At 46.3% G+C, this 71,663-nt stretch overlaps 2 protein-coding genes across 2 annotated transcripts; both read right to left on the reverse strand.

Annotated features, from left to right (window-relative positions):
- Positions 1-29,123: 29,123 nt before the first annotated feature.
- On the reverse strand, positions 29,124-29,950 carry C8H16orf82 (chromosome 8 C16orf82 homolog). Its single transcript, XM_057778732.1, is given in 3 exon segments — positions 29,124-29,350; positions 29,439-29,920; positions 29,922-29,950. Coding segments are annotated over 3 exon segments (738 nt in total).
- A 6,319-nt stretch (positions 29,951-36,269) lies between these two features.
- LOC130880354 (metallothionein-2-like) lies at positions 36,270-36,652 on the reverse strand. Its single transcript, XM_057779342.1, has one exon. The coding sequence runs from the start codon at positions 36,562-36,564 to the stop codon at positions 36,403-36,405; it is 162 nt and encodes a 53-aa protein (XP_057635325.1). The 5' UTR covers positions 36,565-36,652; the 3' UTR covers positions 36,270-36,402.
- Positions 36,653-71,663: the final 35,011 nt, after the last annotated feature.

Raw genomic sequence — 71,663 nt, forward strand, 5'->3', positions numbered from 1 at the left:
TGGGTCAGTCTCTAGAGGCTTGACTTGGATTTTTTTTCCTTTTTCTTCTTCTTTTTTTTTCCTGCTAGTTTTACTGTGAAGACTCAAAGCCACCCACAGATCTGACCCTTTGGTCTACAGAGACTACCAGGTTCATGCCCTGGAGCTGTCTGAAGGCCTTTATTGTCAAGACTGATTCCTGGGTGAGCCGCTCCTCTCTTGAAGGGGAAGTAGAAGGGTTTTGTGTCCACAGTAATTTAGTGAGCACCAGTAAAAATACATGGTGAAGGGTACTATTTGACCCAAGAGGTGATGGGGGTGGACTAAGGGGAAGCTGCACGGTCATTTCCAGGTGGGAAGGAACAAGTGTGCATCCCAGCCAGTGTTTTCAAGCTGTGGTTCTGTGACAGGCACATTTCAAAGTGGTCCCTGGCATTCCCTGCGTAGTGGAACAGGTTCAGCACAGCCACCTTTTCTACCAGGACGAACCAAGGCTTGGGGAAGCTTAACAAATTCCACGAGATCACTGTACTAGATGGCACTATTGGCATATTTTGTTCTTTTCTCCTTCCTGAGTACATTTTCTCATTTCCCAGCCATTTTCAGTTAGGGAAATCTATGTGTGTGATTCATTCTGGCCAAGGGAAATGTGGGTGGGAACAGTACAGGTACATCATTTCAGTCCAAAACAGGAAGCTTCCTCTGTGGTTACCTAGGCTCTCCCCCTCCCACTACTGGTGGAAACAGTGATTCAGACCTGGAGGACAGCTCTCTGTCATGTTGCCCGACCTGCAATAGATGTGCATGCAGACAGACATCTTTATACTGTTAGCCACTGAGTTCTGGGGACTGTTTGTCATTGTAGCAGATCCCAGCTCACTCTGATTTATTACATAGTCAGGGAGAGGTGTGGCTGGAAGTGAGGTTTAACCCTTTCTGATCTTTGATTATTTTCTTTTGCCTCAGATGTAGAATCCGGGAAGGTGTGCAGGGCGGTTGATTTAATGGTGATTGATTTAATTTTTCTCTCCACATTGCCACACTTTGAAGTGAGTTTTCACATTACAATCAGTGGCATCTCATAGTCTTTGCTGGTACTGCTGGAAGTGTGACACAATTGTCTCTACCTGATTTTAAAAAATGTCACACCAGAGGCCAGGAAGATTGCTCAATTAGTCAAGTGCTTGCCTTGCAAGCCCAAGAAGCTAGTTTGAGTCCGTGACCCATGTTAAAAAGCCAGACATGGTGGTTTGTGTTTTAATCCCTGCACTGGGGAAGCAGAGGCAGGTGGATCCCTGGAAGCTCATTGGCAAGGCAGTTTAGCCTAATCAGCAAGCCCAGAGGGACTGAAAAGATGTCTCAGTGCTGAGTACCGGCTGCTCTTCCAGAGGACCTGCCCTTGGTTCTCAGCACACACACCATAGCTCACAACCTTCTGTAACTCCAGATCCAGGGGATGGGACACTCTTTTCTATCCTTCTTGGACATTGCACTAGGCACTGCATGCATGTGGTGTGCAGACATGCACGCAGGCAAAGCACTCATAAACAGAAAGAAGCAAATAAAACTAAAACACAAAACCAAACAAAACCCCAAGGCGGGCAGTTCCCAAGGACCCATTCTGTGAGTGCAGCAGAACTTGATGAGTGCCAACGCTGGAAAACTCTTGCAGGCTGTTCGATCGCCATCGGTCCTCTTGATTCTCCAGATGAGAATAACCACTGAGCACACAAAAGATATCAGTGACTCCAAGCTGGAAGTGAGTCGCAGAGTGAGTCAGACCCCAGTGTGAAGATGTCTGAGGGCATTCTGGCCAATTAGTTTGTGGTTATTTTCTACTTTCTATATGTACAATACTTGACCAAAAATCCATGTCTAACTAAGAAAGCTCTTTCGATACATACGAAATAAAAGTCCTAAGTGTTAACAAAACATGGTGTTGTGGTTTAATTGGCAGCATTTTTTTTCTTTCTTAGCGGTACAAAAAGATGATCTTTCGATTGATGATGTACTGGAGATTTGCTGAGATATGGTCCCCATGGACTTAGGACGTAGGACTGCTCTGTTTTGCTCCCTGGGGCATCTGAAGCCCCTAAAGTCTGCTGAGGGGAGTAGGTCCCTTCTTGGAGGCTCCATTCTCACTGTCTTCCTGTCCCCAGCACCTGCTTTGATGTTCTTTACAAACTCGCTACTGGATTGTGTCTGCTCACTGGAGTCGATAGAGCTAAGGATAAGTGCAAGCTCCACAGAGGGAAAGAGGAAGCCTTGTAACGTAATAAAGAGAAAGCTCCCATAGCCCCTTCTAGGAAAATCAAGTGAAATTTCTGGAATAAGGTTAAGGTGACTGCTGTAGTTGATTGTCATTCTCCCTTAGTGACAGCAGTCAGGATGGATGTGGCAGCTTTGTCGGCAGGGGCAAGCTTTGGCAAAGTGGAAAGGGAAGGAAATATCTTAGATCTTCCCCATCCTGACCAAGTACACTCACGGACCCCTACCCTGCCATTTTGGAAACAGAAGCCAAGGCTACCAATGTACCAGTAAGGAGGCTACCACTGAGCCCCATCTCTGCCTTCCCCTGAACCCTGACTATGTCTGTCAGGGCCGCATGTTGTGCTGCAGTAACAAACAAGCCCACATCTCACTCTCAGTGGAGCACCCTGGTCCTTAGAAGTCTGATGTGTTTCCGCTCAGTTCTTTCTCACTCGGAGATCCTGGTGGACACAGCTGATGCTGGCATGTTGCCCACAGAAGAAGTGACATATGCTGTTTCTTTTGACACATTACTGCTCACGCATATCATGTGGCCATGTCGAATGTACAAGAGGAGATCTCACTGCATTTGCAGAAGAATAGAATATTTCTGAATGACCCCCATGACTTGACCCCCTTCTCACTCCTATCTGCATCCCTATTTCTAGCTCATTGTTGTTTGTAATCACTCCCATGCCACACTCCTCCCACAGAGTGTCCCCAGACTCTCCCCTTGTCCTAGTGTCTGCTTGGAAGGTGTAGATGTCATCTGTTTTCCTCTGGCCTGGACCGTGGGTTGTGATACTGTGTGCTTCCCTGGGTACTTCCCTATTGGGCTGGGCTGTAGTTGACGTCAGGACTGTCCTCAAAGGGACTTGTACTGGAGGTTTGGTCCCTGCCACATGGCACCATTGGGAGGTAGAACCATAAAGAGGTAGGATGTGGTAAAAATGAGTTAGGTCATTTCGGAATGTGACTTTGAAGGGCTCCTGCCTCCTTCCTCTTCTTTCTTTGGATTCCCAGCTATGAAGTGAGTGGTTTTTCTCTACCATGTGATCTGCCTCTGCCTTGCTGCTCATCACAGGCACACACACACACACACACACACAACTCATGCACGCACGCACACACATGCACGCACGCACACACATGCACGCATGCACGTGTGTGCACACACACACAGACAGCAACACAGCAAGTTAATCATTGAACGACATCTCTAAATCCAGGAGCCAAAGGAGGCCTTTCCTTCCTGGAAATTCATTATCTCTGGTATTTTGTTACAGAGATCCAAAGCTGAGTAACATTAATTAACTGTGCAGCTGGGGAGATCCTCAGAGGAGCTGAACAACCTGTCCAATGATACAGAGCTGCTCCGTGGCAGGAACAGATTCTGTTGCTTACCAACTCTGTAGCCTGCACATTTTCTTTTGCTATTTCTTCTTTCTTGTTTTCTTGCTGCTTTATACATGTATATAATGCATTTTGACCATATTCATCCCTCACTACCATCTCTTATGTATGTCCTCTCCCTCTGAACTTCTTTTTCCCAACAACGCCCTTCCTATTTCCGCATGTTGTTGTGTTTGTGGTCCACTGAGCGCTGCTTGTATGACTGAGTGGAAGGTTGCTCATAACTCACCAGTGACTGTACCCTGATGTGGGAGGTGATGCATGCTGTGGATATGTTTTATTGCCATTGGTTAATAAAGAAGCTGCTTTTGGCCAATAGCTTAGCAGAGTAAAGCCAGGCTGAAAGAGATGTATAGAGAGAGTAGGCAGAGTCAGGGAGAAGTTATGTAGCCTCCACTGGAGACAGACATCTCTGCTGGAGCCCACTGGAACTCTGCTGGTAGGCCATGATCTCGTGGTGATGTACAGATTAATGGAGATGGGTTAGTTTAGGATATAAAAGGTAGATAAAAATACACTTGAGCTATTGGCCAGACAGTATTGCAAATAATATAGTTTCTGTGTGATTATTACAGGACTGGGCAGACAGAAACCTCCGTCAACAATGCCCCCCCCCCGCAGGAAATGAGCCAAGTTTCCATAGCAACCATTAACAACCAGTAACTCTTTAGTTAGGGGTGCGCCTCCATGAGCCCCTGCCCCACCTGTGATGGAATGCGCACAGCCTGATCTTAGTCACCATGTTCTTGCGCCTGATCACGCGTGCATTCCTGACCTTGGGACTGAAGATGCTATTTACCAGTGGCCTTGCACCCTTCTGCGGGAACCTTCCCTCTTTACTGCTTCATTATCATCTGTGGCAGGGGCTCCACCCCATCTGATTGGAGCAGCATTGATCACATGATGTAAAGTCAGCTGACTTAGAGACTGTCCTACTATCTATTGCTTGTGTGGTCTGGTTTGCAAAGGTGGACGCAGCCCACCAGCTTTTCAAGGGATCTGAACTAAGATCCAGAGGAAACTCTCATTCCAAGGTCAAGTCCATTGTCAACTGAGCTTCCAGAGCTTAGCCACAGAACATGATCTCTCCCTACTGTTGACACCACACAGGTTTTTGGGGTGATTGACTGGAGGATTTCTGTCCCCATGAACATTTCCCCAGGATATCCTTAGCTGTGGGTAAAAAAGCTTCCTCATCTCAAGTTGTTCCCACTGACCACTTCTAGAGACAAAGGTAGGAATTTCTGCTTTCTCCCTCTAACCAGGATGCCTCCCGTCATGTGGTGTTTGCCCATGTGATAAGACAGTCTTTCTCCTACTTTGCTCTGCTCCACGATCCTTTCATGGATTAGTTGGCCCTTAGAATCAGTTGCTTGATGACATTCTTTTGCTATTGCTATTTGTTGTTTGGATTTCTCTTGTTGATCAACATTAATTTTTTGACAGTTACATGTGTTGCAAAGTTTTTCTGTGCCAAATGAAATTTCAGATGAGAACTCTTATCTCAGGGCTTGAAGAGATGGCTCGATTGGTAAAGTGCTGTCTAGGTAAGCATGAGTTCATATCACTGGTGTCCATGTAAAGAACTGGGCCCAGCAGTGAGTACATGTCATCCTAGGGCTGGGGAGAGGGAGACAGCATTCCTGGGGCTTGCTGGCCAGCCAGCCTAGCAGAATCAGCAAGCTTTGTGGGAGATTTTGCCTCCAAAAACAAGGTGGGTAGAGATAGGAGACGCTGATGGTGACCTATGCCCCCTACACTTACAGGCAGACATAAATGTGCACCAGTGCACACAAGTGTACACACACGAATAAAAACACTTAAAAATGAATTTAGCTGGGCGGTGGTGGCGCACGCCTTTAATTCCAGCACTGAGGAGGCAGAGGCAGGCGGATCTCTGTGAGTTCGAAGCCAACCTGGTCTACAAGAGCTAGTTCCAAGACAACTAGGGCTGTTTAACAGAGAAACCCTGCCTCAAAAAAAACCAAAAAACCCCGATCCTCCAAAACCAACCCCCAAAACAAACAAACAAACAACAACAAAAAACAAAAATCAAACAAAATCAAAACCAAGCCAAAACAAAACAAAACTGGCTTGACCTACTTTAACTCAATGCAGCCATTTCCGCTGGGAGTATTTCCTGGGTCAGAGAAGTCTGTGTGAGGAGCAAACAGGCCTCTACCGTCCAGTGAGGGACAGCTGTGAGCATGCCTTCCAGAGGCCGTGAGCCCAAATACTCATCCTCCCACCACAGCTGGTAATCTGTGCCTGGTACAGACAACAAGTTGAGTTAGCTGGCTTTCCGTCTCCGTGAGTCATCTGAGCAAAGCACCCGGAGGGAGGGAGGATTTGCTTCAGGCCGTGGTCACTTGTCTCTGTGATCCTGGGCCTGTGGTGAGGCAGAGCTTTCTGGTTGAGTGAGCGTGAGGTAGAGACTGATCACCTGAGGGTGGACAGGAAGAAGAGAGAGGAAGGAGCTGGAGGTGACAAATGACCTTCAAAGACTACAACCCATCTCCTAAAGCTTCCCCCGTCTCCCCAAATAGCACCAGCAACTAACTGGGAACCAGGTCCAATATATGATTAATACATAAATGTGGCCGACATTTCAGACTCAAACAAATGCTATTCTTCCTGATACCACTCTTGTGTTGACTATAGTACCCCTTCTTCCCAGGATTCTCACAGTGAAATCTAATCTGTGTTATCTGGTATTAAGAGGTAGGAGCTTCAAGGGGTGGGTGGTTAGGCCTCTGCCCTCCTGTTCACCATGATGAATGGATTAATGCATTATCTCGGGGGTAGGCCAGCTACAAAACTCAGCTTTACTGGGTCTTCTCCTATTCTTTATCCTTAGCCATCGGCAAATGGAGCCCTTTGACCTTGGACTGGAACCCTGAGTCCAGATAAACCTCTCTTTCCTAACTGGTCTGTGGAGGTGTGCTACAGACTGAGGTGACTACTCCCATCATCACGATAATTCATTCCTGAGTTCTGTCCATAATCTGTGTGTCTGTGGACATTACTTTGTTTTGTTCTCATGAGCATTCTGGGAGCTCTCGCTGCTTTCCGTCCTTCCGTCTTAGCTCATCTGTCACAGCATAGTTGCTTTTCTGATACTTCTTCTAGGGGATCACAGGTCTTGCCATCACGTGCTGGGCATGGCCTCCACTGACTTGGCCATGCTTTGTCTTTATCTGTTCAGCTGGAAGCGAGGTGAGGACAGCCAGCCCTCTGTTGTCTTCATCAAGGTACCCGACACACAGTAGGTGCCAAAAGATACTTGTAGGATGAATTCCCATTTCATGGAGGCAAATCAAAGCTCAGAGAGGTGATCAATTTCTTCTAGAGTCCTCTGCTGGGAAAGACAGCACGGGGATGCTGATGTGGGTCCTATTGGCTCAGGTCCTGGCTTCATTATACACTGGCTTCCTGGCACGGAGGTGGGGGGCACTGCATGCCAGCATTCTGGCTGAAGGTGAGGTCAAATCAAGAGTGACGCTTCACATCTGGCCTCACACTTGGTCTCCCGAGACAGATGTTTTAGAAGTGGCGTTAAGGTTCTTGCCTGGTGAGATGCCACTTGCTCTGAGACCCTGAGCACCCCTCAGGGCCAGAGAGAATGCCAGAAGACTGAAAATGTTAGCAATAGCCAGGGCTTGACCTCTGGGCAGTAGGCCATGGTGCCCAGGGGCTGCGGAGGGTCTGGAAGGCAGGAGCGCAGAGACATGAGCTTTCAGTCTGCCCTGGGCTTGTTCTCTTAGCTCAGCAGCTTTGCATAGATCCTGTCTCCGCTGTTTCGGACAGTTCACTCCATCCTCACTTTATCTCATTTATCAAGTGTTTGGTCTTAGTTTCTGCATTGTTCTATGGAGAAGCCTTCTTAGGCTGGGGACATAGGTGAGTTCTCCTGCTGACTTGCACTTTCTGTCAGTGAATGTACTCCAAGGTTAGAAGGCACGCCTCCAGCAACAACGCCTTGCTCCTGCTGGCACAGCCCACATTATCTGTGTGGACCTGGGGCTGTGACATGCCCTCTGGGGGACCAACCCTGATGCCGCACAAGCAGAGGGAACCAAAATCCTCTTTGCTTCTTGGCTTGTGCTATCTTTGAAGCCATAGTCTTTACATATCCCCCGTTCATTCAACATTTGTATGCTGAAGTCTTAACTATCAGCATGCCTGGAGATGAGACTAATTCAAGTTAAGTCAGTTCATGAGGGTGGGTAGGATAGGCACCATCCTGAGACTCCTAGGGAGCACTCAGGATCTTGGGGAGCGCTACTTCTTTCTATTGACACACAGATGAATGGCCCCTGAGGCCACAACCAGAAGGAGGCCATCTGCAAGCCAGGAAGAGTCTTCACAAGAAGCAGAATATTTGGCACTTTGATCTTGAACTCCCAGCCCCAGAAGTGTAAGGAAATAAACTGTTGAACCCAATGGACTAACCTACGGCATTTTGACATGTCAGTGGAGTGGAGCCTAAGACCAATCATTCCACTTGGGCAGAGCCTGGACTCCTTGCTTTAGCAATAGCATCGTGGTTTCTTAGGGATGTGGTGAAGGGGACAAAGTCACACGCAAAATTCAACCAGATCCTGGAAAGGCTCTTTCTGTGACTTTCGTTAGGGACAAACTAACATTCATATGCTTACCTCACTGTTTAACTGGGTCATTGGCAACATTTTCAAAGGAGTCAGGTTGAATAACAAGGGAGTATGCCTAGTTGTTAGGAAGAAGTTAGAATTTGTCAGCATGTAGGCACCACAAAGGTACTGCCAAGTCTGTGAACAACGCTCATCTACCCAAATCCCTTCCCTTGGGTGGGGACCTTGTTTTGCTTTTCTGGAGGAAATTCTGCTTTAATTATGTTCAACCTTACAGCATGATGAAATATCAATGGGAGACCCAAAACATATTAAATATTCTAAATTACCTTCCTTATGTTATTCCTGCTTTGCCATTTGCAGGTTTTGTTTGGAGGAGACCACTTGATGCTAGCTCTGGATTCTTCTTTGGGGTAGGTGTAATAGTTTAAATAAAATGTTGCAGGTCCCTGAGCGGTGATAGGCAGCGGGCAGCAGTCCCCAGGCAGGGAGCCGCTTGGTGGTGAGAGACTTTGATGGGGCAGCCAGTCCCATAAGGAGAGACAGACAGACAGGTACACCACGAGACTATGCTGCAAGTCTATGAAGGTGGCTGGTCCTGGGCAGGGAGCCACAGTACAGGTGAGAGACAGAGACATGGATAGGCATACCATGCAGAGTGATGTTGGATATTTATATGGAGGGGAAGGGGAGATGGGGAGAAGAGGAGAGAGAGAGAGAGAGAGAGAGAGGGAGAGAGAGAGAGAATGTGAGAGAGAAACAGAAGGGGGAAAAGGAGAAGTGGGGAGAAGGGAGAGACAGAAGCTGCCTTTGAGAGAGAGAGAGAGAGAGAGAGAGAGAGAGAGAGAGAGAAGAGACTCGGGCTGGAAGCTGAGTGGGGTGGCGGTGGTGGTAGTGGGTAGGGGTGGTGGGGGAGAGAGTGGGGTGGTCATGGATTATCTCTTAAAGGGACAGGACAGATTATTAAAGTAGGCATAAGCTCCATAACACTGGCTAGCCTAGACTCTGGAGGACAGTGCCTGTACGACCCTTGGCTAGCTCTAGCAATCTCATGTTAATGCTTGTGCGCATCCTAGACTCACATTGAAACTTAATTGCCAAAATAACTACGGCAAGAAGTAGAACGTTTAGGAGGTGAGCTGTGAGGGGGGAACCCTGTTGAACAGAATCAGGTGCCCTAAGAGGCTTCCTGAAGACAGTTCATCTTTGCCTTTCAGCCTTGTGAGGGTAGTGCTGGCTCCTCCCTGGGGGAGAGCACAGTACCTTCCTCAGGTATCCGGACAAGTTAGAGGCTTATTGTAGCCACCCCAGCCTCCAGAACTGTAAGAAAGTTAAGTTTGGGTCCTCTATAAGCTACTCAGTTTCAGGGATCTTCGTTATGGTAGTTAAGACTCACTATCAGGACTCACACACTTTTGTCCATTTCAAGGCCAACTCTCTTTGTGTGACAAACTCTTGTTTCCATTACCACTGCTTCCCAGATTCAGCACAGCTGTGGTGAACTGTCCCTGTCCCTGTCAGCGCTCCATATCCTAAGCTCTTGGTGAAGTCTCTGTTTCCCTTTCTCCATAACTATATCCTGTAGTCCAAAGGCCACCAGCAAACTTGACGACACATGCCAAAGTTCATCTAAATGACATAAAATTAAAAATTAAGCTCTCAGGGGCACTGCCATATTCTAGGTATGGAGCAGCCTCATATGGCTAGTAACAATTGCACTGGGCAGCAAGGTCTCTACGGAAAGTTCTAGTAGACAATGATGGTGCTTAGCATGCAAGGTCATTCAGGTGCATACACACGAGGCCCCTATATCCACTGGGGTGGGTTGGGTGGTCATTAGTGGATAGAATCCTTAGATTTCTGGCCCCCAGTGGGCAATTCTGTTCCTTTGCTTGGCTTTTTTTGATCATAGGGAGATTTTTTTTTCTTTTTAAATTTTTTAAATTGTTTTAATTTTTTTTTTTTTTGTGGGGGGAGATAGGCTTCTGTAGGAAGGATTGTACATAGGCTTCTGCAGGATTGTACCCCAGGTGCCTAAAGGAACTGCTCCTTGGCACACCTTTACTGATCACCCCACTCTTCCCTGACTCTTTTCCCTTGTACTTCACCTATGTTTTTGGAGACCACCTCCTAAGCAGGCCACCTGTACATGCTGGTCCTTGTCTGTAGCCTGTTTTGGGGGAACTGACTGAGATACATGAGCATTAGCAAATTCTTCCCCACCTTCGCTGCTTGTGCCTCGGGATGGACCAATTGTCCTCTGTCTGGGAGATAACAGCTTCCTAGTGGGTGTCCTATAGCTTCTTCCTTCTGTCAGGTTCACACTGAAGTCTAAAGACAGATATGAAGCCCTGAGAAGTCTCAAGCTTGAGCCCTTCAGGAACTCTCTGCTACAAGCTGAATTGTGGCTCCTAATATGTTGAAGTTCTAGTCTTCAGCATCTCTGAGTGTGGCTGTGTCTGAGGAGACAGAGGTAATTAAGGATGAATGGGGTCATCAGGTCATTCCTGTAAATCTGATATTCTTAGAGAAAGTGCAGATTCCAACATAGACACTTTATATGACTTGGAGCTGCAGGGTCTCCCCAAAGGCTCAGAGTCGAGGGCTTGGTCTCCAGCTGGTAGAGGAAATTATTGAGAGATGATTGGATCATGAGAACTCTGATCTGGTCAACAGGTTAATTCATGGGTAAATTCATGTTTTAATAGACAGCTGGATAGAAGTATGGAAGTGTGGAAGTGGGAAGTAGCTCTCTGGGGTGGTTTTTGACAGGTATGTCTTTCTGTCTCCTGTCTCTGTGTCTCTTTCCTGATTGTTGTGAGGGGAGCAGTTTCCTCCACCACGGACCCTCACACCCATGATGCTAAGTCACATTGCTCAGAAACAGGGCACAGTGACTGTGGACTGAACGCTCTGAAACTGTGAGCCAAGTGAGTCATTCTCCCCTTAAAATAGATTTTCATTTTCTCAGGTATTTGACATCATGACAAAAAATATGAGAGAGAGAGAGAGAGAGAGAGAGAGAGAGAGAGAGAGAGAGAGAGAGAGAGAGAGAGAGAACAGTGAAAGGTGCCATCTGCAAGCCAAGGACAGCACAGCAAGAGAGCTCTACCCACAAGGCAAGGAGCGAGGCCTTGGAAGGAAGCAATCTGCAGACATCCTTCAGCAACCTTGCACTTCTAGCCTCTGGAATGGTGAGAAGTCTGTTCATGTTTAATCTACCCACCTATGGTACTTTGTTGTGGAAGCCAGCAGATGAATTCTTTCCATTTCTTCTCGGGTTGTGTCTAGATTGTTTTAAGGAATCTGAAGTTATGTCCTGGCTCATTTTCTCAAGGCTGAGCAATGGCAGGTGTGCCCCAAGTCACCCAAAGCTGTGTCAGAAACAATTTTTCCAAGTCAGTCATCCACCTAGTACATCTAAGTATTGATTTTTAGGGGGGAGGGCTATTATGTTTTCAATTTTAGTGCCCTAGTATTTATCACTAGTATATTGATATACAGTATATATATATATATTTAAAAGGGTGAATTTTTTTGTTTTTTTTTTTAATTGATTTTATTGAGCTCTACATTTTTCTCTGCTCCCCTCCCTGCCTCTCCCCTCCACTTCAACCCTCTCCCATGGTCTCCATGCTCCCAATTTACTCAGGAGATCTTGCCTTTTTCTACTTCCCATGTAGATTAGATTCATGTATGTTTCTCTTAGGGTCCTCTTTGTTGTCTAGGTTCTCTGGGATTGTGAATTGTAGGCTGGTTTTTCTTTATGTCTAAAAGCCACTTACGAGTGAGTACATATGATATTTGTCTTTCTGAGTCTGGGTTACCTCTCTCAATATGATGTTTTCTAGATCCATCCATTTGTCTGCAAATTTCAAGATATCATTTTTTTCTGCTGTGTAGTACTCCATTGTGTAAATGTACCACATTTTTCTTATCCATTCTTCGATCAAAGGGCATTTAGGTTGTTTCCAGGTTCTGGCTATGACAAACAATGCTGCTATGAACATAGTTGAGCACATGTCCTTGTGGCATGATTGAGCATCCTTTGGATATATACCCAAAAGTGGTATTACTGGGTCTTGAGGGAGGTTGTTTCCTAATTTTCTGAGAAATCGTCACACTGACATCCAAAGGGGTTGTACCAGCTTGCATTCCCACCAGTAGAAGTGTTCCCTTTTCCCCACAACCTCTCCAGTATAAGTTGTCATCAGTGTTTTGATCTTGGCCATTCTTACAGGTGTAAGATAGAATCTCAGAGTTGTTTTGATTTGCATTTCTCTGATGGCTAAGGATGTTGAGCATTTCCTTAAGTGTCTTTCAGCCATTTTAGATTCCTCTGTTGAGAGTTCTCTGTTTAGGTCTGTACTTCATTTTTTTTTATTGGATTATGTGTTCTTTTGATGACCAATTTCTTGAGTTCTTTATATATTTTGGAGATCAGACCTCTGTTTGATGTGGGGGTTGGTGAAGATCTTTTCCCATTCTGTAGGCTGTTGTCTTATTGGCCATGTCCTTTGCTTTACAGAAGCTTTTCAGTTTCAGGAGGTCCCATTTATTAGTTGTTTTTCTCAGTGTCTGTTCTATTGGGGTTATGTTTAGGAGGTTGTCTTCTGTGCCAAAAATTCAAGTGGCTGGCTTTATGTTGAGGTCTTTGGACTTGAGTATTGTGCATGGTGATAGATATGGATCTATTTTCATTCTTCTACATGTTGATATCCAGTTAGAACCTATATTTTTTTGAGACAGGATATTATTATGTATGTCAGACGGCCTTGGACTTGTGATCATCTTACTCACAATTATAAATTATGAATGAATGTTGGATCTTACCAAATGTGTTTCTTTATCAATTAATTTTCAAATGTCAAATCACTCTGAAATCCTTGGTATAAACTAAGTTTGATCAAGATATATATATATATATATATACACATACATATGTATGTATATACATATGTGTATATATATACCTTTAGGTAAATATTACCTTGACATTATTTGCATATTTTCATTTTCCAATATTTTAAAAGACTTTGCATTTTGTACTCATGATTGTATTGATGCATTCTTTTTTATGATTATAGTCTTTGCCTGAGATTAGTGTTAGCAATGTATTGTGATATATTAAGTTCATAAAGTGAATTAAGAGGCAACCATGGTGCTCTGTTTTCTGGGAGAGAATTATTAAGATGTTTAACTTTTCTCTTCTGCTAAACGAAATTCTACAATGAACCCCCTGGGGTCTGAATACTTCTTCTGGGGAGAATTTTGCATTACAAATTTACTTTTTCTAATAGTTACATGCTATTCAAATGATCCATTTTGCATCAGATAAGTTATGATAGTTTGTGCTTTTTACGGTATTGTTCTTTAACTTGTTAAATTTGTGTGTGAAGAAGCTCACTGTATCCCTGTTAATGTCTGTAGGGTCTGTACTGATGTCTCTGTTTATTCTGGACACTGACAGTTTGTCTCTCTGCTTGTAGTTTTTGGCAGTCTTCTGAGAATGAATACAGACAATTAGTTGTATTGAGATAGCTGAGAATCAGCTTTTCATCTAGTTGATCTCTACTATTTCTTTATTTCCAACTCTATTGACTTTAACCTTTCTTCTACTTTCTTCAAATGTATTTTGATCTTTTTTCCATGTTGCTGAGATGGTGGCTTAGTTTGTAATTTTAGAGTATTCCTCTTTTCTCATGTAAGCATTTAGTGCTACAAATATCTTTTCTATGTTGTTTTAACTGTCTACAAATTTTGATAGATTGCATTTTTATTTTTGTTTAGCTCACTGTGTCTTGAAATTTACCATGAGATTTTCTTTTTGACCCACAGGGTTGTTTTAACACTGCATTATTTAGCATCTAAAAATTTAACCCTTTTCTTTCTATCATTGATTTCTAGCTTTAGTCTATTGCATGCAGTCTTTGAACATACTTGGTATGATTTTAATTCTTTTAAATTTCTTGAGGCTTGTTATGACTTTGGATATAGTCTATTTGGATATTATTTTGTGTGTACTTGAGCAGTGTGTGTATTATTGATATTTCACAGGATGTTGTAGAAATTTCACAAAAGTCCCGTTGGGCATAGGGTTCTTCTATTTCTTCCATTGCCTAATTTTCTGACTAGTTTGACCAGCACTGACTCCTCTGGTCATGTATTTCTATTTATCTATTTTTATTTTTGATAATTATTTTTGTTCTGAAGTCTGCTTTAACAGATTAATAAATGTTAATAAATAAGTAATTAATAATTGATATCTGTAGGATATACATCTTTATATTCTTACTGTGAAGCTACCAGTATTGTGATGTTCAATGGTGATTTCTCCTGGACAGTACAAAATTGCATCACTCTAAGCAGGGTGGTGGTGGTGGTGGTGCACTCCTTTAATCCCAGTACTTAGGAGTCATAGGCAGGCAGATCTCTGAGTTCAAGGCCAGCCTGGTCTACAGAGCTAGTTCCAGGACAGTCTTCAAAGCTACAGAAAGATCCCCTCTCTCTCTCTCAAAAAAAAAAAAACCCTAATACACAAAACCAAAAGAAGAAAGTTGCATCACTCTTCCAATCTCTGTCTTTTTTTAAAGATTTATTTTTATTTTAAATAATGTGTGTGTATGGGAGGGGTATGTGCATGTGAGTGCAGGTGTGTGTGGAGACCAGAAGGTGGTACCAGAATCCCCAGAGCTAGAGTTACAGTCAGTTATGAGTCGTCTTATGTGGGTGTTGGGAACAGAACTTGGGTCTTTTGTAAGACCAGTACATACTTTTAACTACTGAACCACCTCTCCAGGACCCAATCTGTCTTTTAATTGTTTACATTTACTGTAGGTACTTATATTACTGGCTAAAGTTGCCATTTAATTTTTTATTTTTCTGTTTTCTTTTCTTTTTTACCTACCTGTGGGTTACTGGAATCTAGGAACACTTTCCATTGGTATGGATCTTGGCTTATTGATACAAATACAAGGTCAATATTGTTATATGTATTTTCTGTTCTTGATTAAGGTATTGTGTTTGTGCATCTCATTTAAAAATGTAATGTATAATTAAGAAATACAGGTTAGTAGTCATTTATAATAGTCAAATTTGTAGTCATGTTAGGCTCTCTAGATATATAGAGACATATTTCAGATGGATAGTTATTCTTCAAACCTTTCAAAGACCTACAGACCATGACATTTAAAATGTTTTAAAAACTTAGGACTTTTCATGACAGTGAGACACATATGCTCCTGCCAGCATCGATCTATTCCTGAGAGAATGTTGTGTACTGAAGACACTCCACTTGGAGCTTCTTGTCTTATTGGCAAAACTGGCTTTTGGGCAAAGAACTGCCTATGCCTCGACCACTGACAAAATGCATGATGTCTGGACAGGGCAAGCAAGATACAAGAAAAAAGACTACAAAACCTTGCCAAGATAGGATAAGATGGCTCTGAAAATTTTCCTGCCTCTGAAAAGGGCCTGTCAGTTACTTTAGGCCTTAGCCAAAGTTGGTTGCTCCAATGTTGCAAATGAGACTTTGGGTGATTGCCCACATAGCCAGTTGTCTCTGTCATTTATTACACATTTTGGAAGTTGCTTGATTGTACTTCTTGTCTACTCAAGTAATAATATTTCCCTTTTCAGTCTTCGATAGTGTTTAAGACTAGATAGTCATACTTACTTTCCTCTCATGATTTGGCCAAGCCATTTTTAATACAAGACTTGGATTCCTTAAGATAGGATAATTATTGGAACATTTATTGTATGTTTTTTGCTTGATATTTTTTATGTTGGTTGTAATTCTAATTTTTATACTTGATATTTGTTCTTATTGTATATAGTTTTGTACTAGACTTAGAACTTTCTTATTTAAGCAAAACAGGGAGGTGCTGTGGGAACTTCTTCAACCAATAGCCTTTGATATACCAGTCCACTTGGACATGGTCTCTTATACTATAAATGCAACTGTAAAGCTTTCTCTCTCTCTCTCTCTCTCTCTCTCTCTCTCTCTCTCTCTCTCTCTCTCTCTCTCTCTCTCTCGCTCAATTTGGTCTCTGTTCCCTGTTTGTTCAGAGTTCTGTGACCTGTGAGTCTACCCCTGAGTAAATATCCCTTTATTATATTCAATCCTGATCTAGTGTGGGATTACTTTATAGTATCCATCTTCACTACTGGATTTATCTACAGTGTTTCTTTTCTTTTTTCTTTTTTTTGGTTTTTTGAGACAGGGTTTCTCTGTGGTTTTGGAGCCTGTCCTGGAACTAGCTCTTGTAGACCAGGCTGGTCTCGAACTCACAGAGATCCACCTGCCTCTGCCTCCCGAGTGCTGGGATTAAAGGCATGCGCCACCACCGCCCAGCTTTTTTTCTTTTGTTTTTTTATCTACAGTGTTTCTAAGAGCAAATGTATTTGTCACTATGTAGTTTGTGTGTTTTTCATGAGTTAAAGGCTTAATCTCCAGAATGGTACTCTAACCTTCCCCATGGCTTCTGAACACATTTAGAAACATATTGGATGGTTTTATAAATTTTGAACCAACCATGAAATGTACTTTGAACATTAAAGTGAAGAAAACCACATGTATTTATCCATCTTCATCCTTTCTGTCTCATTTTGACTTTTTAATTAACTTTCGTTTTTTCAAGATCTATTTTTAAGTGTGTGTGTGTGTGTGATGTGTCGGTGAATCCAGAAGAGCATGTTAGATTGCCTGGAATTGGAATTATGGGGGATGGTGACTTCTCAACAAAGGTGCTGGGAACCAAGCTTGTGTTCTCTGTGAGAGCCTTATGGGCTCTTAACCACTGAGCCACATCTCTAGCCTCCTCACTCTTCCTTTTAAAATTTTTTATGCCTTTGTATTTCTTCTTGAAAAAAGATGATTTACTAAAGATGCTCAATGACTTGTTATTCTTTGCTAACTATTGACACTTCATTTTCATTATCGGCACCCAAAGTGATGGAGATTTGGCAAGAATGATCAGAGTAAAGATGGTAAGCCACCAGAGAAACCAAGGTCCAAGTACACGCTCCCTTCCCTTCTTAACACGCAATTTTCCTCCTTTTAATCTTTTTGTTTGTTTGTTTAAAATGTTTCCCATAGCGGTCCTTTCACAGCAGGTCTGCTAGAGACAAAGTCCCTTCATTTTCTTTTACCCAAAAATACCCGGTTCCCCTCCCTTAGGACATTACTACTATGTGGTGATCCTTAGGGATTAGGGATCACAACTCTTTCCTGGGTGTGATGGCTGCTGCTTGCTCCCCTGTGGAGGAGAAACTGAACCTAGGGTCCTTTATGTTGCTTCTCCATTTTCTTTGGAAGCACTGCTTATCTTGCAGCTTGCAAGGTATTTCTTTTCTTTTCTTTTTTTTTTCTTTCTTTCTTTCTTTCTTTTTTTTTTTTTTTTTTTTTTGTGTATCTGAAGTTGACTGTGGTGCATCCTGAGGTGGATTTGTTTGGTTTTGTATGTGTGTGAATTTGATGAGTTTTCTGATTCTGTAAATTTATCCACCTTACTGAGCTCACAAAAAAGAGTTGCCATCTTTCTCACCCTTGTCTTTCCCCACCTCTTTTGAGCCTCAGTGGTTTGATCTTTTGATGAAAGACCCAAGAGCCCCTGACACTCTGCTCAACCCTTTCAAGCTTGTTTTCTCTCTATCATTCAGATAGGGTGATTAAAAAACAAAAACAAAAACAAAGCAAACCCTTTCTATCTTTGTCTCCTGGCCTCTCTTTTCTGTTAATGAATTTATTTGGCCAATGTATTTTCAATTTCCTTTATTCTATTTCTCAGTTCTAAAGTGTACAGCTCCTTTGTTTCTTCTATTGCTATCAGGTCTGCTGTAGGTGTGCTTGGAAGCATTTTATGAAGGCTGCTCTAAATTCCTTCCAAGGTAATTCTCTTGCTTTCTTTGTTTTGCTTTTGCTTTTTGAGACCAGCTCTCCCACTATGTAGGCAGCCTAACCATGTGTTGGTGATCCTCCTGTCTCACTCTTTCAGGTGTTGGTACTATGGTGTCCACTACCAAGCAAAGCAATTATGATTGTCATTGTATTGATGTTGGCATCTGTTGGTTATCTTCTCCACCTGAGTTGAAAGTTCTTGTGATTTGGTTGTACAGTGTTTCCCACAGGCTCCTGTGTGGGAGGCTGGGTCCCAGCTGGTAGATCGGGTCTTTGAGTGGTGCTTCAGGAAGGCTCTGACTCAGTCAATGGGTTAATCTGTTGATGGATTCACAACTGGATGGCATTGTGGGGGGGGCAATGGGAACTGGGGAGTGGGGCTTAGGTGGAGTAATGGGCAGACCTGTGCAGGGGATATGATCTCTACCTGTTTATGATCTTGACTGGCTTTCCTGGTCTATGATGATATGAACAGCTGTCCTCTGCTACACACTCCCACTACTGTGAGATTCTTCTCAATTGCACAGGGCCGTTATCTATAGCTATACCTGGTTGACTAGAGTCCAGGTTCTCCTCCAAGGCCCCTCAACACTGTTGGTAGATGTGAAAAGCTCCCGCCTCACTTCCTTGATGATGTCCTGGCAGACAGGCACTTTGTGACAAAGTCTTGGCTCCATATATTCCTAGTTGGGTTCAGGTGGACACAGTGTTTCTCCGTGATGTTGACTGGAGTATCCTCACCATCTAAGACATCTTCTTCCTGTGTGGTTGCCCCTTCCTGTTCTGTCAGCTGGAAAGAGCCATCTTTCACCTGGGCTTTGACCTGGCTCTGAAGATGCTTCTGACTCTGTGGCTTCATTAGTTTTAAATCTAAGGCAAAAAGAAAACCTAAGAAACTCCCCACCATGATGTTCCTTGCCTCACAAAGTCCATGGCATTGGCTCCATCCTCCAGAACCTAGGACTATCTTTTGTATAACAGCCAGGTGTTTCAGATATATTTGGTGGATGGAGTAGGGAAACATACTTCATTTCCCAGAAGTCTAAGTTTATAAATATCTTAATGTAGTATGTGTGCATGCATGTACGTGTGTGTGTGTGTGTAGGCATTCCCTTGCCATGGCCCATGTGTGGAGGCTGAGGGCAACATTGCGGAGTTGGTCCTTTTCTTCCACCTTTAGGACTGAACTCAGGTTTCCTGGCTTGCGTGGCAAACACGACATCCACCAAACCATCTCACAGGCCATTTCCACTATTTTTTGAGACAGGATCTCACACTGAACCTAGAGTTCACCAGTTGGCTAAGCTTGCTGGCCAGTCCCAGAATCCCCCAGTTCCTCTCTGACCAGCACTGGGGTTTTAGACACTCTTGCCAACACTTCTGACTTTCACATGGGTTGGGGGATCCAAAGTCAGGGCCTCATGCTTGTGCAGCAAGCGTTTACCAGCGGAGCCATCTCTCCGGCCTTTAATGTAGTATTGTTTTTAAATCAAGATTAATACAAAACAGGGGTTAACAAAACTCAAACGATTTAAAGAAAGACAGGATCAGAATGTTTGATCTTCCCTTCATCCTGTGCTCTGGCCTGGCTTGTCCCAATGTGACTACTGATCCTGCCTTTACTTAAAATGTTTTTTCCCTTTTTAATTCATCATGGGCCGTTGAGTTGCTCTTGGTTAAAAAAAAATATTGCTTCACTAAAATATTTACCGTGATTCTTGACTTTTGGCAGCCCCATCCTTTTTGGTTTTTTTAAAATTGATGCAGATACTTTATTTACCACCTCTCCCAGTCCTGACCCTGGCTCCTGTAGTGTTTGAAAGCACCCACTCTGGCAGGATGGCAGTCCTCTGGATGGGTGCCTCTGTATGTGCGATGAATCCCCAGGGCAGAAGATAAGCATGGGAGGCTCTGCAGGGGCTTCACCTCCCTCCGACTACACTGAGACCCGAACTTTAAAATTCTCAGGTGGCCAGGGAGCCCTGGAGAAAGGGATGATCCAGGGATGAAGGAGTAGCAAAGTCCCGGGCAGGGTGTGCCTGGTTCCAGGAGGTGCCTGGGAAGAAGAGTCGATGCTGTACAAGGGCTTATTGCACAGGAGAACCAATTCTATGGTGGCCCCAGGGTTTGATAAAATGATCTATTGAAAGCTGAGGGACAGGAGACACAGGAGGCAGCTTCATCCACTGGAGGCATGGGAGATGAAGCTGCCTCAGCTGAGGGGAATAGATGGGCCAGTACTTTTATCTAGGATGATGGAGAGAACCACTGGTCCAAGTGAAACCTGTAGATTCTTATAATCATGGAATTCACACCTGCCTCCATAGCTTCCTTATCTGGGGCTGGCTTTGCTACTGTCCCAGAACCCAATAGTAGAAAAATATAGGTGGGCATCACTCCTGGTTCTGTTTCCTCCTCACCTTCTCATTACCTAGTCCATTAATAATTCCTGTTGGTTATGCTCAGATCCATTTACTTCTCCACCTTCATCATAGGCCCAGAAATCTCCTTAAGAGCAATTAAGATTTGTTCCTTGCTATTTTTGCTTCTCTCCCCATGTGCCTGTGCACACATAGACACACAGAGAGACGCGCACACACACACACACACACAGGCATAAACAGACACACAGACAAACACACACAAACACATAGACATAAATAGACACACACAGACATAGACACAAACAGACACACGGACACACTCAGACACACACACACACACACACACACACACACACACACACACAAAATCAGCTGTCTACCACTTACTTCTTGGTCCGTGCATCCACATCCGAGGTACCTCCACTTCAACAGGTGACTGTGTGATTGGTAGGGTCAGATGATCATGTAACTGATTCTGTGTGTCTTAGAGAAATTCACTTTTCTGAGGAAAGGACCCAAATCTTCAGTTTTCAATTTACTGCTTTATTTAACCACCACCAAGACAAGAAACAAAACCTTTCTCGGGCACCGAGTCCTCCCTGAGCACTTCCCCAGCCCGTGTGCCTAGCTGCACGCTATTCTGTGGTCTCCACCATCACAGATGAATTTTGTGTAAACAGAGTCAGACAGTCTGCATCCTTTGCAGAAAGCCTCTCTTGATAAGTGTCATATAGGAGAGGCTCAGGTGTGTGTGTGTGTGTGTGTGTGGTGTACTCTTTGCTCACAGCCATGCAATATTCCATTGCGTGAATATACCACAAGTTATTTACCTGTTGCGGTGCTGAGGGATCGTCAGTTGTCTTCAGTTTTGGGGCTGCTGTGAATATTCCCATAGACTTTTTATGGTGGATATAAGCATTGATTTCTCTTGGGCGTATACCCAGGGTGGGATTACCAGGTCAGAGCGTAGGGCTGTGTGTGGTGGGAAGAGGCTACTGAGTGGTTCTGTGCAGGGGATACAGTTTCACATTCATAGAAGATGACATTCAGGGATGGCATGGTCTCACCACCATCTGATGACCCTATTTTGGTCATTGTGGTGAGGGATTGCTGGACTCAGAGTATCTCTGACAGTGGGCAGGGCCAGTCAGACTTTGAAATGATGTAACTCGTGCTTCTGAGTGCTTCCATAAGGACTCAGGATCCTGGTGGCCCTGAGGTGCCTGTCCTTCCGCAGGAAGTGGCAAGGCAGCTCATAGAGAGAGGCATGAAGACGACTCTGGAAGGGACGGGACCATATGATGCTGGGGTTCTAGAGAGGGCGGAGACACTGGGAAGTAGCCCTGGTCCACTGCTGCCCGAGGACCACCTAGGTCTAACAGCTCTGCTCTGTCCCCAAAATGAGTGCCCCTTTGTCTCCACCTTCTCCCCTCTTTGTGTCAGCTAATTTGAATGGATTGTTTTTTCTCTGCAGCTTTAGGGCCATGGGAGAGTGTTCTATTCTTTTCCTTTCGAACCTTCTCGTTCTTTAGCAGCTGTTTTTGGAAAGGCTAGATGCCGTTTGTCAATCCCTCACCACGTTCCAGGTTTCCTGTGGGTTTGTTTCAGGCATGCAACATGATGGCCCGATGAAGAAGGGCCTTGGTGCCACCCTGGTCCTCAGAGATGGCAAAGTGAGGCTCAGAGAGGTTCTGGAACCTCTGCCACATGCCCTATCTATTCTGAGGCTCACAGATGCCTGCCACTGTTTCAGGGATTATTGCCATTCCCCGTGTCTCCCTCACAAGTCCTGGAAGGATGTAGGCTGTGTCACAGGGAAGGAAAGTAGTTCATCCTGGGGACAATAGAACCTCTTGCATTCCGCTGCCCTGTCTCTAGTTTCATCTCATATACCTCTCTTTCCAACAACACCTTGCTCTTTGGGAGAACTAAAATGTATTTCCAGAATGTTATGCTTGGTATCATGGCAGGAGCCTAGGAATTAGAGAAAGCTACACCAAGATTAACATGACGGAAGCCATGTGATAAAGACAGGAAGCCCTTCCCTCACTGGGCTTCATACAGCACACAGCACCGCGAGAACAGCCGGTGCTATACAAACACCACAGAGAGGTGAGTGCCCAGAGCTCCTTGGTCTTTCCCCTCAGCTCCAGATCTCCCCATTCTTGAGAGTATATTCGCTTTCTTAATGAACTATCTCTATTTCTATTTTGAACTGCACATCCCTGGTGCAACCAGTTGCAGTGGGAGCTGAGAACCTGGAAACTCCAGTGGGTGCCCACTGGGACTCAGACATGTGCCCACAACAATATTCTCTATATATCTCTCAAGATGCAATTATAATTTCGGGTAGCTCCACTGGGTGCCATGGCATCCTACAGAATTGAACTCGAATCCCGCTGTCCTTTGTGTTTTATGGACATGGCCTGGGGCCGGGCCCCAGACTCTCACTCTTCTCAACTGTAAAATGGGAATGAGGAATCAAACTCCATGGGGTTCTGGTGAGAAGCAAGGAAGCAAATGAAAGCCCGCGGCTCTGCTTGGCATGGAGAAGCTGGGCGCTCAGTTGTGCTTTTGTTTATTGTTGCGGTTTCTCTTGTCCCTGGAGTCACAGATAGTGGGAAATCTTCAAGACCTGTTTCCACAGAGGCTCCATGAGAACCTGGCAGTTGCTGCAGCCTGAAGCGCTGCTGACCCCAGCCCAGCTTCTCTCTGGGGATCTCCAGGCAGCTTCATAGCTGTGAGGCCTCTGCTTGTTGCTAGGCACAGAAAAACAAATATTGTTTTAGAAACATTAATAATTGAGACGATTTCTGCAGAGAATTGGCCAGCATTAGGGGAATTGAAAATTAAGACAAAGACACTAACTGCCTCCAGCTGACTCCCTGGTGAATAATTCATTCATGTGCCCAGAGCCCACAGAGGCCTAGAAAACAGAAAGCCTCAGCGTCTGTCTTTCCTGCCACTGCCTGCTCTGTACCCTTATTTTCCTGACCCGTCATAGAGAGGGGGCTCTGTCATCTGGAGAAATGGCAAGAGTGAGTGACACAGTAGGACCCTACTGGAGTTTTCGATGCCATCTTGTCACTCTGTGACCTTTGATAAATTCAGCCCCTCCAAAAGCAGAAGCCCTGCTTGGCATCACCTTGGCACTGATGAATCTTGTAGACCCAAGTGATAGAAGAGACCTAGAGTTGCCAGCAAGGCCTTGCCCCCACAGCTCTTGCTAGATGGCTCTTTCACCCTGTTCAAGTCTCTTTCTTTCCTCTAGGTGTAGGAAGTTAAGGCCTACCAGGCCTAAAGGAGCTAACCTGGAGTCTGCCTGGAGCTGTCAAAGGTCCTGTCTGTGCCTAGCCAATAAGGAGTGAACAAGTGGTGTTTCCTGAGTGCCTAGCGACAGGCGCTGTCAGAGGTCCTGATGGTGCCTAGCCAATGAGAGACGAGCACGAGATGCCAACTGTCAACCGATCAGAATGCCTGGGTGCTGGGGGAGTCTATAAGTTTCTCCTCGATGTTAAACGAGTCTGCTGTAAACCTTCTATCTGACTCCCGGCATCTATGGTGGTTGACATCGCGCCTTTTCACTCCCTCCCCCGAGGAAGATGTTAGGACCCAGCAATACTAGTGTGCCCTTACTGTGGGTCTGCTCTGTGACTGTGACAGAGTCCTAACGCCAGGGGACAATTACAGTTCAGGGTTACTCTAATGAAGATGAACGCAGCAGCATCCATTGCGAGAGCCTCCGGCTTCAGCCTCAGAGAGACCGCTGAGGACTCTGTGGTGGAAAGTGCACGGGGACTGATCCCTGTTGGTGAGAGATGGTGTTTTTGCTTTCACAAGTGGATCTGATGGTCCTCTGAGTAGAACATGTGATCCTGGGACCCACGCCAGTCTGTCTTTGCAACCTGTCACCTTACGACCCGAGGATGTTATCCAGCTACTAGACCTGGTGTCCGTGCCTGTGTGTGATGGTTCTAACTTCTGCAGTCTCTCTGATCACAGTTTAATTCTCATTGGATGGAGTTTTCAATGCTTAGGTTCAGATGGTTCATCCCAGGGTGTGCGTTAAGCACCTGCTGGATACAAAGCATGGCTATCAGGGCTGAGGACACGACGTCACAACTGCAGGGAACAGGTACTGTTGTAGGTTCTGGGGATGCAACCAGGGCCATCACAGTTCCTCATGGAGTTAAAGGCTCACCAGCGAGGCAGATTTGTCAGCTCACAGCTCTGAGAGTATATCCAGGTAAATGAGATGGGTATAGTCTAGGGGAGGCAATCTTCCCAGGGCAGAGACACCAGAGCTGAGTTCTAAAAGCAGCACAGAAGTGAGCAGGGCATCTCCCAGTTAAGAGCACTGGTACTGCAAAGGCCCTAGGGTGGGGTGTGTGCAGTTGAGCAAGTGAAGGTTCTATAGAGAGTGAAGAGATGAAGCCGAGACCACAGTGTTCAGAAAGGCAGACCTTTGGTGGTCATGATGAGAATTCTGTATTGAAATGGAGGGAAAATTAGAGATTGGTCCCATCAGTTCTAGCTTTGAGACAGCATCACCCACCCACCCCTTCTGCAGCTCAGAATCTGCAGGCTGTACTGTGGCTGGGCTCTGCTGGGGGTTTTCTGGTCTGGGCTTGCTTCTTTAGATTCGGCCTTTTATCGTTTTTTCCCCTCCCCCATTCTGTGATGCTCTAGGCATGGAAGTGGATGTGGGAGACACGAGGAAGCTTTTCTCCAGCTGCCACTCCACGTGCCTCAGGAAGGAAGGAGAGAGAGGTGTGTTCAGAGTCCCCAAGAAACAGCACACCTAGGCTCTGCCCATGGGTGGCCTGTTGCCAAAGACACTGGAGTCTGTAAATGTCTTTAGAGCAGAGACAGGGTAGAGAGCTTAGTGGTTAAGGTCATGGACTCCAGGCTAGATTCTGTGTTCAAATTCCAGTTTCTCCACTTCCACAGAGACATCTCTGTATCTCAGTTCCCCATAGGTAAAGCGGATTAACCATGGTAGGCTGCATAGATTACCCCCATCTACGATCAAGGAAACCCCCAGACTCTACTACAGTGAGTAAACTGACAGCAGCTTTCAGAAAATGAGAGATGAGGGAGACAGAGATGGAGAGGAGAGAGGAGCTGGGGAGAGAAGAAAGGAAGAAAGAGGAGTGGGGAGAAAACACACAGCAGAGAAGATGGGAGCTTAGATCCCAGCACCCTGCAGCTGTAGCGTTGTAACACTGTGGGTTTTGATATAGGATTTCTAAGACTTGAAGGAGGCAGGATTGTGGTGAGGCAAATCATGGAGAGTTTTATTTGTTTGAGACAGAATCTTGCTGTACATCTACCCCAGGCTGACTTCAAACCCACAGCCCCTCTCTTTGGCCTCCTCGGGTAACAGTGTGTCGTCACTCACTGGATGTTTTTCTCATAAAGTTGCTCACCACTTTTTCTGAAATTCTAGCTTCTGGGCTTGATGCAGGGAACTGTACGGCTTCTGGTGACACATGGTCCTGTATCCAAACGTTCAACTTCCAAACTAGGAGCAGCCTGGGAACCTTTCGTCCAGAGAACCGACATACTGTGCACCAGTACTCGGCAGTGAGCTTGACCTTGGGTGACTCACAGTGCACAAGAAAGGCTAACCCAGAGGGACCCCATACTGCATGGAATAGCCACAACCTAGGCATATAAAATAACAGACCGACAGAACGCTGCTTGGCGTTTTGCTGTGGGGGCATGGGACTGGATGCATGCGTTTACAACAGTCGCAAGCTGCGCACTAACCAGGGTGGGTTTTGCTACCTGTAAACTACATCAGGGAACAGCATGTGTGAAGGCTACGGGTGGAGATGTGGCTCAGGGGCGGAGCGGCAAGCGAAAGTTGACAGGACAGGAGGTGATGGTCTCAGCTGCCAGGAGCTGGATGCCCTAGTGCGGGGCAAGCGCCAGATGGCAGTTGAATAGAAACAGCTTATTTCAGAAAGATTGCTGTGTCTTCTTAGAACCCTCCCTCCTCATTTGAATTTGTGAGCAAAATGTAAAGCCCAGGAGACTGTCTTCAGACTCCTGTCTTCCCTGTCCAGGAGACACATGCTTCAACTTGCCCCTCCCCCACTCGCTTCTATCACCTCTCTGGCCCTGCAGATTTTTTTTTTTTTTTGACTCCAGAATTAAAAGATGGGAAGGAGGAGGTCCAGGGTTGCAATGCTGTGAAGTGGCCATGGACTGAACACTTGGGAGCCGGTCCCCTCCACAAGCCTCGTCTCTCAGCTGATTATTACAGGTATTTTGTCTTCAACACGAGGCTGGCATGATCTGGGGACTTTAAAAGCAACTGACTCGTAGTCCACAGAGTGGGGCAGCCGGGGTGCCTGGAGTGTTCCATGTTTCATAGTGATTCTGCTGAACAGGTGTAGGGGAAGACAGAGCTATGGGTTGGGTGTCTCGGTGGATAGGAGGGGTGTCAGGGACTGTGGGACACAGTGTCTCATTCAGGATCCTGCTGGGACAGCTGGATATGAGGATGCATCTGTGGTGGGGGACATGAGAGGGTGGTTAGAGGGAGGGACCAGGCTTGGTCCTGGTGTCACTGTGCCTAAGAAGCCTGTGGCTTCCATGATGAGACACAGTGTACAATTTCAATCTGTGTGCTCATCTTTCTAATGGAGGAGGGGTGGCCGAGTCTCCCTCAGCGAGGCATGCAGAAAGTGGCTGGGGGGCACTCAGTGCTGCAGCTGAGTGTCTGTGTCCACTCAACATTTGTGTGTGTATTATGTGGGTCACGTGTAGGCATATGTTCACGCGTGTTTGTACGAGTGTGTGTGGGACAGAGGTTGATGTTGGGTGACCTCGCCAGGATCTCTCATTGGATCAGGAGCTTGCTGGCAGAACGGAGTGGCCAGCCAGTAAGCCTCAGGGATCCTCTTGTTCCCATCTCTCCAGGACTAGGATTGTAGGTGTGTACAACCTCAGAAGGTTTTTTATTATTATTTTTTTTTTTACGTAGATTCTGGGGATCAAGCTCACCACTTTGCTGGCTAAGCCAGTTCTGGCCTCCTATATTGAAGTGGAATCTCCCAACATAAGGTGTTTGGATCACAGGGGTGAAGGCCTCGCGAATGGGATTAGCACCTTGGTGAACTATGTCACAGTGTCTCACAACAGGGGCCTGCTGCCATTCCTCCCCGTGACATTACAGGCCAAAGGTAGCCATCTATGATCAAGTGGCTCCTCCTGTCAATGCCTTGGACCTTAGCCTGAAGCCTACAGGAAATAGTGACTCTGAAAATGCATTTCACCCCAGGTGACTGGCTTGGCAGCAGTCCCTGTGGTAACTGTAGCTGGTTCTCTAGTGAGTTTGAGCTACTTTCCCCATAGCCTGGCTAGGAAGACACACACAGACCCCAAGCACACGTGACCTCTCCAGATACTGTTTATTGTCTTTGGTGCCCCCTCCACTTTCCTTCTGTCGCCTATGGATGTTTTGTTGCCTCTGCCCTCTTTGTGCACCCGCTTGTTTCCTAGATCTCTAAGCTTAGTCCGGGAAAGGGTCCCACTGTTCCGAGAAGGGAAGGGGCCAGGACCTCAGGCCTTCTACCCGCTTAGACAACATTCATCCATGGCCTGGAGTTCCCACCCCGGCAGTTCCTGGTAGGTTGATCTCTTAGTCTGTGCAGCAGCTACAATGACATTGTGCCGCAAGGAACAGGGCTCCAACCCTCTGAGCAAAGGGCTGTCCCTAGCATCTCACTTTTGCTTTCCTACGACCCACATAGGAACACAAATAGTGCTCTGAACCTTTGCTCCTGGATGGCACCGGGGTGCAGCTGTCCAGAAAGAACTAGACAGGAAGGTACTGTTCTCCCATGGGGAATGCTTTTTGGGGGAAATGACAAATCCTCTCATAGGTTCGCTCTAGGCATTTCACTCCTGGGCTAGTGGGACTTGAAGCTGCTCCTGATGGTTCCCCAGATGAGCTGGGCTGCTGAGAGTCATGGGTGTTCTCTGTGTATCACGACCCCAGGTTGGTGCCTCTGTGGGCAATACCTGCGGTGACAGCACATTACAGAGCTCAGCAGAGACGGAGCAGGGTCCTCATCATCCCAGATGCTTCTGGACCTGGGCCACTCCCGCCCGGCACAGGCGTCACGCCTTTCTTCAGAGCACATGCTGGTTGTCAGCGTCCCTCATTGTTTACAGTGGGTTCACCACAGAAGGTTCCACCTTCTCATGGCAAGTTAACACAGTTGTCTGTCGTCACTATGGGTCTTGGTGCTGATGGATTTGATGGGGCTTACGGATAACCTGTGCCTAGGTTCACGGTACTCGATGCTCTTTCCATCAAGGTGGTTTTGATACAGGCGGCCCAGCATGGATGGTTCCTGCTCCAGTTCTTCTTACAATAGCTTCCCATGTAGATGGTCACACTGCCTATTTCTCAGCAGAGGATCCTGTGTGTGACATGTTTCTGTTGATGATCATTGCTGCAGAAGACACGACACCCGCTTCTTTAGTTTTTCCTACGTTGCCAATGAATGTCCCAGGTGAATCCGGGCTTGTTGGGTCCTCGTGTTTGGTATCAGCAGGAGCTGGGGAGTTTCCTCATAAAGGCCTGGGCTTCTGGGTGGGCTCCTCAGCCTGGGTGGGCTGGCTGCCACTTTCCACAGTGTCCTTGGCCTTGCCTTCTGGGAGATTGTTGTTGCTTCTTGGCTTGCCCTGCTCACTGCAGTCTACCCCAATGCTATGGCTGCTGTTGGCCTTGCGGGAGGTCCTGCTGCTGGTGGAGCTGAGAAGGACACTGCTCACCTGGTAGGACAGGAAGCTGCTGCCTGGGCTCAGGACGCTGATGCTACTCAGGCTGCTGGTTCTGCCACTAGGCAAGCTGGTGTCACTTTTCCCCTCCAGCCTGCTGGGTACCCTGGCCTCCACTGTTCCGCCTTCGGATCTTTAACGCCCTGGGTGAGGAGGGGAGGAGCAGCTCACTGCTCTGGGTGCTGTCCACCTGAGTGATGAGCCGCTTCGTCAGCCTCACCGTGCGCTTGCTGTTCACCAGGCTGGCCTTGCTGCTCTCCTCATCGGCTGCGTAGCCGCTGCTCGACAGGGTGGAGATACTGCATGTTTCTGACTTGAGGTGCTGTGTGCTCTTCTTGAGGCTCTCAAGGCTGTGGGGTGTGTCCAAGGTGCTGTAGACAATCCTTAGAGGCTTCTGAATGGTTGCTGCATGGCTGGACCCCACATGTGGTTGGAGCTCTAAGCTGGGTAACGAGGGGCTTGGCCTTTGCTCTTGAGCACTCCAGACAGAGGAACCCCTCTTTTCCGCCTTAATGGCGGGGGGCAGTGAGATTGGTTTATCCAGGAGAGGGCCCTGGAGGCCTCTGAATGTTGCTGGTGGCCTGTCTGGGGAGAGGTGTCTTAGTGTTTGTTCTCATTGGCTGGCTTGGTTCCCATGGTGATGGCAGCTGTGAGGCGGGTGGGGGGCAGGGAGGGAGGGGTGGGAGAACAATGCTTCTCTGACAACAGTTAGTCACATTGGTGACAATGACCAGCTTGGGCAGAAAAGGGGTTCATGGCTATAGTGGGTGTGCTAATCACTGTGACAGAAGACCCTAGAGAAGCTGAAGGGTTTGGTCCACCGTTTCTGGAAGTTTCAGTCCATTATGGTAGCCAGCATATAGAAGCAGGGAAGACCCCTGAGCTGCAGGCTTTCTCCTTTTTCCCCTTAGTGCCCTTCAGGTACCCAGAGGGAGACTGCTGATACTGAGGGCGATTTCCTCCATGGAAACACATGTGAAACACACCGAGAGTCCGTAACATTGATGTCCTAGGTGCTTCTTCATCGAGAAGACCATCCAGTGTGTGGGGGCTGCCTTTCGGGGAGAATTCCTGAGGGGCTTAGGGCCCCTTGCTGAAGGGGTTATGAGGACCGTAGTGAATCCAGTCAAGTGGAGCTCCTAATTCCTTGCCAGATCTCCAAGGTCCTGCTGAGTCAGGGTTAGTTTTATCACAGGGACTCCTTATCATACCTGCTCTCATGAATGTAGTCATGCTAGGCACTTCTTTCTTTCTTGAAAATTCTTTGATCTGAAGACATGGCTCAGTGGGTAAGAGCACTTTCTGTGCAAGCATGAGGACTTTAGTGTGGGGATATTTTGTTTGTGCTTTAACAAACTAATAAGCTTGTCTAGAGACATTCTGGGCTCTATGAGATCGATCCAGTCTAAAAGAGAAAGAGAGTCAGGTGGTGGTGGCTCACGCTTTTAACTCCAGCACTTGGGAGTCACATGCCTTTAATCCCAACACTAGGGACGTGGAGACAGGAAGGAATATGACTGGGCAGAGAGAGGAAAGTAAATGGGAGGAGACAGGAACTCAAGGTATTCAGTCTGAGGACTTGTAGAGAGATAGGCTACCACATTCGGTCAGAGGAGTAGAGGTGAGAACAAGCGGCTGATTGCTCTGCTTTTCTGATCTCCAGACAAGCTTTATTTGTTAGAGCAGAAACAAAATATCACCACCCTTTGGCAAAATGGTAGGGGTGTGGCTATGGAGAGCCTGTAATCCCAGTGGTGTAGGGGAGTAGAGGCAGGAGGAAGGCTGGGGTTGGATGGCCACCAGCCTGGCTTCAAGTTCAGTGAGAGACCCTGGCTCTAAGGTGCAGAGTTACAGGGCAGGACATGGAGAGTTAAAGAGCAGACACTTGATGTCCTCTCTTGACTCCTCCCCCTAGCACACATACATACACACTGTACCTATCTACCTACCTACCTTCATACATATATACATACATACATACATAGTATCTACAGGTATGTAGATTACATGTAATGTTGGGTTTCAAGTTTGTCCTATATTTGACCTTGCTCACCCTCTTACTCTCCTCTTCCTCCCTTATCACCGCTCTGCTCCTGTTACTCTCCTTCTTTCCCTCAGCTCCGTATAACATTATACACTCACACTCACATACATACACGAAAGTTTTATGTATACATATAAAGTTTTATGTATCTCTAAATGTGTAGGATCTACAAAGGAGAGGAAATACGCTATTTGTCTTTCTGAGTCTGGCTTAGTTTGTTTCCTATGCTGATCTCTGGTTGCTAACAACACAACTTCAGTCTTCATGGCTGAACTCCACTGTGCATATATACCAATATCATATTTTCCTTTATCTCTTTATCTCTTGATGGGTGTCCAGGATGATTCCATAACTTGACCGTTGTGGGCAATGCTGAAGCAAACATGAATGTGCAGATGTCCATGACGTATGTTAAACTATGCTGAAATCCCTTGTCACTCCGGTCAGAATGGCTATCACAATGGAAATAGCATGTTGTCAAAGATATGGGGATAAGAGCACCTTCACATACTGCAAGAAATATGGAGGCACCACAGGAGAATGTTTGCTTAGTGTGATTCCCTGGGCTTGATTGCAACAGCCCTGGAGGACCTGACTACACACACCGGGCTACAGCCCTCTCCCCTCACTGCACTCAAAAAGAGCCAAGTTACTCTCTCCCCTGAAACAGGTCCCTCCAGAGAGCAAAAACCTCAAGGGAGAAAGGTGGCAGGTAGGATATGTGACCACAGTCACTTCGCAATGCAAATTGGGAATGTAAATTCGCCCAGCCACCACAGAAATCAGCCATTCATTAAAAAACAAAACCAAAACACACTAAAAATAGAACTACCAAAGGACCCTGCTAGCCTACTTTTCTTACTTCAAGCCCTGCCCTGCCGTGGGAGCACTGGCTATCCCTGTTGCTCCCTGGTTTTCCTTTTGCCTCCTTTCCTCCTGGCTTTAGACTAAGTGGCCCCCTCCCAGGAAATCTCCCCAGGAAAAGTTCCTAGAGGCCCTAGCATTCTTTACACCCCTTCCTAGGTGTAAACCATGCATTGCTATTCATGGCCAGTTCCCTCCGGATGGTGACAGCTCTGAGCAGGCAGCACCTGCCATCAAGGTTCACCGGGGATGAGTATTAGTGGGCATTCATAGTTCTCTATTGAATAACTGATTAGATTAAGAAGTACATTGGAGAAACTGAGGCAGTCATTAGGTGTTGGGGAGGAATGGAGTTAGAGAGAGAGAGAGAGAGAGAGAGAGAGAGAGAGAGAGAGAGAGAGAGAGAGAGAGGACAAAGAGCCCTCCTACAGGTGAAGATATTTGCTCCCCAACAGGCAGCATGGGCAGGATCTGAAGTCAAATCCCTCAGACTGGACAGAGAGCATCTTTGCTCTTTTAAAGTTCTGTGCTGGCTAGTTTTATGTCAACTTGACACAATGCCTCCATAAGACTGGGCTGCAGGCAAGACTGTAGAGCATTCTCTTAAACAGTGATTTAATGTGGGAGGGTCCAACTTATTGTGGGTGGGGCTTCCTCTGGGCTGGTGGTTCTGGGGTCTGTGAGAAAGTAGGCTGAGCAAGCCATGAAGAGCCAGTACACCTCCATGGCCTCTGCATCAGCTCCTGCCTCTAGATTCTTGACTGGCTTGTGTTTCTTACTTGGCTTCCCTCAGTGAACTGTGATTGAGGATTTGTAAGCCAAATAAACCCTTTCTTTTTTTGTCTTTTTGTTGTTTTTGGTCATTGTGTATCATCACAGCAATAGTGACCCTAACTAAGACAGGTTGCTTGGAAAGGAGTTGGGAGGTGGGAGGTCCTGTGTCCTGAGGAAATGGTCTGCCGACATTGCCTGGCTAGACTAAGATGCTATATTCTTCTGTAGCTCAGGAATCAGGGGTGTGTGGAAGCACAATGGGTCTCACTAGTATGTGAAGTGCTGTGGCCACTTGTCTTGCCTGTAACCCTTTTCAGTTTAGGGCTTTGCTGTCTGGAGGGGCTTGTTCCAAGGAGAAGGAACTTGGCTCTTTTGAATGTTGTGATGGGAGAGAGGCTGCAACTGGGCATGACTAATCAGCTCTTCATAGCAGCCATGAAAGAGAGACTGCATTCAGAGGGTCTGGGTTCTAACGAAAGTCATTGATAAGTAGCTTTTAAAGGTGTTGACAATTAATCAAATTTATATGTGCAACTTCCAGTGCACTACTGTTACACAGTTGCTTTCCTCAACAGAAGAAAGATGTAAGGGAATTCTAGCCTTAACACGTGGGAGATGGATGGCCCCACTGCTTTGCCTGGGATAGGCTGGCTTGCAAGTGTTTGTATCACAGGGAGAGGAAAGATGCTCCTTGGAGAGAGGAATGTCCAGTCTTGATAGCCATCAAAACTGTTACTGCTGATTGTCACTGTCATCCCTGTTCTGTTTCAGGGGACCGTCCAGCTTCCATGTTCTGTACAGAGGCATCCTTTTGTCCAGAAATGGCAATCTTCCTCAGGAAAAGAAGGGGGAGCGGTTGCTCTATCTGACTGACTTCCATTCTTGGGCTCCTACCAGGGACCGGGAGGTAGAGGCACTTGGTGCCTTTTGTGCTGAAGCTTAGCGTAAGGGACATGGTGGACTGACGAACCAGCATGCTTCCATCTTAGACTTGAAAGCCATCTTATAGTAAAGTCAAACTAGGTTTATTCCTGGTTATGGAGAAATCTGTTTTTCAAGGATTAGGCCATCTTAACTACAAATGGTTCTGTATTGCCTGTTCCAGGAAACGGCAACCCTGCCTTAGTTTCAAAAGGTTGTTATGACCAATTTGCTATGACAACCTTGCAACTATGTCTCTGTTTCAAGTTGTTATGACCAACTTGTTATGCTTTGTTCTGCTTCTGTAACCTTGCCTATTTGCCAAATTCCCCATTTAAAAATCCCTACTCCTAAACTATATAAACCCTACCTTCCCCATAATCAATACTGATCTCTTCAACCCAGCCATTAAGGAGAGACAGTTGTATCCACAAACAAAATAGCTTGTTTTAATTAATTTGGCCATGATTATTTGGGTCCATGGTCTTTTTCCTTGTATTTGTGGGATTAGCAGGATCTAACAATGTAGGCAGTGGGAATTGCAGTGGGGACTTGCCTGTGAGAAGCAGAGGGGGGAGCACTGCATAGGTGGTTTAGGGATTCTTTCCCTTCTTCTTCTTCTTCTTCTTCTTCTTCTTCTTCTTCTTCTTCTTCTTCTTCTTCTTCTTCTTCTTCTTCTTCTTCTTCTTCTTCTTCTTCTTCTTCTTTTCTTTTTCTTCTATATTAGACAGGTCTCCTCTTTCCCAGGCTGTCTTCAAGCTGTCCTTGTATCCAAACTTAACCTTCACCTGTTCCTCCTGTCTCTGCCTAAGAGCTGAATTACAGGAGAGCATCACCATGCTTGAGTTTTAGGTGGTGTGTGTGTGTGTGTGTGTGTGTGTGTGTAAATGCTTGTATCCATTCCTGCAATCAGAACAAACAAGTTCTAGAGGTGGAGGTCATACGGAAGCCACAAGGAGGGTGGGAGTGTGTTCTGGAAGGGCTTTGGCATTTCTTTGGAGTGCCCTGGGAGATGCTGGAACTTTCCAGCAGAGCTAGCTTAGGCTGTCCTATGAAGGATAGTCTAGAGGGTCTGGACAATGAGCCAGGAGCTGGCATGATAATCTTGGGGCCAGGATATCTGGGTACTCAGACTGGTGTAGTAATCTTGGGCATGAGGTTGCTTGGGACAGGGCAATAGGGACAGGAATGGTGGGTCTCTGGCATACTGTGGTTCAAAACCCGTGACCACCACTGAGGTGACATTGCAGGGTCCATTTAACTTCACCAAACCTCTGTTCCTACACATGGAAAATGAGTGGTAGCAGAGGTATTATGATTGACACAGCAGTTAAGACCAGCCTGCTCCTTTGGGCTCCACCACATGCTGCTTCAGCCCTCCTGGAACCTTCTGGTTTAAAACAGATTATATGTGTGCACATGTATGTGTATAGGAATAACACATAGCCATGTGAGGACATAGAAGTATATGTACAGGAATACATGTGAGTGTGCATGTATGCAAATGTGCAATACTTGGTTTTTGACAATTTAGAACATGACATGTGTATACTAACTTTGGGCATTTTTACTCTATTTTCCTCTCCCTCAGGCCCCCACTGAAGCCCCTCTTCCTCAAAACAATCCTCCTCTTCCTTTGATCTCTGTCTTTTTTCCTTTCTTTGGATCCTTCAGCATGGGAGAAGGGCTTATGTATACTCCTCCATGCCTGAGGATGAAATAGTGATGAGGCTGATCTCATACAGTCTGTTGGGTAGCCGTAGCTGCAGTGGGTCATGAAAATTTCAGTTAACTAATTTTAATTTATTTTTGATAAATTCATATATTAATACAATGTATGTAGATCATATCTACCCCCTTCTCTTCCTCTCCAACTCTCCCAGGACCCATCTACACCCCCTTTTTCTTTTAAAAAGTAACTCATGAGTCAAATTAGTGCTGCTTCTATGTATATGTGTGTAGGGCACCATTCACTGGAGCATGGGCAACCTACCGTGTATCACACAGCTTAAGAAAACCAACTCTTCCTTCCCTGGAAGCCATTTGCTACCAATAGCTCCTCAGTTAAGTGTGAGACCTCATGATTCCCTGTTCCATCCATATTCGTGTTTATTGGCTTGATCTTGATCAGGTCTTGTTCTGGTAATACTACTGCTATGAGTTCATGAGTGCAATGACTGTCATTCCCAGAAGACGTAATATTCCAAAGAATCTCCGCTACCTCTTGTTCTTACATATTTCAGCGCCCTCCTCTGTGATGCCCCCCCTCCCCCCGAGCCTTGGTCAGAGTGTCAGGGAACTTTTCTTCTTTTTTTCTTTCTTTTTTTTTTTTTTAATCAAGTCAACGCTTTTTATTATCTGTTACATGTTTTATAGAAAGAGGTGTGGAAAACAGACCAGGGTTGTAAAAAAAAGTTACTTTCTACACATTGTTCTATTTACACGCAGATGAAGGGAAATCCCACTTCAGGCGCAGCAGCTGCACTTGTCTGAAGCTTCTTTGCAGATGCAGCCCTGGGAGCACTTCGCACAGCCCACGGGGCAACAGGAGCAGCAGCTTTTCTTGCAGGTGGTGCATTTGCACTGTTTGCATTTGCAAGACCCGGCGCAGGAGCAGTTGGGTTCCATGATGAGTAGAGGCGGCGGCTGAAAACCGTGCAAGAACGAAGTTGGAGAGCTAGGAGAAGGCGTGATGTAAGGAAGCGTGTGGACCGGGGACTTTATAGAGGAAAGAAGTTCTGTCAGGGAACTTTTCAAATGACAAATTCTCTTTGCTTCAGTACCCACTAATGGGGAGTACCTATCTTCCCCAAAGTTCTCTACAGAGTGTTCATATGCAAGACTCGTCCCTGTCTTCCTCTGATGCATATCCTTCTCTCCCAGTGACCCCCTCCTGTTGAGCCTCAGTCTGGGCAAGTACCTTCAGTACTTCTTTATCAAGTCCTAAACACACTCTGTGCTTTTCTTGTGTGTTCACTTCAAGTGCTCAGCAAGAGTAGCCCTGTACACACTGATTCAACAATGGAGGGCCCACTTGTTTTTCCCAGCTACCTGGCTAGCTTACACCCAAAATAATCACACAGAAACTATTAATTAAAACACTTCTTGGCCATTATCTCTAGCCTCCTATTGACTAACTCTCACATCTTGATTTAACCCATTTCTATTAATCTGTGTTCACCACGAGGTCGTGGCTTACCAGGAAAGATTTAGCATGTCTGACCTGATGTCTCCATGGCAGCTCTCTGACTCTGCTTTCTTCCTCCCAGAATTTAGTTCTGTCTTCTCTGCCTACCTAAGTTCTGCCTTATAACCAGGCCCAAAGCAATTTCTTAACCAATGAAAGCAACACAAATACAGAAGGACCTCTTACACCATTTCCCCTTTTCTGTTTAAACAAAGGGAAGGCTTTAACTTTAACATAGTAAAATTACATATAACAAAACAGTTATCAAGCAAGAACTACAGTTACCATATTTATATCTACTTTATCTTTTATCATAACTAAGGAAAACTATAATAATAACTATCCATTTTTCAATTCCATCAAAGACTCCAGAAGGATATAATATTACCCAAGTAAACAGAAAGTATATTGTAAACAACGTCCAAATATAGAAATTACAGAGACATCTTGGTGTCTGGACAGGTTACCCAAAGTTTTTTTGTACCTTGGGGTATCCATCTTCATCCTACAGGCCCATAGTATCCAGCAGACTTTTCTATGAAGCAGGGAATTTCAAAGACAATTCAGTCACTTTCTTCTGTATCCTGTAGAATGTCTTGTAGACTCTTTTATGAATCAGGAACCCCAAAGGACCATCTCACCTTTTGGCATGTTTAGCTGTCATCTCTTTGCGGGTTCTTCATGTCCAGTTTATGCAACAGTCTAGGCAAGAACAGTTTCTTGCCCAAATAGCTAACCAACTCCATAAGGAGCCTCTTTGATGCCCATCTTTCTCAGAAAGTAGCTTGGTACTGCCAGGAGCAGACGTGCCTCATTGTCATGAAAAGCCCTAAGTTATTAAAACATTTTAAATGCCATATTCTGTAGTCTTTGAAAGATATGAAGAATGCCTATCTAACTGAAATATATCTCTATATATCTAGAAAATCTAACATGCCTACAAGCTTGACTATTATCGATGGTTATCCATTGACAACCTATATTTCCTAATTATACATTACATTTTTAAATGAACTACACAATCACAATACTTTAATCAGGAGCAGAAATATACATATAACAAGATTGACCTTAAATTTATATCAACAAAGCAAAATCCATACCAATGCAAATTATTTATATTTATATCATATCCCCCTTTAAATGTAAACAAACAGTTATAAACAATATTTGGGAATATGGACATGGTGGTTTCTTTATTAACCAATGAAAGCAACACAAATACAGAAGGATTTCCTACACCACAACAAGAGTAGCCCTGCACACAATGGGTCAGCTAAGAGTAGCCCTGCACACACTGGGTCAGCAAGAGTAGCCCTATATACACTGGATCAGCAAGAGTAGCCCTGCACACACTGGGTCAGCAAGAGTAGCCCTGCACACACCGGGTCAGCAAGAGTAGCCCTGCACAACTGGGTCAGCAAGAGTAGCCCTGCACACACTGGGTCAGCAAGAGTAGCCCTGCACACACTGGGTCAGCAAGAGTAGCCCTGCACACACTGGGTTGCAAGAGTAGCCCTGCACACACTGGGTCAGCAAGAGTAGTCCTGCACACACTGGGTCAGCATTGGACTAGTACCTGATCCCAGTCTGAAGATTCCTCTAGCGTCACAGCTGGAGTTCCATGATGGCTTGGAGAGCTGGCTCTGTGGAACCCACTGTTTACCTTCCCTGGGCTGTCTTGTTTACTCCTCAAATAGCTTTATGAGGTGCCAGGATTGGCATTTCCATTTTGCAGGATGAACAATAAGCAGAGAGACTTGTCTGTTTGTTCAAAGACGCACAGTTGATAATTCTGCTCTGTCTGTGTCTTTGTTTGGGTTCCTGTCAAGATAAAACACCAACACCAGAAGCAGCTTGGGGAGGAAAGAGTTTATTTCAACTTAAATTTCTACAGCATGGTCTATCATCGAAGGAAGCCAGGGCAGGAGCTTAAGGCAGGAGCTGAAGCAGAGGTCATGGAGAAATCCTGTTTACTGGTTTGCTACCCATGGCTTGCTCAGCCTGTTTTCTTACAGCACCCTGGACCACCTTTCCAGATCTGACACCACCCACAAAGGCTGGGCCCTCTCACATTAATCATTAATCAAGAAAATTACAGGCCAGTCTGGTGGGAACATTTCTCTTCTTCCCAAGTAACTCTAGCTTGTGTCAAGATGACAAAACACCAGCCATTAGTCTACAGTGCAGCCTACACTCCTAGACAACTTGCCTAGGCTGGGAGATGTCTTGTCACAGCGTTACGTGTGCCATCTTGGTACCGTAGCAGTAGTTGCCTCTCAGGTCCGCTTAACCCTGAAGCATCAGCAAGTGGATTCTGGACCAACTTGGGTTCCTGCTTCCTTCTCACTTCTTAGTGCTTTGCAGAAGTAAAAGCAGCGAAGACCCCGACGTACTCAAGCCGCAGGCCAAGAAAAGGCATCTGATACACCTCAGCTTGGTTTGCATTCTGAATGTCTCCAGAAGTCCATGCGTCAAAGGCTCGGCTGTCAGCCTGCCACCACTGCTACTGGAAGATGAGAGTCTCTAGGGGCTGAGCCTGCTGGTGCCCTTGAAGGGACTGTTGCGATGTAGCCCTTTCTTTGTTTCTCGTAGCTGCTGTGAGGCAAACAGGTCTTCACGCGCTCCCACCATAGTGTACGGCGGGTGCAGTAACAGTCTCCAAGCAGTGGGATCACGGATGGAAACCATGAGTCAAAAGCCTTTTCCCGTGGAAAGTGCATTTTCCCTCAGGTATTTTGCCACAGTGATGGAAATCTAACACACGCTCCCATTCTGTTTACTCCTCCGATTGTGTGTCTCCACGGCAACCCTAAATGCGATGCTCAGCATTATCATGCATGTCTTTATATCTGAAGCATGAAAGGAAACCCCCAAATCCACAGGAGAGCTTTGCCTGCCATTCACCGGGATGTAAATGGCTTCCTTTGCATACCCTCCCGCAAATTGCGTTTCCTTATCACATTTATGGGATCATCAGTGCTTACACTTGCGTCTCACCTGCACGACAACTACCGTGCTCCGTTGATGAGTGCCATCACTTACTCATCCCACTGACGAGCATTCGGGTCACTTCCCTCCTCCATGATACGCAAATATTCCTCGAAGTGTCCCCTTCCACGGTGTTCTTCCTGAGACTTTTTGAGAATCCTTAACAGAGGATGAAGCTTTGGTTTGTTTTAATTGCACCGAATGCACACAGCAAACATGTCTTCCCATCCCTCGGGACTCATCTCTGAGTCCTATGAGGTCCAGCTTAGGGGTGGGAGGAATGAGCAGGATGTCTGTTGCTTGTTATTTGGTCACAAAATAAAGACATTCCAGGACGTCCATGTTTAGCTTTGACTAAATAAGAGATCACAGAATTAACTTACTAGGGCAGGGATGGGAATGGGGTGGGGGAAGCAGCAACTGGGAGGAGGCTCAAAGGAGACAAGCCACCAAGGACGTCTTTATTCCTCTTGAAGCATCATTCTGCAGCCTAGCTTGCCCTGAGCCTTGTCATTCTTCCATGCTCTCAATTATGGATTCTCAGTAGATGTGGAGGTGGGAAGGGGAAAAGGGCACAGAGCTATTGGAAGGGAAATAGCTATAAGAAAAAATCTACAAGGAAAGTGAACAAGGGGTCAAGGTGTGATGCTGTCCATAGATGGTGTGGGACTATGGTCTGTAGTCTGTCAATTATATTTTAAATAAACGCTGATTGGCCAGTAGCCAAGCAGGAAATATAGGCTGGATAACTAGATAGGAAGTAGAGGCTGGCCAATGAGAACAGGAGAATTCTGGGAAGAAGGAAGCCCATTGCTCTGGAGTCCTGGCCCAGACACAGAAGAAGCAAGATGTGACTTGCCTCGCTGAAAATGGTACCAAGCCACATGGCCAACATATACTAGAATAATGGGCTAATATAAGTTATAAGAGTTAATAAGAAGCCTGAGCTAATGGTCCAATCAGTTTATAGTTAATGTAGACCTCTGTATGATGTCTTTGGGACTTAACGATTGTGGGAAACGGGCAGAGCAGAAACCCCAACACATGGATGATCACGAAGCCTGCCTGTACAGCAGGCTAAATGGGAGTTTTCTCCTGTGAGGCCACAGGTCCAAGTTCAACTCGAGATTCTGACACTTAGAAGCATGTAATTTTGGGCAAGCTTTCCACTCTTTTGGTCTCTGTTTGGAGTCACTAAAAAGCTTGCTTGGGAGAAGGGATTGGAACCAGAAGTTTATATGAGAATTGATCCCAAGAGGTCCAGTAAGAAAGGCAGGGGAGGAGGAAAGCCAGGAAGGGACCTTAGGGAGGAGTGTATGCCACAAGAGCCTCGTCCTGTGGGGCCTCAGAGAGCTGTGGAAGGTGCTTCATTGACCTGGATTCTGCCCACTGCGGCTGTTCCCATGGAGGGACCTACTGGACTTCTGGCTTTTTCTGAGTATGCTTGGGTGACATCAGAGGAGGTCTGGAGGCAGACACAGGTTAGGTCAAAAGGCATCAGGCATCATCAGGGAGCCTCAGACTCTGACCCTGAAGGTCACAGGACACCAGAGGAGTCTGCTAGAGTTGTCTTCTCTGTAAACGGGGGACTGACTGCTGTAGGTTGTGGTTTTATGAGGCCAGTCATGGTACACAGAAGGCACTCAATAAATGCCAAATGTCGGGACTCTTGTGTTGTACTGCGTCAAGGGCACAGCAGGCCCCGTGGATGCGCAAGGCTGGGGAGATAGTGTGAAACACCTGGCCCAGGCTGCTAGTGTCGGGGCCACGGTTTGTGATCCCAGTTGTGAGGTCTTCCCAGGAAGCTCTGTCTCCCATTGCTGGGTTTGGGATTTGGGCCCAGAGATGCTACACCTTTCATAGGTGGATATACTGTGTCTGTCTCCCATGTCCACTTCAGGCAAGACACATGGACTGTCCTAGCGTATCTCAGAGGACTGGAGAGACAGAGCAGCCACTCTGGCCAGCTGATGGTCCAGCACAGGACACACAAAGGGGTGAGCACTTAGGCTCAGGCTAATTTTTTTCATTTAGCACAGTTGGGAGGTTTCTAGAACATAGATCTTTAGGTTATAAAGCTAGACAGTTCTGAACAGAGATACAAGTCACTCACCCCACTGTGAGGGAGGCCATATGCACATGAGATGCCTCTGAAGAACTAACACATCTGTTGGTTCTCCTCACACGGAGACACCCACAAGTGAGAGAACCAGTGAGGTAGACCAAATAGTGAAAGAGGCCATTCTGTTTTTAGAGGACACTTAGGTCCTTGCGGCAGATGGAGGCCCCAGTATCCCTGTTCCCAGCAGGCTTTGCGGCAGGCTCCACAGTGTGGAGTTTGGTGTGGAATTCAGGGTTAAATCCAGGCTCTTGCCAGTTGTGTCATACAAGTAAATTCCCATCCATCTCAGCTCTAGTTTCTTCCTTTGTAAGACAGATAGGCCTGCTCAGTGTGAGTTGTGACACCCTTGAGCCTCGGAGGGAGTGTGCCCACTGTCCCTGCTGTGCTCCCGGTGCCTCGGAGAGGCTCCAGCCTTCTGCAACTTCTATGGCACTTGCTGAGTGGATAACCTGAGGATGGCTTGGCTGCCCCTGTCTTTGGTACTCTTTTTTGGCAGTCTAGGGCAGACTGGATTTGTTCATTTGGGCTGGGTTGAATGAGAAAGCAGGGCTGCATTTTACCTGAGTAAGGAGTCCATGGCCTGTATGCAGCAGGGTTAGGATCCAGCACCTCTCTAATTACCCTGTTGAGGGTGCCCAGGTTGAGGAGATTCTCAGAGAGGTGGAGCCTCGTTAGGCCACACACAAGCAGTGCCAGTTATTGAGGAGAGACCACAGTATCCTGGAAGGGCTGGATGGGATGGGGAGTGCTGCAGGCATCTGCAACTCCACCACCCAGAATTCCTCCTAAGAGATAAGTTACCTTTGGGGTGCAGAGGAGGAGCATCCCTGATCATCTATAGAGGAGTAATGAAAACATCTCCAGGGGACAGCTAATCATCACACAGCCCCCAGACTCACTTGGAAATCTGCTCGGTGTCCTCTGTTCTGTGTTCTCTTCCTCTCTCTGTGTCCCCCTCCTCAGTCCTGTGTCTGTCCTGCCTCTGCTCTGTGTCTCCCCTGTTCTCTCCCCACTTGGCTGTGTTCCCTCTCCGCTTTGAGTTTCCCTCGCTGCGCTGTGTCTCCTCCCTGTTCTCTCCCCACTCTGCTCTGTGCCCCTCTCTGCTTCGCGTGTCCTGTGTTTCTCAAGGGCTTCAAAGTTCCTTACTTGTGGCCTGTCCTGGTATCTAGGAGCTCAAGGGGCCATTTCATCAAATTATCCCTCTGGGTTTGCAAAGATGTAGAATTATTGGCAGAAAATGAGGATGTAAAACCCCCTGGATCCTGAAGCTTTTTGGGGGTGCTAGGCACAGAGCACTTGGATGCCTTCCAGCACACTCGTTCCCTTTTAATGGTCCCGGATGATAGTTCAGCTGTTTAATTCAGATGAGATGACATAATCTCTCTCTTTTGGATTTATTACCGGTGAGGCAGCAGCCATCGGGCTCCTCACACCCTCCTGGCAGGACATTCTGTCATTAGGGCCTGCTTTCTGTCTTTGGCTAAATTGAAAGTCCTAGGAAGAGCTGTAGCCTCGAAAGGAAGGAATTGACAGGGAATAGGTCACAACGGGCGTTAAGGAATGAAAACGAATCTGTTCTTTTCTCCGTTGGATAAGCAGCTGTGCTTGCATCTGTCTCTGCGGTCCATGAAATCGGCCGCCAGGGAAATAGAAAGTGTGCTTCCCCTGAACTTCTGCAGAGTTTAGTCACCTCGGAGACAGTGGTGCTGGCCTGGGCAGGGCCAGTGGAAGGGAGGTGCACACTCTCTGGGTGCCTGCCCTAGCAGGGACACCGAGCTTCACAGTGGACATAGGAGCCATGCTTTACTCCCATTGTCCAGATGAGGACACCAAGGTTCAGAAAGATCCAGAAGCTTAGTTCAGCCCTTTGAGATGGAGCCTGACTTCAGCTTGTATGGAGCACACACCTACCTCATGAGGCTGGGAACTTGTGTTGAACAACCCCAGAGCTTGAATCTCTCCACGTACAGGGTCCTTTCATGCAAAGTCAGCTTCCCACACCGCAGAAGTCCACACCTCCCTGTGGGGGCATCCAAGAGCTTGAGGCTCGGAGGAGGGAACGCACAATTTACACACACGTGCAGGAGCAGGGTGAGTTGGTACCACTATTTCCGTATCTCACACCTCATTGTCAGAGCTTGGGGTAGAGTGCAACTGGGCAACAGTGGGAGTCTCTGCCCCTGGAGTCTCTGCCCCTGGAGTCCTCTTTTGCACAGTTTGAATCCGAGATAGCCTCCCTGCCCCCATCCAGGCTCACGCTTTGAACCTTTGTTTCCAGCTGGTAGCATTGTTTGGGGGAGCTTGAGGGACCTGGCAGGTAGAAGTGGATCAAGACCCGTCAGGAACTTGGGCCAAAGTAAGAAAATGAGTCCCCCCATTTCAGAAATGGTTTCAGGTTTTAGATCATGAATTTGAGAAAACGCTACAAATTCTTTCTTTAGAAAAGAAGGCAAGAAGTCTGGGCTGGGGAAGGGCAGGCAGAGGTCAGTGCGGCCACCTCTCTCGCCGCTTCCTTTGATTCTGCAGCGTTTCCCACCGCCCTCCATGATTTCCCTGATACTTCATTCTCGCTTTCTCCTCTTAGCCCTGGAACTGTGGGGACAGTTCCCTGCTGTATCCTTGGTGCTCAGCTGAAGGGAGAGGGCGGGTGGACCTCATCAGTGCAGGCCCGTGTGCCATAGTGAAATGCTCTGCATCTTGCTCATTGTGAATGTATACAGATGCATATTTTGAGACAAATTCTTGTTACATAGTCCAGTCGGACCAGGACAGTCTTGAGCTCACCATGGAGCTCACTGTGTAGTTTAGGCTACCCCCAAGCTCAGGATCCTCCTGCCTCTTGTTTCCTGAGTGTTGGACTCACAGGTGTATGCCACCCACCAGGCCACTGTGGAGATTTAAAATTGACTTTTACTATTAACAGTCTTATATTAAAGTACTTATTATTTTGGTTGCTTGATTTTTGGTGCTCTCTGAAAAACTGTCTTTCTTGCTTCACCCTGTGTAGATCACAGTGTCATGGAGCAACAGTCAGTACAGATTACTACAGTGAATAGTGACAAAGGAGACTTACTTCCAGAAAACAGGTTTCTGCACCCCATGGCTGTTCAATATTCTTTGTATATGAAGGAAACCAGAGCCCCAATCGGATCATTGTAATTTGGGAGTAGATGTGATTTCTGGTGTTAACAAGTGGGGAGCAAGTGAGTGTCCTGACCAGGGCCTGGTGCTGCAGCAGATTTGGGCTTAGATATTGAATGTAAAGAGAGGGGGTAAGAGACCCACAGTCCCAAGGCCTCCAGGTCCCTCCACTTAACCGCAACAGTACCTCCCCTTTACTGATGGCTCTTGCAATTAAGAGCCACTTGGGTTTTAGTGACGGTCGTTATCTTAACTAGGTCCGGTTTTGTGGCCTGACATGTCACGCTTTCACTGTGGTAGGCACCCTGGACTCATCAGTTGCTTCCCTGCTCTGCTGCCTTGGATGCTTTGCTTCAGAGCTGCATCGGATCTCACTGCCACTTTTGGTTTTTGTTCTCTCTAAAGCCGAGGTTTTTGTCGAGAGACATTCTTATAATTAAGGCAAGAGTGAGAAATAACCTCCTATATAATTTAAAACGGTAAAAATTATCGATCCCTTTTCTGGCCTCGGCTTTAAATCTTTGCCACCAATGACGCGCCTATTAACGACCCTAATTAAATCCATTTTTCAGCACGTCTTTGGCAAATTCCATTTTAGCAAAACTGTAGGAAGTTCAGTTTGATTTGTCTCTATTTCCCTAGAGCTTACCTATAAAAACAAGGGCTAGGTGGATGCTTGACTCTCTGTCCTCTCTGTACTAACTCACCCAACAAATATCTATTTATTGGGCATTTACTGTATGCCATGGCACCAAAAGAGAGGAAGTGGATGGGGAAACACAAAGATGGCAAAGTTCCCATGGCCATGGAATAGAGATAATTCACTCAACAAACCTGTACCTAGTTTAAGGCAGACCACACTGTGTTGGGTGCTAGGGTTGTGGGGATGAAGAACCCTGATTCTCCAGGTTAGAGAGTGCTCACGGCTACAGGGGTGTGTGACCAAGGAGTTTCAGTCTCCTAGTAGACCGAAAATAGAAAGAGGACCGAGTACCTGGGTTTAATTACAGGTTTAATCTGTGCCTCATGTGACCTAATTCCTCTAGATGGCTTCTTGAAGTTTCCAGAACCTCCCCAAATAGCACCGCTATCCAGACTTCAAGCCTTTAACACATGGACCTATGAGGGAATAACTAATATTCAAATTATGGTGTGTGTGCTGGTCAAGGTAGGGAGTCGAGTCACTTGGGTGACTGGGTGGATGTTTGCTACGTTAGAGAAGAGCAAGAGAGATTTGATTGACAGCTAGAATCATGATCTGGTGTTTGGGACCCTGCTCGATTCGGACTCACACTGGGAAGGTAGCATCCTTAAGGAGGGTATAAGCTCCAAAGAAGAGGAGAAGGCCAAGGGTGGGGAGCCTTTAGGAGCATCAAAATTGAAAGGGTAGTTAGAGTATGTGGGGAGGGATGGCAGGCGGCAGGGCTGACAGGGTGACCTGAAGCCAGGGGAGAGAGCTCTGAGAGGAGAGTGGTGCATACTGAACATTGTAGGGAAATCAAACAAAAGGAAAGATTGTATTCACATCGTTAAAAGTCAGTTTGGGTGAACCACTGAAGAAACTTGGAAAAAAAGGGGCTGGCCCCTTTAAGAAGGGCTGCTCCTTGGTTGTTTCCCCATCTCTGGAGGTGATTGCAACTGTTGCAAAGTCATGGGCTAGGGGAAAGTCTATCCACAGTGAGATAAGACTGGGAGGGCCTGGAGCCTATAAACAACCAAACCCGGACCCCCCCCCCCCCATCTCTGATTAAGCAGATAGGAGCTGTTTGTTACATTGTTTTTCAATGCCTGGGGCTTCTCAGTGGCCTTCCCTGTCAGTTGCCCCCTGGTCTGTAAAGGCCCTCGGGTCTCTAACTGCTCTCAGGTCTGTAACTGCCTTTAGGATGTGTAACTGCCCTCAGGCGGAGTTCTAACAGTTAACTCTGTGTCCAGAACCCTGCTGATCTCCACTCGCTTCAGCCCAGATCTGTAGTTGTCTCTCTGTCAGTGCCCCTCATTCTCCAACGGCCTCTCCCACCTCCTGTCTGAGTCTTTCTAAGACCTTCAGTTTTACTGTCTGTCCCCCTGGGATGACTCCAGGGCTAACTCTAGACAACCACTTCTCACCCAAGACCCCCATAACTCTTAGAAGCTGGATGAAGTGATGAAATGGTAAGAGCCTAGGGAGATGTCTGGGGTCTGGGGTGTGGAGGGTGCCAACTGTAGGGGGGCTTAGCTTGTGTTTTCCAGAGGAGCCCCTTCATCAGGACTGAGCTGTGAGGATGGGGGAGAGGCTGGAGATGAAGAGAATAGTGGTTCATGGAGAGGTGGGAATGGTGACCTTAGAGGAAATGATAGTTTTTTATTGGGGTTCAAGTTCATGCAGGAGTTGATCAGACTTGGTCCCCACCCAATCCCTTCTTCATCCTCAGCATTTAGTCTGCTACTAGGGGGACAGCATTTTACACACACCCACAACCACGACATTCTCTTTCACCGCAGTCCCAGAATCTGTGATGACAAGGACTGCGCTTGGACTTGGAAATCTTGAAAACACCCGAAGAACCTCTTCTTCCTCCTCTTCTTTAAAATCTTTTGTGTTTGAGACAGGATCTCATGCTGTAGCTCAGGCTAGTCTGGAGTTCTTCCTGCTCCAGTTCTTAAGCCTGCCATTATAGCTATGAGCTGGCCTAAATCCTTAGTTACTAACTTTTTCTTTAAATATTCTGGTTATGGCTATGCAAAAGTAACGAATACCGAGGAAAAGAACAAGCAAGTTGCCAGAATTAACAATATTTGAAGTTATCAGGTACCTGAGTGACCCAGAGATGCGTGCCCACCATTGGCTTCTAGCCAGGAGAGAATCCAAGTTAGATTAATTTGAGGGAATATTTTCTTTTTCCTTTGTGTATGTGGATGTGTGAATGTGTCTCCCTGTGTGCCCCTGTCCATCCGTCCATCTGTCCATCTGTGGGCATTCTGTGGAAGCCAGGGGTTGAGGTTGCATGTCTTCCCCAGTCACACTACCTTACTTTTGAGGCAGGGTCTTTCACTAAACCTGGAGCCCACTGATTGAGTAGACTGATCTTCAAACTCTGGGTACCTTCCTGTCTCCAGCCTCCCTGACTGGGCACACCCTTGGGGATGATCTTGACTAGGTTAGTTGGGGTTGTAAGGCCTGCCCACTGTCGGGGGCGCATTCCCTGGGTTGCAGTCCTCCAGGTGTATACAATGGAGAAAGCAAACTGAGAACACTCACCGGTCTCTGTTTCATGACTGTGGATGCGATGTGCCCACGGGACATCCCTTTTAAAGAACTCCTCTGTCACAATGAACCTCCAAATGTGAGCCTTGAGAAACCCTCTGGCCTTCAGATTTTTTTTTATCAGTCTTTTGTCACAGTGTCAGGAAAAGAAACTAAGGCACAGAGTGTCCTACAAGCCTAGGGGAGAGAGTTTCAGACAAAGGCTAAGCCACAGGGTTGAGCACTGACTGCTGAAATGCCAGGCAAAAGCAGACTAAAATTTCCAACTCTCTTGTTTTTCGGATGAGGAATGTACAGAGGAAATGCTCCTACGAGAGCTCCATTGCAAATGAGTAGCGGAGTGTCTGTATCAGCTAGCTATTGCTGTGTGAGAAGGAACTCAGCAGTAGCGGAGTGTCTGTATCAGCTAGCTATTGCTGTGTGAGAAGGAACTGCAGTGACTTAAACCCCTTGTGAGTCTATCACTTGCTTGGGGCATTCTGCTGGCATGGAGCAGGTTTGAACCATCTTGCCTGAACTTCCTGAGGTCAGAGGGTAGACTGGCTGGGGCTTGGCTGGCCCAGAATGGCTTCAGTTTCTGCCCCATGTGACCTCTCAGAATCCAGGCAGAGGGGACAGATGAACAAGGACTCTGAAGTGAGCTTGGCTGGGTGAGGAAGAGGGCAGAGGTCCATGTGCCTGGGACAGTGTGTGGGGGACTAGCCCAGGAAATTAAAGGGGAGTGGGAGATAGGGAGGTGTGGGGTGGGGTGAGGTTGATACCAGGAGCTCCTTGTAGAACATTAAACGTTGCCTCTACTGTTAGATTTCTTCTCTGTGTCTGCCTTAGTGACTCCAGGGTGGCTTCCTTGGAGGAGGCTTGACTCTTCTCTTGGGTTCCACGGGGGTGGGGAGAGGGCTTTGTTTCTGCCATGCCTGCCTGACAGTGCCTAATGCCTAATTTGGGGGGAGGGAGAATGAGGACCATGTTTATTTTTTTGTTGTAGAAGATTACTTATGCTAACACGTAATGATATATTATTTTATATGTTCATATTTAGCAGATGATGTCACACATTTTTTGTAGACATTTTTATTTATTTATTTATTTATTTTTTGTTGTTGAAAAAAATTTCTGCCTCCTCCCCTTTCCCATTTCCCTCCTCCTCCTCCCACTCCTCTCCCCCTGCCCCCTCCCCTCCCCCTCTCCCCACTCCTCTCCTCCTCCCCCCACTCCATTCCCCCTCCCTCTCGAGACTGAAGAGCAGTCCAGATTTCCTGCTCTGCAGGAAGTCCAAGGTCCTCCCACTTCTATCTAGGTCCAGGAAGGTGAGCATCCAAACAGGCTAAGCTCCCACGAAGCCAGTTCATGTATTAGGCTCGAAACCTAGTGCCATTGTCCTTGGCTTCTCATCAGCCTTCATTGTCTGCCATGTTCAGAGAGTCCGGTTTCATCCCATGCTTATTCAGTCCCAGTCCAGCTGGCCTTGGTGAGCTCCCAATAGATCAGCTCCACTGTCTCAGTAGGTGGGTGCACCCCTCGCGGTCCTGACTTCCTTGCTCATGTTCTCCCTCCTTCTGCTCCTCATTTGGACCTTGGGAGCTCAGTCTGGTGCTCAATGTCACACATTTTGACAGCTTTTTTTCCCCCCAAAACCTCAAGTACAGCATTTTTAGGGTTTAAGAGAGAAAAAACCTTCCGGCTAGGTGACAGTCATGCATGTATATGTGACCTGGAAGTAGATGTGAAGGTGTCCAGGGACGGGGGGCAGGCAGAATCTCGGAAGGGAAAGGTGGTGGGGCATGGGAGGGTGACTACAAGTACATACATTGGATTTTGAGGTAGTGTTTCTCACTGAGCCCAGAGTTTCCTGGTGGTTCGATGACTGGCCAATGAATCCCCAAACACTGTGAGTCTCCTTCCCCTTTCTCATCTCCCCGCTTCCAGCACTAGGGTTCCAGGGGTGACCCACCATGACTGACTTCCATGTGACTGCTGGAGGTAGAACTCAGGTCCCAATGATTGCAGTAGCAAACCCTTTCCCAACCAGGCCACTTCAGCTGGTCTTCCCGCTAATTCCATCCACCTTGAAGGCTCCACCATTATGACCTCAACTTTGTTTCCACAGATGGAACATCCAATTTATGGGTAGTACAGTTTTAGAAAAGCAGAAAAATACTTATTTCTGGAAGTCTGTAGCTGATAAAGCATCAACTCTGAGTGCCGGGGGAACAAACACGGGCCTCTGACATCTGTGGGTGGTTGGGAGGCCTGAGAGTCCCAGTGTGGACCCCAGCCACAAACCCATAGATAGGCCTTAACTTAAAGCTGTAACTCCAAGACCATTTTCTTCTCTCTAGAAAAACCCTGTGGCATAGGGTGTGGGTGGGGTCAGCGGGTAAGAATTCAGACCTCGTTTCAATAGTTTCTGCAACTGTGGGTAATATACCTGCTTTTCGAAATGCAGAAGAGAAAAATCAATATTTCGACTCTCACAACCAATCATGCCACAGAAGTGGCAATTCTGTCCTCAGCATGTCTGCACGGGTCTCTAAACAGGGCGGCAGAGTCTGGGGTAAGGGAGGCTCGTAAAAATGACCGATGCAGATATTAATGATTTAATCTGCTAACGTGGCGTGGCTGCCTCAGAGAATCCCATTCGTCAGCGCTCAGGGCCCTCGGAGGAGCCGTGCAAGGGGCTGGTTGCAGGAGGTGGCAGGAACGAAGATGAATCACAGAGTGCAATATTGATTCGCCCCGCCTGCAGCCACCTCTGTTTGGAAATATGGAAAGCAAATTAATGAATAAATGAGCTGGCTTGGTGAACCGTGCCCCGCTGGGAGCGCTGGTATTTAAGCTGTACACACCAAACAGTCTCTAAGAAGAGGCTGGGAGCATGGGTGGGGGATGCTTGCAGCTTTGGTCTGCTAGGAGTAGGGCCTGGGGACATTGCCAGTTAATGCCCCTTCTTTCCTTTTGGAGACAGAGTCTTAGTATCTTGCTGCATCCCAGGCTGGCCTGGAACTTAATGTTCTGCTTCAGTTTCTCTAGCGTGGGGTTCACAGGTGTATGCCGCCACAGTTGGCCTTCTTAGTTCCTTCCTCAGAGGAAAAGGCCGAGTGAAAGGCTTCAGCTAGACAGTGTATGTCCTTCCTGTAGCCACCTCCCTAAATATCTTCTCTTTTTAAAGACTGTGTGCATGTGTGTGTTGCATGCATGTGAGTGGACAGGGGAGTGGTGCCGTGCCTACACACTTGGAGAGCAGGGGAGGACATGTTTTCCTTGTCACTCTCTCCCGTCTAAGCTGGCTGGCCAGCAAGCTCCCAGTCTCTGCACTGGGGTCACATCCACACCCAACCTTTATTTACGTATTTTATTTTAGAGATTATGATATAATGAATTCACATACATCATTTCTCCCTTCCCTTTCCTTCTCCCAGACCTTTCCTTATACCCTTCCTTGCTTGCTTTCAAATTCGTGGCCTTTTATCCCCATTAATAATTGTTACAAACCCACACACAAATACACACACACAGACACACAAACACAGACACACACACAGACACACACAGAGACACAGAGAGAGAGACACACACACAGAAACACAGACACACACAACAGAGACAGACAGACAGACATAGACAGATAGACACAGACAGACAGACAGACAGACACACACACACGCACACACAGACTCCTAAGTAGAGTGTGCTCAGTCTGTACGATATTCCTTGTATGTGTGTTTCCAGGGCTAGTCATTTGGCACTGGACAGCCTGTTGGTGTGCTCTTTTCTGGGGAAGGAGATTTGCCCCATTCTCAGTGGTCTTTAGTAGCTGTAGATCTTTGTGTAGGTCGAGGCCACGGGGCTTTAGTGCTCCCGCCCCCATATGCGCACGTTCGTGTCGCTGTCGTCTTTTACAGCTCACTTTTGGGCAGTCATGCTCGTGGGACTTCATGCGTGCAGTTTCTGACATTCCTAGGAGACATTGCCGCATAGCAAACTCCCTGATCCTCTGGTCTACAATCTTTCTGTCCTGTCTTGCACAATGTTTCCTGACCCTTAGGTGTGGGAGTTATATTGTAGATACGTCCATTGTGACTGGGTTTCACAGCTCTGTGTTTTGATTGGTTGTGCTTTATGGAATGGTCTCTGTTGCAAAGAGAAGTTTCCTTGATGAGGGATGAGGAGCACTCTTACATCTGAAGATTTGAGCTTTTCATGTAGGCGCGGGGATTCAAACTCAGGTCCTTAGACTTGCACGGCTAAGTACTAAGCCGTACTATGCTGTCTCCCCAGTCCTAGCTCTACTTTATTTTTTACCTGAAAAAGTTTCAAACAGTATATTATGATCATACTTTTCTCTCTCCCAAGTTCTCCCAGATCCTCCCCATTTCCCCCATACCCAACTTCAAGCCCTTTCTTTTTAAAAAATCACCAACCAAACAAAACCAACCAAAAACCCAAAACAACAAAACCACAGAGAGCATCCCTACACTCGAAAACTCAAAAACCAGAAGCCAAAATATACAATCAAAAGACCAAAAAGACAACAAAAGCCCAAGCAGCATTATGAGACAAAAAGTGTACAAAAACACCATCCATTGTGCTTGTGTTGTGTTGCCAACTGCTCCTGGGCATGGGGCCTGCTCTGAATGTGGTTAATATATCCAGTGAGACTCCAGTGGAAAAAAGCTTGCAAGTGGGTATCATTTGCAGATAACTTTTTGGTTAGGCGTAGAAGCCTGTGTTCACTTCCCCCCTTCAGGGCTGGAACCCTGCTGGCTTGAATGTGTGCAGGCCCTGCTGGCCCTGCTTTTTAAATGCTGGGAGATACTGGGAAATATTGGCCTTCAAATTTCCTTCTATCAGGCTGGAAGGATAATAAAATTCATCTGGTTGGGTTAAGGTTAATTATGTCAGACATTCAGGACTCTGGGTCATACATTGTGCCAAAGAGTGATTATCTAAAAATTTTAAAAGAACCATTTCACACTTGTCATGTGTTTCTCGAGTGCTTATTAAATGCCTCTTACTGCTGCTGGTGCTCAGCATAGAGCTGTAGACAAAGTAAGGGCCCTTCTTTCTCAGAACTTTCCTTTGCCTTTTGCCTATAAGCTTCCGAGTGCTTGCAGAAGGCACTGTCTTTCCTTTGGTGATCTCTGCATCTTTGTCAGGAATCAGTGGTCAGGGATAGGGTGTGACTCAGTGGTAGAGCGCTTGCCTGATGTGCATGAGGCCACAGGTTCCTGCACACTGGAGAAATCCCCAACCATGCTTGTGGGGGTGTGTTTGTGGGTTTGCACATCTGTCTTTTCTACTGTTCTTTGTATGTGTCCCTCTATCTGTGTCACACTGTCTTGATAATGTGTCTCTATAGTAAGTCTCAAGGGTGGCATGGCATGCCCCTGGGTTTCCCTTTTTCACATTGCTGCAAACACCTAGACACCATCTCCGTGTCGTCCTGGGTTTTGGCAGGGATTGCTTTAGACCTATGTATTCAAGTGGGGAGAATGGACATCTGAACTTGCCATGTCCTCCCATCCAAGCACGTGGCATGCCTTTCCATTTCTTTCTCCCTGCCCCCCCCCCCCCCCCCCCGACAAGGTTTCGCTGTGTAACAACCATGGCTGTCCTGGAACTCACTCTGTAGACCAAGCTGGCCTCGAATTCACAGAGATGGACCTCTTGGGTGCTGGGATTAAAGGTGTGCATCAACCTTTCCATTTCTTAAGATAGTCTTTAATTTCTCTCAAGTTGCTTAATGTCCACCATAGAAGCCCTGGGATATTTTGCTAGATTTATTCCCAAACATTTCATTTTTTTTAAAAACAGTTGAATATGATATTCAAACTTCATTTTAGATCTGTTTGCTATTAATAGGTAAGGATGCAATTGACCTTTGTGTGTAGATCTCATATCCTGCTATCTTGCTAGACTCTCTCATTAGTCGGGAAGTATTTGTGCACATGTGTGTGTGTGCATTTTAAGGCACATCTGTGTGTATATATGTGCAGTTTCAATTAGCATGTCCTACCGTTACACTTATGTTATCTGCAAAGAGAAAGGATTCCGTTTCCTTCTTTCCGATATGTACAGGTGGATACCTGGAGTTTATTATTATTATCGCATCAGAATTCCTCCATGTAAACGCCAGATGAAGCAATTTGCTGGTGAATGGGAACTGAGGCAAACTGGAAGAGGTTGCCTCTGGCCGTGTATAGGAGCATGGATTTACATCTTCTCATATTAAAGGTGATTCTGTTGTGGAGTTCCCTCCCATTTCAATGTGAATTATTTAAATACTTAGACATCTTCTAGGCTGGGCAAATCCACTGTAGGCGAGGTTGGTTTCATGTCACTATGTCATGGAAGCTAGTGATCGGACAAGCAGTGCCCAAGAGAGGCATTACAAATGGGGATTTGGAGTTGGCTTCAGGATTCCAGGCTCTTGGGAGGAAGACCCTGTCTCTGGTGGCCTGGTTGAGTGGCTGCTGAGTGGAGTGGGGTCCGGCCTGCACAGGAGGTCAGAAGTGGGGAGTTCACAGACAGTGGTGGTGTTATCTGGGTGAAGGTAGGAAGTCTGTCAGGCAGTAGTGAGCTCTCAGACTGTCACGTCATTTCCTTCCTTCCTCCTTTCCTCGCTACTTCCTTCCCCTCGTGCTGCACATACGTAATCAGGCCACACTGTGCCGTTAGCTGTGCCAGGTACTCACCTCCCACATGTTCTCTACTCGTTCCTACCACATAGGTGTCATACCCTAAGCCTCAGTCTGTCAGTTTCTACCTGTGTGTGTGTGTGTGTACACCAATTAGTTTCGCTGTGGTTGCTTACAGGAACATGGATAAGGGGTTGTTTACAGGAGCATAACTACCTTAACATTGGCTGCAGTGCTGGAAACACGCCTCCTCTTCCAGCAAGGCCCATAGGTCCTCAGGGAGGGGTGGGGCCTTGTGAGAACCCCAGAGGGGCAGTTTTTAGGAAAGCCTGGTTAGCCTCATGGTTTTGTTAATCATGAGTTGCTCAGGTACACCTGGGTGATTCAGGCTGGGGTCAGAGAGGCAGGAATTCTGTGAGCATAAGCTGCCAAGATCATCTCCGGGTGCATGTGAGACTCAGCTGGGGTAGCTAGACTCTCCCTGTTAAGAGAGGCTCCTATCAATACCTCAGGCCTGGCTCACAGCCTTGGCTGGAAATGTACCTACAACTTAAAAGATTCAGGGTTTGGAGGAGCTGGCACAGCTCCAGAACCTGACATCTCCCTTCAGCAGTGGCCAGTGGCACAGAAACACTCTGCAGATGAATTGTTGCATCCCAGGATCTTCTGAAGCTGGGGTGGTAAGAGAGTGGACAGTCAGGTCTCCATTGCAGCGTCTGGATTGCTATGTGTCTCCCCCTAGCACAGCTAATCACTGGCAAGGAAGTGACATTAATGGCCTTTTTATTCTGTCCCTTTCTCCTGCCTGGGCATCTGCATGCACAATTATGGAAAGACAATTTAATGCTGACCAATTAATTGCATTTGCCAAATGGGCTTGAAACACTCTGCAGGCAGTTTCTCCTGTCGGCACAATGGATGATAGTAGGCAGAGAATGAATGCGAGTGACTGCTGGCGCACTCTCCCTGGCTGAGGGTCAACTGTTTGTTTTGGATAGTCAGATTGGAGAGCTTGCCGTGCAGTTGACAGTCATGGCGGGCCTAGGAAGAGACCAAAATTGCTTCCTCGTTTGCCCAGTGCTTGCTCCCAGTTTCATCTTGAATGGTGTTAGCTGCGTCCTTCTGAGCACTTGCCATCGTCCAGGCACGTGGAAGGATGCCTTATTTCTAATCTTTGTGTTTATGCAAGGGAAAGGTTAAGTATCACCATTTCACCATGGGGAAACTGAGTCACAGAACTGGTCACCCAGCTCAAAGTTGTTCCTCTCCGTAGCTCCCCACCCTGTTGTGTGTACCATTCAGTGTCTCTGGAGATAAATCGGGGATCCTGGAATTGTGCCTTGGGCCTGGGGATGAAGGGTGCACTCCTGGTTAATGTCTGAGATGGTACTTACAGCTCCCCTTGGTTCACATCCTAGCTCTGGTAGCAGCTGAATTAGATTTCTCCTCCAGAATGTGGTCATAATGGAGGTCTGTGCAGCGGCCTTGGCATGCATGGCCCGTGCTTGGTAAGAACGACTTTCCCACCACCGAGCAGGTGCTGTGCTTGCTTCAATAAGGTCGTACCTAGAGGAGAAGCCGAGAATGGAGACAGGGAGAGGTTGGCTGAGGACTGTGGTAGGTTAGACAGTTTATGAGAAAACATTTATTTGTCTCTCATGGCTTGCCATGGATGCATGGTGGGGCCTGATGACAGGGTCTGAGCGCAGACCCAAGAGACAGTGTGCCGAGAGCGAACCCTTGGCTGGAAACTGCTAACGGATGAAGTGCGGGTTTTAACTCACAGTTCAGAACGGTGAGCATCCCGGAGGGGAGAGCGAGCTGGGGCAGTGCCTTGTGGTGGCCAGGAAATAGAGTGATCTATAACAGAAAGCAGCCGAGACAAGATGCAGCCTCCAAAGACACTGCCAGCAACCTACTTCCTCCAGCCAGGCCCTGCTTTCCTGTCCTAACACCAGTCAACAGGCTCAGGAACTGCTTGGTGCTATCTTCCTATCCTTGAGATTTGATCCAGTGTTACCGTGTATCTTAATGTTGTCTTGATTTGCATTTCCCTGATTGCTAAGGAAGTTGAGCACGATCTTAAGTGTCTTTTGGCCATTTGAACTTCTTCTGTTGAAAAGTCTCTGTTCAGCTCAGTGCCCCATTTTATAATTGGATTGATTAACCTTTTACGGTCTAATTTCTTGAGTTCTTTGTATATTTTGGATATCAGACCTTTGTCAGTTGCGGGGTTGGTGAAGATCTTCTCCCAGTCAGTGGGTTGCCTTTCTGTCTTAGTGACAGTGTCCTTTGCTTTACAGAAGCTTCTCAGTCTCAGGAGGTCCCATTTATTCAATGATGTCCTTAGTGTTTGTGCTGCTGGGGTTGTACGTAGGAAGTGTTCTCCTGTGCCCATGTGTTGTAGAGTACTTCCCACTTTCTCTTCTATCAGGTTCAGTGTGTTTGGACTGATATTGAGGTCTTTAATCCATTTGGACTTGAGTTTTGTGCATGGTGATAGATATGGATCTATTTTCATTCTTCTACAGATTGACTTCCAGTTTTGCCAGCACAATTTGTTGAAGATGCTCTCTTTTTTCCATTGTATACTTTTAGCTCCTTTATCGAAAATCAGGTGTTCATAGGTTTGTGGGCTAAAGTCAGGGTCTTCTATTCTATTCCATTGGTCGACTTCTCTGTTTTTATGCCAGTACCAAGCCGTTTTCAGTACTGTAGCTCTGTAATAGAGTTTGAAGTCAGGGATGGTAATGCCTCCAGACGATCCTTTATTGTATAAGATTGTTTTGGCTATCCTGGGTTTTTTGTTTTTCCATATAAAGTTGATTATTGTCTTCTCCAGATCTGTGAAGAATTTTGATGGAATTTTGATGGGGATTGCGTTGAATCTATAGATTGCTTTTGGTAGAATTGCCATTTTTACTATGTTGATCCTCCCAATCCAAGAGCAAGGGAGGTCCTTCAATTTCTTTCTTCAAAGACTTAAAGTTCTTGCCAAATAGATCTTTCACTTCCTTGGTCAGAGTTACCCCAAGGTATTTTATGCTATTTGTGGCTATCGTGAAAGGTGATGCTTCTCTGATTTCCCTCTCTGCTTCCTTATCCTTAGTGTATAGGAAGGCAACTGATTTTTTGGAGTTGATTTTGTAACCTGCCACATTCCCAAAGGTGTTTATCAGCTGTAGAAGTTCTTTGGTAGAGTTTTTGGGGTCGCTTATGTATACTATCATATCATCTGCAAATAATGAAAGCTTAACTTCTTCCTTTCCAATATGGATCCCCTTGATCCCTTTATGTTGTCTTATTGCTATTGCTAGAACTTCAAGCACTATATTGAAGAGGTATGGAGAGAGTGGACATCCTTGTCATGTTCCTGATTTTAGTGGGATGGCTTTGAGTTTTTCTCTATTTAATTTAATGTTAGCTGTCGGCTTGCTGTAAATAGCTTTTATTATATTTAGGTATGACCCTTGTATCCCTAATCTCTCCAAGACCTTTATCATAAAGGAGTGTTGAATTTTGTCGAATGCTTTTTCAGCATCTAATGAAATGATCATATGGTTTTTTTCTTTCAGTTTATTTATATGGTTGATTACATTGATAGATTTGCGTATGTTGAACCAGCCCTGCATCTCTGGAATGAAGCCTACTTGATCATAATGGATAACTTTTCTAATGTGTTCTTGGATTCGGTTTGCCAGTATTTTATTGAGAATTTTTGCGTCGATGTTCATGAGTGAGATAGGCCTGTAATTCTCTTTCTTGGTTGGGTCTTTGTGTGGTTTTGGTATCAGGGTAACTGTAGCTTCATAAAAGGAATTTGGCAATGACTCTTCTGTTTCTATATTGTGAAATACATTAAGAAGTATAGGTATTAGCTCTTCTTGGAAGTTCTGGTAGAATTCTGCATTGAAACCATCTGGTCCTGGGCTTTTTTTGGAAGGGAGATTTTTGATAACTGTTTCTAATTCTTCGCGACTAACAGGTCTATTTAGATCGTTCACCTGGTCTTGGTTTAGGTTTGGTATATGGTACTTATCTAAAAAAGTGTCCATCTCTTTTGCATTTTCCAGTTTTGTGGCATACAGGCTTTTGTAGTAAGATCTAATGATTCTCTGAATTTCCTCTGTGTCTGTGGTTATGTCCCCCTTTTCATTTCTGATCTTATTTATTTGCGTGTTCTCTCTCTGTCGTTTAATTAGTTTGGATAGGGGTTTGTCAATCTTGTTGATTTTCTCCAAGAACCAACTTTTTGTTTCATTGATTCTTTGGACTGTTTTCTGTGTTTCTATTTTGTTGATTTCTGCCCTCAGTTTGATTATTTCCAGTCTTCTACTCCTCCTGGGCGCGTCTGCTTCTTTTTTTTCTAGAGCTTTCAGGTGTGCTGTTAAGTCCCCAATGTATGCTTTCTCCGTTTTCTTTAAGTGGGCACTTAGTGCTATGAACTTTCCTCTTAGCACTGCTTTCATCGTGTCCCATAGGTTTGAGTATGTTGTCTCTTTGTTTTCATTAAATTCAAGGAAGACTTTAATTTCTTTCTTAATTTCTTCCTTGACCCAGGTGTGGTTCAGTAGTTGACTGTTCAGTTTCCATGAGTTTGTCAGCTTTCTGGGGGTAGCTTTGTTGGTGGCTTCTAACTTTAATCCGTGGTGATCTGATAAGACACAGGTGGACACTGATATTTTTTTGTATCTGTGGAGGTTTCCTTTGTTTCCAAGTATGTGGTCAATTTTCGAGAAGGTTCCATGAGCTGCAGAGAAGAAGGTGTATTCTTTCCTATTTGGGTGGAGTGTTCTATAGATGTCTGTTAAGTCCATTTGATTCATTACCTCCAACAATTCTCTTAATTCTCTATTAGTTTTCTGTCTGATTGACCTGTCCATTGGTGAGAGAGGTGTGTTGAAGTCTCCTACTACTAGTGTGTGTGATTTGATGTCTGCCTTGAGTTTTAGCAATATTTCTTTTATATAAGTGGGTGCTTTTATATTAGGGGCATAGATATTCAGGATTGAGACTTCATCCTGCTGAATCGTTCCTGTTATGAGTATAAAGTGTCCCTCTCCATCTCTTCTGATTGATTTTAGTTTGAAGTCAGTTTTGTTAGAAATTAGTATGGCCACACCTGCTTTTTTCTTAGGACCATTTGCTTGAAAAACCTTTTCCCAACCCTTTACTCTGAGTAGATGCCTGTCTTTGTGGTTGAGATGAGTTTCTTGCAAACAGCAGACTGTTGGATCCTGTTTTCGTATCCAATCTCTTAGCCTGTGCCTTTTTATTGGTGAATTGAGACCATTAATATTAAGTGATATTAATGACTAGTGGTTGTTAACTCCGGTTATTCTTACTGCTTTTGGTAGAAGAGTTTGTGTGTCTCCCTTCTTAGAGTTGTGCTGTTGAAGGGTCGCTAGATGCCTGGGTTATTGTAGGCAGTGTTGGCAATGTTGGATTCCTTGGGTTGTGATTTTCCTTCTATTACTTTCTGTAGGGCTGGATTTGTGGCAACGTATTGTTTAAATTTGTTCTTATCCTGGAATGTCTTGTTTTCTCCATTGATAGTGAACGATAGCTTGGCTGGGTATAGTAGTTTGGGTTTGCATCCATGGTCTCTTAGTTTCTGTAGTACCTCTATCCAGGACCTTCTGGCTTTCATGGTTTCCATAGAGAAGTCAGGTGTAAGTCTGATCGGTTTACCTTTATAAGTTACTTGGCCTTTTTCCTTTGCAGCTCTTAATATTCTTTCTTTAATCTGTATATTTTGTGTTTTGATTATTATATGACGAGGGGACATTTTTTTTTTTGATCCAGTCTGTTTGGTGTTCTGTATACTTCTTGAATATTCAAAGGAATATCTTTCTTTATGTTGGGGAAGTTTTCTTCCATGATTTTGTTAAAAATGTTTTCTGGACCTTTGAGCTGTGCCTCTTCTCCTTCTTCTATCCCTATTATTCTTAGGTTTGGTCTTTTTATTGTGTCCCATATTTCCTGAATGTTTTGTGATGAGAATTTGTTGGTTTCGGTGTTTTCTTTGATCAGTCCATTTATTTTCTCTATGGTGTCTTCAGAATCTGAGATTCTTTCTTCTATCTCTTGTATTCTATTGATTATGCTTGTTTCTGTAGTCTCTGCTGGTTGACCTATATTTGCCATATCCAGTTGGTCCTCAGTTTGTGTTTTCTTCCTTGCTTCCATTTCAGTTTTCAATTCTTGGACTGTTTCCATTACCTGTTTGATCGTTTTTTCTTGGCTTCCCAGGGTATCATTTACGTATTTACTCATTTCTTCAAACTTTTTGTTATACTTCTCATCCATTTCTATGAGGGCGTTTTTTACATGTTGTTTAAGGGACTTTATTGCTTTCAAAAAGTCAGTTTTTTCCTCTTCTCCTGTGTTAGGGTGTTCAAGTCCTTGTGTTGTAAGATCATTGGGTTCTGGTGTTTTCATGTTGTTTTTCAGATTGTTGGGTGAATTCTTGCCTTGGCGTCTGCCCATCTCCTCTTACCGATGCTATCTATTGGGTTTGATTTAATTGTAGCGGGGCAATCTGCTCTCAGTGCGGGCTTCACTGTTTCTTGCCCGCACTATCCTGCATCCAGTGCCTCCGCCGCCCGGGCCTGCCTGCCGGTGCCTCCGCCGCCCGGAACTGTCTGTGCACCGGTGCCTCCGCCGCCTAGGCCTGCCTGCCTATGCCTCCGCCACCTGGGCCTGCCTGCCCGTGCCTCCGTCACCCGGGCCTGCCTGCGCGCCGGTGCTTCCGCTGTCTGGGCCTGACTGCTGGTGCCTCCGCCACCCGGGCCTGCCTGCACGCCGGTGCCTCTGCTGCCCGGACTTGCCTGCGTGCTGGTGCCTCCGCCGCCCGGGCCTGCCTGCGCACCCGTGCTTCCGCCGCCTAGGCCTGCCTGCCGGTGCCTCCGCCTCCCGGGCCTGCCTGTGCGCCGGTGCTTCCACCGCCTAGGCGTGCCTGCTTGTGCCTCCGCCACCAGGGCCTGCCTGCCGGTGCCTCCGCCGCCCGGAACTGTCTGTGCGCCGGTGCTTCCGCTGCCTAGCTAACCCATATTTTAAAATCTATGTTCTTTTAAGTGGTTTCGTTACCTTTGCTCTGTTTTGCCCATCTTGTTTCCTCCATGTCTGGTTGGTGACTCCACCTTTCTTCTTCCCAGAGCTCTCTCTTCCCAGAAGTCCCACCTCAAGTGGCCCTTGCCATATGCCTTCTGGAATGTCAGAGGAGTGAGATGACAGAGATATGTGAGGGCCCTGCCTGCCTGCTTGCCCAGTTTCTATTGGTTTCTGTGCTGAACCTGACTTCTGAGTCTGACCAACCAGTGAAATGCATGTGACTTTTGCCAGGAAGTACCGCTGAGGAGAATCAGTTAGGGGAAGAAAGATGTTAAGGAAGGGAACGGACAAGCAAGTGTGATGTCTAGCCCAGTTCATGCTGCATATCTTGGGCTAAGTCTAATCCAGGGGGGCAGTGTTTGTGGCTGTCATACCTATTCCCCTGTCGTAAAGAAGCCACTTGTTGGTTCCTGGCTGCTCAACCCCAAAATAACCACATAGAAACTATTTATTTAAATCACTGCTTGGCCCATTGGCTCTAGATTCTTATTGCCAACTTTTACATCTTACCCATCTCCATCAATCTGTTCATCACCACGGGGTTGTGGCCTACCAGCAAAGTTTCAGCATGTCTGTCTCCAGCTCCATGGCTTCTCTCTAACTCCTCCTTCCTTCTCTCAGCATCCGGTTTAGTTTTCCCACCTACCTCTATTCCCTGAGCAGGCCCAAGACAGTTCCTTTCTCATTTTTTAAATTGATTTTTGTTGAGCTCTACATTTTTCTCTGCTCCCCTCCCCCTTTTCCCTCCCCCCTTCAACCCTCTCCCAAAGTCCCCATGCACCCAATTTACTCAGGAGATCTTGTCTTTTTTTTTACTTCCCATGTAGATTAGATCGATGTAAGTGTCCTCATTGTTGTCTAAATTCTCTGGGATTGTGGTTTGTAGGCTGGTTTTCTTTGCTTTATGTTTAAAAACCATATATGAGTGAGTACATGTGATACTTGTCTTTCTGTGTCTGGGTTACTGCACTCAAAATAATGTTTCCTTGCTCCATTCATTTTCCTGCAAAATTCAAGATGTCATTATTTTTTCTGTTGTGTAATACTCCATTGTGTAAATGTACTACATTTTCCTTATCCATTCTTCGATCGAGGGCCATTTAGGTTGTTTCCAGGTTCTGGCTATGACAAACAAAGCTGCTATGAACATATTTGAGCACATGTCCTTGTGGCACGATTGAGCATCCTTTGGATATATACCCAAAAGTAGTATTATTGGATCTTGAGAAACGCTGTTTCCTAATTTCTGAGAAATTGCCATACTGACACCCAAAGGGGTTGTACCAGTTTGCATTCCAACCAGCAATGCAGAAGTATTCCCTTTTCCTCACAACCTCTCCAACATAAGTTGTCATCAGTGTTTTTGATCTTGGCCATTCTTACAGGTGTGATATGGAATCTCAGAGTGTTTTGATCTGCGTTATTCTGATGACTAAGGATGTTGAACATTTCCTTAAGTGTCTTTCAGCCATTTTAGATTCCTCTGTTGAGAATTCTCTGTTTAGGTCTGTACACCATTTTTTTTTTTAAAATTGGATTATGTGTTCTTTTGGTGACCAATTTCTTGAGTTCTTTGTATATTTTGGAGATCAGACCTCTGTCTGATGTGGGGTTAGTGAAGATCTTTTCCCATTCTGTAGGCTGCCAAGACAGTTTCTTTATTAACCAATGGTATTTACAGCATACAGAAGGGAGTCCCATATCATTCCCCCATCCTATAGGTAAGGAAACCTGGATATCCAACCCCATTTGCACAGTTTAAGTGGTCCCCATGGCTTCCTAGCTGCTGAGGCCTTTCAGATGCTCAGGCAGAAGGTTCCAGGAGCCTGGGACAGGCTTCCTGCAAAGGACTAGGTAGCTGACTGCTGGAAGTGAAAGCCTCATGGAGCTTTGTGGGCAGTGGCAGAGGGAATTGAGGGGAAAGAGGGCAGAACTGTCAGCCTCTGGGGCAGGACCCTCAGTGAGCAGCGTTCTCATACAGCTTCAACACTGGATTTTGGACTCTTTGGGATGGGGGTAGGTAAACTGGGATTCTCTTGACTCTGCATTGGAAAATGCTATTTCCTGTAGAGCTTGCTGCTTCTTATCCCCTAATACTCCTGATTGAGCCATGGGCATCATGATGCAAAGATGATGAGCAGACGTTCACCAGTGAGCACTCCAAGAGACATTAGTATTAGCTCCAAACTAGAATTATTAACTGAACAGACAAGGGGAGCAAGAGGCATTGAGTTGTGTTGTGCATAGCTCTGCTGGGACCCACCACTCAATACAGCGAAAGACTTGACTTAACCCTGGCCATGGGAGTGAGAGCTGTTTTTTGACCGTGGTTATTCAATAGGGCACCTTGTGTAAATTGGAGCAAGCTCTCTTTGCTGAGAGCTCTGGCACAAGGAGCACAAGGGCATCTCTGGTATGTCTGAGTCAGAGCACAGGATTTGAGGAGGAGAAAGAAGGGACAGATTTTATCTCACTCATCCTGTCTGCTGGGCACCACTGTGTAGTGTACACACTATACAACTGTCCTGCCAACCATTCACCACTTGCAGGGAAACAGATTGTGAGATTGCTGAGGGCAGGGGTGAGGTCACGATCGTTTACCATTGGTACAAATTGGGCATTCAAAAAGTGCCCGCCAAAGAAGTGAATGAGTGATTTTAAAATGCCTTCTAGATTGTCTGACTTGGCATAGCCAGTCAACTGAAGGCTAATGTGAACCCACATGACACTATAGAGAGAAGGCAAGGCCAGCGTTAGGGAGCCATTCCTGTGATCAGAGCCCTTGCCAGTCTGAGGCTGTGAGTTTCTGGGGGCCTGGGCTATATAAACTCTGTCTATCAAAGACTCTGTCTCAATGATGACAATAGTAACTACCCAAACAAATAAACAAATGAGTAATCGTGAAAAGAAAGATGAAGTAAGCCTGTCTTGGGTCGGGATCTACTTTTAATGGGCTGTTAGGAGCACTGGAAAAGTAAGCCAGTGGGGCACAGTGGGGCATCCTGTCCAGTGTGAGCCAGTGGGGCTCAGTGTGAGTCAGTGGGGCCTCCGGCTCAGCATCAGTCACACAGTAGTTCCCCAATGAATTGGCAGCTGTAATTATCACTGTTGGTGGTGACAGTCCCCAGAGGCTCTCAGACGACCTCTTTGTAGAGCCGGATGGTCTTCTGGGATTTATATTGCCTTGACTCGGAGTCTCTTGGGAGGGTCTCAGGAAACACAGCCATGTGTTGCTTAGAGAACAGAATTTGTTTTGAGAAACATGTTGTAAGACAATGTCTTTGCTCTTTGCACACTGCAGAGAGCACATGCCCAGATAGTTCAGTACACTACATACATTTGTGTGATGTACACCATCATGTCAGTGGTAGGTCAGTTGACACAATGTGGTTATGTGGCCCAGCAAGATGGCTCTGAGGGTAAAGGGACTTGCTGCAAAGCCTGAGGACCTGCGTTCCATCCCTGGGACTCACATGGTGGAAGGAGAGAACAAGCTGTCTTCTGATCTCTACACATGTGCCCTATGCTCACACATACATATGTACACACACATACATATATACGTGTAATTACATACATGTAATTAAAATTAAAAATGTGGTTATGTAGCACACAACTGTAAGACTGAATGAATTCTCTTCCTTGCTGCTGTTCTGAGCAGGGTGATTTAGCAGGATGTCCTTTGGAAATGCCTTATCTCTTCTCTTCTCAGTTCCCTCACTATGGCATGGATAGCTCACCAGGTGAAGAAGCCTCCTAGAAGACCAAGGGTTGGAGGGCTGAGACAGCCAGGGGCAAGCCTGGCTTGATTTGCTCAGTCTGCTTTACACATTCAGTGATTCGTTCAGAGAAGACCATGTGATCTGTTCTGGGCAATTTAATTGAGAGATGAGGTTATTGGTCTCCTGGGTGAAGTCATCTGGATGCCTCTCCTGGGTGTATTCCAAGGCCATCTTGTCTTGGTAAAGGCACTCACTCTTGTTTGAGAGAAGGAGGTTGGGAGTTGGAGGTCAGAGGGGGTGATGGATAGGAGCTATCACAGGATGTGTGCTGAATCCAGCACCGGCAGGCAAATTTTCTTGAATTAATTCATTTAATTTTCCTGACTGTGTGAAAGCTATTGCATTTATACCATTCTCAGATGAGGAAACTGAGACCTCTGTCTCACAGCTGGCCAACTCTGAGTTTAGCCGGCCAATCTGGAGTTTACACAGCCTGGGCCAGTGTGCTACTGACTGAGAGGCAGGCGCGAGGCACCAAAGAGTCACATAGAATTTGCACATAGGCTAACTTTATAGAGAATTAATCTGAAAAGCTTGGCCAATATGTGCACTTGAAGTTGCACATGGGGCAGTTGGCATGTGCTGAAGATGAGGTGGGTCTGTCAGAGCAAGGAAGAGTGACCCTTGGAAACAGGGCAGGAGCACGCAGAGAGCCGGGGTGGGGGTGATCTGCCTCCAGCACTTTTGGAAGGCTGTCTGGTGTGGTGGAAACAGACTCACCCATGCTGCCCAACCCCCACCTTTCACCTGTCATTGACATGACTCTAGGCAAGTACCATATCCTCCCGAGTGTCAGTTTACCCACTGGAGTGATTTGAATGTGGAGTGTCCCTAGTAGGCTCACGTGTTTGAGCATTGGGTCCTCAGCTGTTTGGGAAGGCTGTGGGAAAGGAGCTGTAGCCCCGAGGGCAGAAGCCAGGGTGGGCTGTGAGGCTTTACCTCATGGACCTACTCATTTGTCCTCTGCTTCCTGAAAGTAGATGCGGTGTGACCAGCTAGCCTCTAACCCCTGCCTGTACACCTCCCCTGGCTGCGGCTGTACCTTCCCCAGAATGATGGATGAAAACGCTCTTGAACTGAAGACCAAAATAAACCTCCTCTTTCTTAAATTGCATTTGTAGGAATATTTGATCACAGTAATGGGGTCTGGGAGACACCCACCTACACATGAGGGCAAAACACTTAAAAACATTTGCTACTGGGGGTGACTGACACAGTTACCTAGAACATCTTTCTCAACTCTTCCTGTGTGTCTTCATCTTTGGAGCCAACATTGACTCTTTCCCTACTAGGGGCCTCCTTGTAGCCATTGGCTTACTGACAATGCGCCAGCTCCCAGCACGGCCTCAGGAGGAACTGCACACCCTCTGCTTGGTCTTGTTTGTGTGCTACCACCATGCATGAGGGAGCAAGGATGTGATGTCCCAGGGGGCCATTCTAGCACCTCTGTCACATCCAGTGTAGAGCCCGAGGCTTGCCCTCTGAGCCCAGTCTGGGATTGCGTGGCCTCTGTCTTCACAGAAGGAGTCGGTGGATGCAGAGGTGGAAGCAGTCATTCTGTACGGTTCAGCCTGTCTCCTGTGCTGCAGAGCCACGGTTACCACTCAATGGCCTAGTGTCGCCTCCTGCACACAAGAGATCACACAGCAAGGCACACTTGGTCAGTGCCCTACTTTACTTTCACATATGTATCTTGGCCTTATTTTTTATCAGTGGGAATGGTCTCCTATGGTAGTGGATGGGAGCAAGGACACATGGTTAGGAATAGAAATCTGGGCAGTTTATTAAGAAACAGGAAGCCCTTCTGAGAATGTGGGTGAGCAGAGGGAAAGGCCCAGAGTGCTTGGCTCTTTCTCTGGTGACCACTCAGGGCTCCTCTCCCACATTCCAACGGCCTGGACTCTTCTTGCACATGTTTTGTGTGTTGTAAGAAGCTCGGGTGGGGAAGGGCTTCTTGTCTTTCTCTGCGTCTGGGCTTCTCTTATCTGCTAAGCTTGATGTGTCTTTCACCAGTTTGTTCTCCCACCACACAAGGACTTTTCCAGCTTCTGAGTGAGGGTGGGTGTGGGTGGAGACCTTGTTTAGGTGGCAGATCCTGCTTCTTAGACCTGGGGATGCAGAAGTCCCCGGCCATCTGTAGAGTACTGCTGTGTGTAGAACTAGCAGGGGCAGGTAATTAGGAGAAATGAGTAGAGGTGATTGTGTCTGTCTGCATCTCTTGGCTACTACCATATAGTTTTAGGATGAGAGCATTGACAGCTGGGGGCTACCCCAAGGAATTAAGCAGGTTGATATCAATTTATTTCTACTGTAGCTGGGTACCTGAAGTTAATGCCACAGGCTATTTTGGGTTCCTGTCTTATTTGAAGCTCTTTTTTGTCCAGAGATCAATGGGACCTTAGGTTCCCTGAGCCTAGTACTCTTTACTGAAGCAGATGGAGGAGGGAAGGACTTCTCTGTTATCCTCTCTCTTCTCAACCTATCTAGGCGGGCAAGGATTCAGGAGTGAGGGAGGAGCTGTTCTTGAGGCTAGCTGGATGCTTGTTGTACAAGCAAAGGCTAAGCACCCAGTGCACACACTCCTCAGACCTCCTTGCTCTCCAGTGTATACAATCCCCACGCCTTCTTGTTCTCTTGCCTTGAACAAGTAGCCCAATCTCTTCTTGCCTTGACTTTCTCAGTGGTGGGGCATTAGCCCCACAGCATCACTCACCCACAGGAATGCTGGGAATGAATTAGCTAAATAAATGAAGTGACAGTTGGTTTAAACATCCCTGTTTATGCCTTAGGCCCTTGGGTTCATCCCTAAGATTGCCCAAAGAGAAAGCTGCTCCCTTGGGTCCCTACTTGTCTGTATGATTCCCCCGTTGGGCTCTGGGCTTGTTAGTTAGTTAGTTAGTTAGTTAGTTGGTTAGTTAGTTTTTTTGTCAACTTGAAACAAGCTGGAGTCGCCTGGGAAGAAGAAGCCTCAGCTGAGCAACTGCCTCCATCAGATTGGACTATGGGCAAGTCTGTGGAGTATTTTCTTGACTGATGTTTGCAGGGCCCAGCTGACTGTGGGCAGTGCCACTCCTGGGCAGGTGGGTCTGGGTTGTATAAGGAAGCAGGTTGAACTAGCAATGGAGAACAAGGCATTGGGCAGCACTCTTCCATGGTCTCTGCCTCAGTTCTGCCTCTAAGATCCTTCCCTGACTTCCCTGGATGATGAACTGTGATCAGGACTTTTAAGTCAAACACGCCCCCCTCCTCCGAGTTGCTCTCAGTCATAGTGTTTATCACAGAGACAGGAAGCAGACTCGGTCAGGCTCCTAGGAGACTTGTAGTTAAAGCCATGTTCAGAAAGCTCGTGTGTTCTTTCCTGAGTGGGAGTGGTGGGGGAGAGTACTTCTGGTTTCTGGATCTTACTTTTCCTGAAGCTTTCTTCATCTACCTTCTTGGCCACCTTTCCTTCTGTGTGCCTCCTTTCTCTTGTTTTCTGGAATGACAAACAATGCTTACCTTTTATCTGTTTATCCTCACAGAGCCCCTCCGCCGCCAGAAGACAGCCTTTAAACCCAAGGCGGGCGGAGGATGCAGCTTGAAGCTTTCACAGCCGGGAGAGCTTTACAAGTGGGGAAAACCCACTAGTGCTTCCTCCTAATTGAGTGAGTTATTATCTATTTCCAATTTTATTCAGAGGGCAATGGAGACTCTGAGGGAATAAATAATTTCTTGAGATTCCAGGCGTAGGGCTGTGTCCCTCATCTGTGACTCTCCCGGCCAGTGCATTAAGCTCTGGAGACACGCCTCGCCCTAATCTATTGCTCTAGTGTTTATAACAACACAGCTGCAACTCATTTTTCTTGCTCCAGTGAATCAGCTACTGATACTTTTGATTCCCAAAAGCAAAATGCCACCTCGCTCTCTATGATCTGCCTGCGCCCTGGGAGCCTTCCTCAGGTCTGCTCTTTGCCCAAATACCTCCCCCCCCTTGCCTTATGGCCCACACCGCCTGATATACAGCCAAATGAATTTGTGATTTAGAGGCAGAAAAAGGTTAACTCTAAATAATGATGAGAACCTTAAAATATAGAGCCAGAATGTTGCTTTAGTTTTTATAGGTTTTAAATAATTTCACATCCTTCCCTGAAGGATTTAGCATAACTCAATGAGAAAATTGCATTCGGATCCTGTGGGCTGCTTTGACGTGACTGGATTGCAATGAGTGGAGGAGAGGGAGGGCCTTTCCCACAGTGAACCTGACAGCCTGAACTGAGAGCAGAATGACCTGGGAAGTGTCCCGGCTTCCCCAGGCTCCTTGGGTCTATGATGGGGACCCAAGCAACACAGGCAGTGCCACAGCTGGAGTGAGATGAGGCCGGCCAGGGCGTGTGGCTGGGCAAAGAGCAGCTGGGGGAGCTGCATGTTCAGCGCTGCCCAGAGAAGATCCTGGTACCTTCTCATCTTTTGGCTTTAGGCTTTGGGTTGACATCTTTGTGGCAGTGGCCAGAGTTCATCCATACTTTTACAAATAGTATGAATTAGGTCTGTTCTTGGGTGGAATTAACAGAAAACTTAATTAAAGGGGTTCTGAGTGTTCACTCCCTCGTTCTGGCTTGTGCTGAAGCAGAGCTTTGCGACATGGGAGTATGTGGTGAAACTACTCAGATCATTGCAGTTGGGGAGCAGAGAGAAGGTACACAGACAGAGGTCTTGGCGAGACAACCCCCCAAGTGACCCTCTAATAATATCCCCTTATTTTTCATGACCCCCCAATTAACACTTTCTTATTATGAGTCCATGAAAGCACAAACTCATTGATTAGGGCAGAATCCTCAGCATCTACTAGTCTCTGGAAACATCTTCCCAGACACACCTAGAGGCAATAGTACAATATGTACGTATGTGCTGTGTGTCTGTGTGCAGTGCATGTGTGTGTGCACGCATGAGACTGTGAATGCATGTGTATGTGCATGTGTGTATGTGTGTTTGTGGTGCATGTGTATGTGCATGAGATTGTGTGTGCATGTGTGTGTGCTTGGGATAACACTCTTGTACCCTGTAAAGATCTGTCAGTTGTATGAGTTTAATAAAAATGCTGATTGGCCAGTAGCCAGGCAGGAAGAATAGGTGGGCTGACCAGACTAGGAGAATTCTGGGAAGAGAAAGGCTTACTCAGCAGTCCCAACCAGATGCAGAGAAAGCAAGATGAGAATGCCTCACTGATAAAAGGCACCAAGTCACGTGACTAAACATAGACAAGAATTATGGGTTAATTTAAGTTGCGGTAGCTAGTTAATAATAATCCTGAGCTAATAGGCCAAACAGTTTGTAATTAATATAAGCTTCTGTGTGTTTCTTTGGGACTGAATGACTGCAGGACCTGGCAGAATGGAAACCTCCATTTACTTGTGTTTGCATGAGATTGTGTATGCATGTGTGTATGTGTGTTTGTGGTGCATGTGTATGTGCATAAGATTGTACATGCATGTGTGTATAGTGAATATGTGTGTTTGTGGTACATGTGTAT

The sequence above is a fragment of the Chionomys nivalis genome, chromosome 8, assembly GCF_950005125.1.
Source record: "Chionomys nivalis chromosome 8, mChiNiv1.1, whole genome shotgun sequence".
NCBI lineage: Eukaryota > Metazoa > Chordata > Mammalia > Rodentia > Cricetidae > Chionomys > Chionomys nivalis.

Excerpts from the sequence above, each read along its gene's own strand:
- LOC130880354 (XM_057779342.1), bottom strand. The coding sequence starts at position 36,564 with ATGGAACCCAACTGCTCCTGCGCCGGGTCTTGCAAATGCAAACAGTGC.